The 72,089-nt window shown below is 40.4% G+C and overlaps 1 protein-coding gene across 3 annotated transcripts; it reads left to right on the top strand.

Moving 5' to 3' along the window:
• Positions 1-2,152: 2,152 nt before the first annotated feature.
• NYAP1 (neuronal tyrosine phosphorylated phosphoinositide-3-kinase adaptor 1) lies at positions 2,153-58,349 on the top strand. Of its 3 annotated transcripts, none has more exons than XM_056554179.1 (8): positions 2,153-2,286; positions 37,275-38,052; positions 41,675-41,836; positions 42,166-42,446; positions 42,555-43,649; positions 43,739-43,927; positions 55,806-55,885; positions 56,721-58,349. In XM_056554179.1, exons 3-8 carry the CDS (start codon positions 41,715-41,717, stop codon positions 56,970-56,972), a joined length of 2,019 nt encoding a protein of 672 aa, XP_056410154.1. In that variant the 5' UTR covers positions 2,153-2,286; positions 37,275-38,052; positions 41,675-41,714; the 3' UTR covers positions 56,973-58,349. The 3 variants fall into 3 exon arrangements, with proteins under 3 accessions (XP_056410154.1, XP_056410153.1, XP_056410152.1); XM_056554178.1 differs by lacking the exon at positions 2,153-2,286 and adding an exon at positions 17,968-18,022; XM_056554177.1 differs by lacking the exon at positions 2,153-2,286 and adding an exon at positions 17,976-18,108.
• The last annotated feature ends 13,740 nt before the right edge of the window (positions 58,350-72,089 follow it).

Here is a 72,089-nt window from a genome sequence, read left to right on the forward strand (position 1 = left end):
TATATATATAATTTATTTTACACTTTTTAAATCCCTACAGAGGACTAATATTTGCAATTCATTTAAATGTTTTATTTATTCATTTATTTCATTATTTTTTTATTATTTAGATATCTATATATACTATTATTTAATTCACACATTTGAAATTGTCACAGAGGACTTTTATATGCAATTAATTTAAATGCTTTATTTATTCTTTTATTTCATTACCGTATATACTCGAGTATAAGCCGAGTTTTTCAGCACGATTTTTCGTGCTGAAAACACCCCCCTCGGCTTATACTCGAGTGAACTCCCCCACCCGCAGTGGTCTTCAACCTGCGGACTTCCAGAGGTTTCAAAACTACAACTCCCAGCAAGCCAGGGCAGCCATCGGCTGTCCGGGCTTGCTGGGAGTTGTAGTTTTGAAACCTCCGGAGGTCCGCAGGTTGAAGACCACTGCGGCCTTCAACATCATCTAGCCCCCTCTCACCCCCTTTAGTTCTGAGTACTCACCTCCGCTCGGCGCTGGTCCGGTCCTGCAGGGCTGTCCGGTGAGGAGGTGGTCCGGTGGGATAGTGGTTCCGGGCTGCTATCTTCACCGGGGAGGCCTCTTCTAAGCGCTTCGGGCCCGGCCTCAGAATAGTCACGTTGCCTTGACAACGACGCAGATGCGTCGTTGTCAAGGCAACGGCTCTGTTCCGGGCCGGAAGCGCGGAGAAGAGGCGCCCCCGGTGAAGGTAGCAGCCCGGAACCACTATCCCACCGGACCACCTCCTCACCGGACAGCCCTGCAGGACCGGACCAGCGCCGAGCGGAGGTGAGTACTCAGAACTAAAGGGGGTGAGAGGGGGCTGGATGATGTTGAAGGCCGCAGTGGTCTTCAACCTGCGGACCTCCGGAGGTTTCAAAACTACAACTCCCAGCAAGTCCGGACAGCCGATGGCTGCCCGGGCTTGCTGGGAGTTGTAGTTTTGAAACCTCTGGAGGTCCGCAGGTTGAAGACCACTGAGGGCGAATGATGAGAAGAGGATGATGAAGGGGGGGGGTGTGGGGATGATGAAGGGGGGTGGGGATGATGACAAGGGGATGATGAAGGGGGGGTGTGGGATGATTACAAGGGGATGATGAAGGGGGGATGTGTGGGATGATAAGGGGATGATGAAGGGGGGATGTGTGGGATGATGACAAGGGGATGATGATGAGGATGTTAATGACGGGTCTGGATGATGACAGGGGGGGATGAGGTATTTCCCACCCTAGGCTTATACTCGAGTCAATAACTTTTCCTGGGATTTTGGGTTGAAATTAGGGGTCTCGGCTTATACTCGGGTCGGCTTATACTCGAGTATATACGGTATATTTTTATTTTTATATATATTTTATATAATATATTTTTTTATCTACTCTTTTTTATTATTTATTTTACACTTTTTAAATCCCCATAGGTATCACTATAATAACTATTATATGCAATTGTTATTTTAGTGCTTTCCAAACAGTGTGTCCCTGGCTGCTGCAAAACTACAACTCCCAGCATGCCCGGACAGCCGTTGGCTGTCCGGGCATGCTGGGAGTTGTAGTTTTGAAATAGCTGGAGACAAGAAGATGGTAAGAGACCTCCAGCCGCCGTCTGAACTCATTGGACCCCCGCAATCACATTGAGGGGGTCCGATGAGCCACCTAAAACTAACCGACTTCTGTCATTTATCCTATAGATGCCATGTTTGGCATTGATCACAAGATCTAAAGGGTTAACGGCCTGCAGATAGCAGCCAATACCCACCCACTATGAAACCAGCACAGCTCCAGTGCTCGCTTTGTGGCCGCGCCATAAATGTACGGCACTGGGCGGGAAGTGCCAGGCCGCCGCTCCGTATATGTACTACCTGGGTCCCCTAGGGGTTAAAACTATATAGTCCAATAGACACAAGTTTGTGTGGAAAGCAAAAAAAAAAAAAAAAACAGATAAAGATAAAAAGAACAAAAAAAAAACAATACAAATGTGCATGCTACAGTACAATAAATACAGGGACAACACAAAAAATCCAATACTAACTCTCGCTGCGACATTGGGAACCCTTTGTGACCCTTTCAACGTGTTTCTCCCCTATTCTTTCAATAACAGGTTCATCAGGGGACGAAAAAACAAGCAGAAGTAAAGATAGTAACGACGACCTCCCTGTAATGTCTGGAACTGGAGAAATTAAAGGGTTGTGGAAACCATTCTGATAAAGTGACCCTAGGGGGAGCAAAGCATTGTGGGACATGAACACGGAGCTGAAGCTTCTGAAGAAGTATGAGGTGCGTGTCAATCTCAGCTGTGCAGTTCATCGTCATGACAGGGCGTGCAAAGATAATAGTAACCCCAGAGACCTGTAATACTGACCACAGTCCAGAAGAGGGCAGCAACTCCCTGAGCCTTCCACGTATCCGATGTATCAACAGAAGGATGGGGAGTCGGGGGGGGGGGGGGGGTCTGGTTGGGGGATATAGTGGTGGAGCAGACGACTTCTTTAAATAAATTTAAAAAACGCCTCTGAAGAATAAAAGCAATCTGATAGGTTGCTATGGGCAACTGCACCGCTCTTCCTCTACACAGGATTGGATGAATCTAACATATAGACCTTCATCCAAGGAAAGGGTCAAGGCCTTAGTCCCTGTAGATCCTAAGTCTCCAAACTGTGGACCTCCCACTGCTGCAAAACTACAGCTCACAGCAGTACATGTGTGATATTACACAGAGATGTCAGTATTACATGTGTGATATTACACAGATATCAGTATTACATGTGTGATATTATACAGAGATATCAGTATTACATGTGTGATATTATACAGAGATGTCAGTATTACATGTGTGATGTTACACAGAGATGTCAGTATTACATGTGTGATATTACACAGGGATGTCAGTATTACATGTGTGATATTATACAGGGATGTCAGTATTACATGTGTGATATTACACAGAGATGTCAGTATTACATGTGTGATATTACACAGAGATGTCAGTATTACATGTGTGATATTACACAGAGATGTCAGTATTACATGTGTGATATTATACAGAGATGTCAGTATTACATGTGTGATATTACACAGGGATGTCAGTATTACATGTGTGATATTACACAGAGATGTCAGTATTACATGTGTGATATTACACAGAGATGTCAGTATTACATGTGTGATATTACACAGAGATGTCAGTATTACATGTGTGATATTATACAGAGATGTCAGTATTACATGTGTGATATTACACAGAGATGTCAGTATTACATGTGTGATATTACACAGATGTCAGTATTACATGTGTGATATTATACAGAGATGTCAGTATTACATGTGTGATATTATACAGAGATGTCAGTATTACATGTGTGATATTATACAGAGATGTCAGTATTACATGTGTGATGTTACACAGAGATGTCAGTATTACATGTGTGATATTACACAGGGATGTCAGTATTACATGTGTGATATTATACAGGGATGTCAGTATTACATGTGTGATATTACACAGAGATGTCAGTATTACATGTGTGATATTACACAGAGATGTCAGTATTACATGTGTGATATTACACAGAGATGTCAGTATTACATGTGTGATATTATACAGAGATGTCAGTATTACATGTGTGATATTACACAGGGATGTCAGTATTACATGTGTGATATTACACAGAGATGTCAGTATTACATGTGTGATATTACACAGAGATGTCAGTATTACATGTGTGATATTACACAGAGATGTCAGTATTACATGTGTGATATTATACAGAGATGTCAGTATTACATGTGTGATATTACACAGAGATGTCAGTATTACATGTGTGATATTACACAGATGTCAGTATTACATGTGTGATATTATACAGAGATGTCAGTATTACATGTGTGATATTACACAGAGATGACAGTATTACATGTGTGATATTACACAGAGATGACAGTATTACATGTGTGATATTATACAGGGATGTCAGTATTACATGTGTGATATTACACAGAGATGTCAGTATTACATGTGTGATATTGCACAGAGATGTCAGTATTACATGTGTGACATTATACAGAGATGTCAGTATTACATGTGTGATATTACACAGAGATGTCAGTATTACATGTGTGATATTACACAGAGATGACAGTATTACATGTGTGATATTACACAGAGATGACAGTATTACATGTGTGATATTACACAGAGATGTCAGTATTATATGTGTGATATTACACAGGGATGTCAGTATTACATGTGTGATATTACACAGAGATGTCAGTATTACATGTGTGATATTACACAGAGATGACAGTATTACATGTGTGATATTACACAGGGATGTCAGTATTACATGTGTGATATTACACAGAGATGTCAGTATTACATGTGTGATATTATACAGAGATGTCAGTATTACATGTGTGATATTACACGGGGATGTCAGTATAACGTGTGATATTACACAGAGATGTCAGTATTACATGTGTGATATTACACAGAGATGTCAATATTACATGTGTGATATTACACAGAGATGTCAGTATTACATGTGTGATATTACACAGGGATGTCAGTATTACATGTGTGATATTATACAGAGATGTCAGTATTACATGTGTGATATTACACAGGGATGTCAGTATTACATGTGTGATATTACACAGAGATGTCAGTATTACATGTGTGATATTACACAGAGATGTCAGTATTACATGTGTGATATTACACGGGGATGTCAGTATTACATGCGTGATATTATACAGAGATGTCAGTATTACATGTGTGATATTACACAGGGATGTCAGTATTACATGTGTGATATTACACAGTGATGTCAGTATTACATGTGGGATATTACACAGAGATGTCAATATTACATGTGTGATATTACACAGAGATGTCAGTATTACATGTGTGATATTACACAGAGATGTCAGTATTACATGTGTGATATTACACAGAGATGTCAGTATTACATGTGTGATATTACACAGATGTCAGTATTACATGTGTGATATTACACAGAGATGTCAGTATTACATGTGTGATATTATACAGAGATGTCAGTATTACATGTGTGATATTACACAGAGATGTCAGTATTACATGTGTGATATTACACAGATGTCAGTATTACATGTGTGATATTATACAGATATGTCAGTATTACATGTGTGATATTACACAGAGATGACAGTATTACATGTGTGATATTACACAGAGATGACAGTATTACATGTGTGATATTATACAGGGATGTCAGTATTACATGTGTGATATTACACAGAGATGTCAGTATTACATGTGTGATATTACACAGAGATGTCAGTATTACATGTGTGACATTATACAGAGATGTCAGTATTACATGTGTGATATTACACAGAGATGTCAGTATTACATGTGTGATATTACACAGAGATGACAGTATTACATGTGTGATATTACACAGAGATGACAGTATTACATGTGTGATATTACACAGAGATGTCAGTATTATATGTGTGATATTACACAGGGATGTCAGTATTACATGTGTGATATTACACAGAGATGTCAGTATTACATGTGTGATATTACACAGAGATGACAGTATTACATGTGTGATATTACACAGGGATGTCAGTATTACATGTGTGATATTACACAGAGATGTCAGTATTACATGTGTGATATTATACAGAGATGTCAGTATTACATGTGTGATATTACACGGGGATGTCAGTATAACGTGTGATATTACACAGAGATGTCAGTATTACATGTGTGATATTACACAGAGATGTCAATATTACATGTGTGATATTACACAGAGATGTCAGTATTACATGTGTGATATTACACAGGGATGTCAGTATTACATGTGTGATATTATACAGAGATGTCAGTATTACATGTGTGATATTACACAGAGATGTCAGTATTACATGTGTGATATTACACAGAGATGTCAGTATTACATGTGTGATATTACACAGAGATGTCAGTATTACATGTGTGATATTACACAGATGTCAGTATTACATGTGTGATATTATACAGAGATGTCAGTATTACATGTGTGATATTATACAGAGATGTCAGCATTACATGTGTGATGTTACACAGTGATGTCAGTATTACATGTGTGATATTACACAGTGATGTCAGTATTACATGTGGGATATTAAACAGAGATGTCAGTATTACATGTGTGATATTACACAGAGATGTCAGTATTACATGTGTGATATTACACGGGGATGTCAGTATTACATGCGTGATATTATACAGAGATGTCAGTATTACATGTGTGATATTACACAGGGATGTCAGTATTACATGTGTGATATTACACAGTGATGTCAGTATTACATGTGGGATATTACACAGAGATGTCAATATTACATGTGTGATATTACACAGAGATGTCAGTATTACATGTGTGATATTACACAGAGATGTCAGTATTACATGTGTGATATTACACAGAGATGTCAGTATTACATGTGTGATATTATACAGAGATGTCAGTATTACATGTGTGATATTACACAGAGATGTCAGTATTACATGTGTGATATTACACAGATGTCAGTATTACATGTGTGATATTATACAGAGATGTCAGTATTACATGTGTGATATTATACAGAGATGTCAGTATTACATGTGTGATGTTACACGGGGATGTCAGTATTACATGTGTGATATTACACAGAGATGTCAGTATTACATGTGTGATATTACACAGGGATGTCAGTATTACATGTGTGATATTATACAGAGATGTCAGTATTACATGTGTGATATTATACAGAGATGTCAGTATTACATGTGTGATGTTACACGGGGATGTCAGTATTACATGTGTGATATTATACAGAGATGTCAGTATTACATGTGTGATATTACACAGGGATGTCAGTATTACATGTGTGATATTACACAGGGATGTCAGTATTAGTGTTGCTCGCGAATATTCGCAAAGCTAATTTTATTCGCGAATATCGCATATTCGCGAATATAGCACTATATATTCGTAATTACGAATATTCGTTTTTTTTTTTTTTTTTCCACAGTACACATCACAGTGATCATCCCTCTCTCCTTCCAGCTTGTGTGGTGTAAAGAAGGCTCTAATAGTACTGTGTGAAACTGGCGTGCACATTTTCGCATATGCGAAAATTAGCATATGCTAATTTCCGCATATGCGAATTTTCGTTTATGTTAATTTTTATGCAAATTTTCACATACGCGATTTGTCGCGCATGCGAAAATAAAACGAGTATATTACGGATATGCGAATATTTGAGAATATATGACGAATATTCGTTCATATATTCGCGAATTTTCGCGAATTCGAATATGGCCTATGCTGCTCAACACTAGTCAGTATTACATGTGTGATATTATATAGAGATGTCAGTATTACATGTGTTATATTACACGGGGATATCAGTATTACATGTGTGATATTACACAGAGATGTCAGTATTACATGTGTTATATTACACGGGGATATCAGTATTACATGTGTGATATTATACAGAGATGTCAGTATTACATGTGTGATATTACACAGAGATGTCAGTATTACATGTGTGATATTATACAGAGATGTCAGTATTACATGTGTGATATTACACAGAGATGTCAGTATTACATGTGTTATATTACACGGGGATATCAGTATTACATGTGTGATATTACACAGAGATGTCAGTATTACATGTGTGATATTACACAGAGATGTCAGTATTACATGTGTGATATTATACAGAGATGTCAGTATTACATGTGTGATATTACACGGGGATGTCAGTATTACATGTGTGATATTACACAGAGATGTCAGTATTACATGTGTGATATTACACAGAGATGTCAGTATTACATGTGTGATATTACACAGAGAAGTCAGTATTACATGTGTGATATTATACAGAGATGTCAGTATTACATGTGTGATATTATACAGAGATGTCAGTATTACATGTGTGATATTACACAGAGATGTCAGTATTACATGTGTGATATTACACAGATGTCAGTATTACATGTGTGATATTATACAGAGATGTCAGTATTACATGTGTGATGTTACACGGGGATGTCAGTATTACATGTGTGATATTACACAGAGATGTCAGTATTACATGTGTGATATTACACAGAGAAGTCAGTATTACATGTGTGATATTATACAGAGATGTCAGTATTACATGTGTGATATTACACAGGGATGTCAGTATTACATGTGTGATATTATACAGAGATGTCAGTATTACATGTGTGATGTTACACGGGGATGTCAGTATTACATGTGTGATATTACACAGGGATGTCAGTATTGTATGTGTGATATTACACAGAGATGTCAGTATTACATGTGTGATATTACACAGGGATGTCAGTATTACATGTGTGATATTACACAGGGATGTCAGTATTACATGTGTGATATTACACAGAGATGTCAGTATTACATGTGTGATATTACACAGAGATGTCAGTATTACATGTGCGATATTACACAGGGATGTCAGAATTACATGTGTGATATTACACGGGGATGTCAGTATTACAGGTGTGATATTATACAGATATGTCAATATTACATGTGTGATATTACACAGAGATGTCATTATTACATGTGTGATATAACACGGGAATGTCTGTACTACATGTGTGATATTACGCGGGGATGTCAGTATTACATGTATGATATTATACAGAGATGTCAGTATTACATGTGTGATATTATACAGAGATGTCAGTATTACATGTGTGATATTACACGGGGATGTCAGTATTACATGTATGATATTATACAGAGATGTCAGTATTACATGTGTGATATTATACAGAGATGTCAGTATTACATGTGTGATATTACACACAGAAGTCAGTATTACATGTGTGATATTATACAGAGATGTCAGTATTACATGTGTGATATTACACAGGGATGTCAGTATTACATGTGATATTACACAGATGTCAGTATTACATGTGCGATATTATACAGAGATGTCAGTATTACATGTGTGATGTTACACGGGGATGTCAGTATTACATGTGTGATATTACACAGGGATGTCAGTATTACATGTGTGATATTACACAGAGATGTCAGTATTACATGTGTGATATTACACAGATGTCAGTATTACATGTGTGATATTATACAGAGATGTCAGTATTACATGTGTGATATTACACAGATGTCAGTATTACATGTGTGATATTATACAGAGATGTCAGTATTACATGTGTGATATTACACAGAGATGTCAGTATTACATGTGTTATATTACACGGGGATGTCAGTATTACATGTGTGATATTACACAGAGATGTCAGTATTACATGTGTGATATTACACAGAGATGTCAGTATTACATGTGTGATATTATACAGAAATGTCAGTATTACATGTGTGATATTACACAGGGATGTCAGTATTACATGTGTGATATTACACAGAGATGTTAGTATTACATGTGTGATATTACACAGAGATGTCAGTATTACATGTGTGATATTACACAGAGAAGTCAGTATTACATGTGTGATATTATACAGAGATGTCAGTATTACATGTGTGATATTACACAGGGATGTCAGTATTACATGTGTGATATTACACAGATGTCAGTATTACATGTGTGATATTATACAGAGATGTCAGTATTACATGTGTGATGTTACACGGGGATGTCAGTATTACATGTGTGATATTACACAGAGATGTCAGTATTACATGTGTGATATTATACAGAGATGTCAGTATTACATGTGTGATGTTACACGGGGATGTCAGTATTACATGTGTGATATTACACAGAGATGTCAGTATTACATGTGTGATATTACACAGAGAAGTCAGTATTACATGTGTGATATTATACAGAGATGTCAGTGTTACATGTGTGATATTACACAGGGATGTCAGTATTACATGTGTGATATTATACAGAGATGTCAGTATTACATGTGTGATGTTACACGGGGATGTCAGTATTACATGTGTGATATTACACAGGGATGTCAGTATTGTATGTGTGATATTACACAGAGATGTCAGTATTACATGTGTGATATTACACAGGGATGTCAGTATTACATGTGTGATATTACACAGAGATGTCAGTATTACATGTGTGATATTACACAGAGATGTCAGTATTACATGTGTGATATTACACAGGGATGTCAGAATTACATGTGTGATATTACACGGGGATGTCAGTATTACAGGTGTGATATTATACAGATATGTCAATATTACATGTGTGATATTACACAGAGATGTCATTATTACATGTGTGATATAACACGGGAATGTCTGTACTACATGTGTGATATTACGCGGGGATGTCAGTATTACATGTGTGATATTACACGGGGATGTCAGTATTACATGTATGATATTATACAGAGATGTCAGTATTACATGTGTGATATTACACAGAGAAGTCAGTATTACATGTGTGATATTATACAGAGATGTCAGTATTACAAGTGTGATATTACACAGGGATGTCAGTATTACATGTGTGATATTACACAGGGATGTCAGTATTACATGTGTGATATTACACAGAGATGTCAGTATTACATGTGTGATATTACACAGAGATGTCAGTATTACATGTGTGATATTACACAGAGATGTCAGTATTACATGTGTGATATTACACAGGGATGTCAGAATTACATGTGTGATATTACACAGAGATGTCATTATTACATGTGTGATATAACACGGGAATGTCTGTACTACATGTGTGATATTACGCGGGGATGTCAGTATTACATGTGTGATATTACACGGGGATGTCAGTATTACATGTATGATATTATACAGAGATGTCAGTATTACATGTGTGATATTACACAGAGAAGTCAGTATTACATGTGTGATATTATACAGAGATGTCAGTATTACATGTGTGATATTACACAGGGATGTCAGTATTACATGTGATATTACACAGATGTCAGTATTACATGTGCGATATTATACAGAGATGTCAGTATTACATGTGTGATGTTACACGGGGATGTCAGTATTACATGTGTGATATTACACAGGGATGTCAGTATTACATGTGTGATATTACACAGGGATGTCAGTATTACATGTGTGATATTACACAGATGTCAGTATTACATGTGTGATATTATACAGAGATGTCAGTATTACATGTGTGATATTACACAGAGATGTCAGTATTACATGTGTTATATTACACGGGGATATCAGTATTACATGTGTGATATTACACAGAGATGTCAGTATTACATGTGTGATATTACACAGAGATGTCAGTATTACATGTGTGATATTATACAGAGATGTCAGTATTACATGTGTGATATTACACGGGGATGTCAGTATTACATGTGTGATATTACACAGAGATGTCAGTATTACATGTGTGATATTACACAGAGATGTCAGTATTACATGTGTGATATTACACAGAGAAGTCAGTATTACATGTGTGATATTATACAGAGATGTCAGTATTACATGTGTGATATTACACAGGGATGTCAGTATTACATGTGTGATATTACACAGATGTCAGTATTACATGTGTGATATTATACAGAGATGTCAGTATTGCATGTGTGATGTTACACGGGGATGTCAGTATTACATGTGTGATATTACACAGAGATGTCAGTATTACATGTGTGATATTACATAGAGAAGTCAGTATTACATGTGTGATATTATACAGAGATGTCAGTATTACATGTGTGATATTACACAGGGATCTCAGTATTACATGTGTGATATTATACAGAGATGTCAGTATTACATGTGTGATGTTACACGGGGATGTCAGTATTACATGTGTGATATTACACAGGGATGTCAGTATTGTATGTGTGATATTACACAGAGATGTCAGTATTACATGTGTGATATTACACAGGGATGTCAGTATTACATGTGTGATATTACACAGGGATGTCAGTATTACATGTGTGATATTACACAGAGATGTCAGTATTACATGTGTGATATTACACAGAGATGTCAGTATTACATGTGTGATATTACACAGGGATGTCAGAATTACATGTGTGATATTACACGGGGATGTCAGTATTACAGGTGTGATATTATACAGATATGTCAATATTACATGTGTGATATTACACAGAGATGTCATTATTACATGTGTGTTATAACACGGGAATGTCTGTATTACATGTGTGATATTACGCGGGGATGTCAGTATTACATGTGTGATATTACACGGGGATGTCAGTATTACATGTGTGATATTATACAGAGATGTCAGTATTACATGTGTGATATTATACAGAGATGTCAGTATTACATGTGTGATATTACACAGAGAAGTCAGTATTACATGTGTGATATTATACAGAGATGTCAGTATTACATGTGTGATATTACACAGGGATGTCAGTATTACATGTGATATTACACAGATGTCAGTATTACATGTGCGATATTATACAGAGATGTCAGTATTACATGTGTGATGTTACACGGGGATGTCAGTATTACATGTGTGATATTACACAGGGATGTCAGTATTACATGTGTGATATTACACAGGGATGTCAGTATTACATGTGTGATATTACACAGATGTCAGTATTACATGTGTGATATTATACAGAGATGTCAGTATTACATGTGTGATGTTACACAGGGATGTCAGTATTACATGTGTGATATTACACAGGGATGTCAGTATTGTATGTGTGATATTACACAGAGATGTCAGTATTACATGTGTGATATTACACAGGGATGTCAGTATTACATGTGTGATATTACACAGGGAAGTCAGTATTACATGTGTGATATTACACAGAGATGTCAGTATTACATGTGTGATATTACACAGAGATGTCAGCATTACATGTGTGATATTACACAGGGATGTCAGAATTACATGTGTGATATTACACGGGGATGTCAGTATTACATGTGTGATATTACACAGATGTCAGTATTACATGTGTGATTTTATACAGAGATGTCAGTATTACATGTGTGATGTTACACGGGGATGTCAGTATTACATGTGTGATATTACACAGAGATGTCAGTATTACATGTGTGATATTACACGGGGATGTCAGTATTACATGTGTGATATTATACAGAGATGTCAGTATTACATGTGTGATATTATACAGAGATGTCAGTATTACATGTGTGATGTTACACGGGGATGTCAGTATTACATGTGTGATATTACACGGGGATGTCAGTATTACATGTGTGATGTTACACAGGGATGTCAGTATTACATGTGTGATATTATACAGAGATGTCAGTATTACATGTATGATATTACACGGGGATGTCGGTATTACATGTGTGATATTATACAGAGATGTCGGTATCACATGTGTGATATTACAGAGAGATGTCAGTATTACATTTGTGATATTACACAGAGATGTCAGTATTACATGTGTGATATTACACAGAGATGTCGGTATTACATGTGTGATATTACACGGGGATGTCGGTATTACATGTGTGATATTACACGGGGATGTCGCTATTACATGTGTGATATTACACGGGGATGTCGCTATTACATGTGTGATATTACACGGGGATGTTGGTATTACATGTGTGATATTACACGGGGATGTCGCTATTACATGTGTGATATTACACGGGGATGTCGCTATTACATGTGTGATATTACACGGGGATGTCGCTATTACATGTGTGATATTACATGGGGATGTCGGTATTACATGTGTGATATTACACGGGGATGTCGCTATTACATGTGTGATATTACACGGGGATGTCGCTTTTACATGTGTGATATTACACGGGGATGTTGGTATTACATGTGTGATATTACACAGAGATGTCGGTATTACATGTGTGATATTACACTGGATGTCAGTATTACATGTGTGATATTACATGGGGATGTCGGTATTACATGTGTGATATTACACGGGGATGTCGGTATTACATGTGTGATATTACACGGGGATGTCAGTATTATATGTGTGAAATTACACAGGGATGTTGGTATTACATGTGTGATATTATACAGAGATGTCGGTATTACATGTGTGATATTACACTGGATGTCAGTATTACATGTGTGATATTACATGGGGATGTCGGTATTACATGTGTGATATTACACGGGGATGTCGGTATTACATTTGTGATATTACACAGGGATGTCGGTATTACATGTGTGATATTACACGGGGATGTCATTATTACATGTGTGATATTACACGGGGATGTCGGTATTACATGTGTGATATTACACGGGGATGTCGGTATTACATGTGTGATATTACACAGGGATGTCGGTATTACATGTGGGATATTACACAGAGATATCAATATTACATGTGTGATATTACACGGGGATGTCGGTATTACATGTGTGATATTACACAGGGATGTCAGTATTACATATGTGATATTACACGGGGATGTCAGTATTACATGTGTGATATTACACGGGGATGTCGGTATTACATGTGTGATATTACACGGGGATGTCGGTATTACATGTGTGATATTACACGGGGATAACAGTGTTACATGTGTGATATTACATGGGGATGTCGGTATTACATGTGTGATATTACACAGGGATGTCGGTATTACATGTATGATATTACACGGGGATGTCGGTATTACATGTGTGATATTATACAGAGATGTCAGTATTACATGTGTGATATTACACGGGGATGTCGATATTACATGTGTGATATTACACGGGGATGTCAGTGTTACATGTGTGATATTACATGGGGATGTCGGTATTACATGTGTGATATTACACAGGGATGTCGGTATTACATGTATGATATTACACAGGGATGTCGGTATTACATGTGTGATATTACACGGGGATGTCAGTATTACATGTGGGATATTACACGGGGATGTCTGTATTACATGTGTGATATTACACGGGGATGTCGGTATTACATGTGTGATATTACACGGGGATGTCAGTATTACATGTGTGATATTACATGGGGATGTCGGTATTACATGTGTGATATTATACAGGGATGTCGGAATTACATGTATGATATTACACGGGGATGTCGGTATTTACATGTGTGATATTACACGGGGATGTCGGTATTACATGTGTGATATTACACAGGGTTGTCGGTATTACATGTATGATATTACACGGGGATGTCGGTATTACATGTGTGATATTACACAGGGATGTCGGTATTACATGTGTGATATTACACGGGGATGTCGGTATTACATGTGTGATATTACACGGGGATGTCAGTATTGAATATGTGATATTACACGGGGATGTCGGTATTACATGTGTGATATTACACAGGGATGTCGGTTTTACATGTGTGATATTACACAGGGATGTCGGTATTACATGTGTGATATTACACGGGGATTTCGGTATTACATGTGTGATATTACACGGGGATGTCGGTATTACATGTGTGATATTACACGGGGATGTCGGTATTACATGTGTGATATTACACGGGGATTTCGGTATTACATATGTGATATTACACGGGGATGTCAGTATTACATGTGTGATATTACACAGGGATGTCAGTATTACATATGTGATATTACACGGGGATGTCAGTATTACATGTGTGATATTACACGGGGATGTCGGTATTACATATGTGATATTACACGGGTATGTCGGTATTACATGTATGATATTACACGGGTATGTCGGTATTACATGTGTGATATTACACAGAGATGTCAGTATTACATGTGTGATATTACACGGGGATGTCGGTATTACATGTGTGATATTACACGGGGATGTCAGTATTACATGTATGATATTACACAGAGATGTCAGTATTACATGTGTGATATTACAGAGATGTCAGTATTACATGTGTGATATTACACGGGTATGTCGGTATTACATGTATGATATTACACAGGTATGTCAGTATTACATGTGTGATATTATACAGAGATGTCGGTATTACATGTGTGATATTACACGGGGATGTCGGTATTACATGTGTGATATTACACGGGGATGTCAGTATTACATGTGTGATATTACACAGAGATGTCAGTATTACATGTGTAATATTACACAGAGATGTCAGTATTACATGTGTGATATTACACGGGGATGTCAGTATTACATGTGTGATATTACACAGAGATGTCAGTATTACATGTGTGATATTACACAGAGATGTCGGTATTACATGTGTGATATTATACAGAGATGTCAGTATTACATGTGTGATATTATACAGAGATGTCAGTATTACATGTGTGATATTATACAGAGATGTCGGTATTACATGTGTGATATTACACGGGGATGTCGGTATTACATGTGTGATATTACACGGGGATGTCGGTATTACATGTGTGATATTACACGGGGATGTCGGTATTACATGTGTGATATTACACAGAGATGTCGGTATTACATGTGTGATATTACACGGGGATGTCGGTATTACATGTGTGATATTACAGAGAGATGTCAGTATTACATGTGTGATATTACACAGAGATGTCGGTATTACATGTGTGATATTACATGGGGATGTCGGTATTACATGTGTGATATTACACGGGGATGTCGCTATTACATGTGTGATATTACACGGGGATGTCGCTATTACATGTGTGATATTTCATGGGGATGTTGGTATTACATGTGTGATATTACACGGGGATGTCGGTATTACATGTGTGATATTACACGGGTATGTCGGTATTACATGTATGATATTTCACAGATATGTCAGTATTACATGTGTGATATTACACAGAGATGTCGGTATTACATGTGTGATATTACACGGGGATGTCGGTATTACATGTGTGATATTACACGGGGATGTCGGTATTACATGTGTGATATTACACGGGGATGTCGGTATTACATATGTGATATTACACGGGGATGTCAGTATTACATGTGTGATATTACACAGGGATGTCAGTATTACATATGTGATATTACACGGGGATGTCAGTATTACATGTGTGATATTACACGGGATGTCGGTATTACATATGTGATATTACACGGTGATGTCGGTATTACATGTGTGATATTACACGGGTATGTCGGTATTACATGTATGATATTACACAGGGATGTCGGTATTACATGTGTGATATTACACGGGGATGTCGGTATTACATATGTGATATTACACGGGGATGTCAGTATTACATGTGTGATATTACACAGGGATGTCGGTATTACATGTGTGATATTACACGGGGATGTCGGTATTACATGTGTGATATTACACGGGGATGTCGGTATTACATGTGTGATATTACACAGGGATGTCAGTATTACATGTGTGATATTACACAGGGATGTCGGTATTACATGTGTGATATTACACGGGGATGTCGCTATTACATGTGTGATATTACATGGGGATGTCGGTATTACATGTGTGATATTACACGGGGATGTCGGTATTACATATGTGATATTACACAGGGATGTCGGTATTGCATGTGTGATATTACACGAGGATGTCGGTATTACATGTGTGATATTACACGGGGATGTCAGTATTACATGTGTGATATTACACAGAGATGTCAGTATTACATATGTGATATTACACGAGGATGTCGGTATTACATATGTGATATTACACAGGGATGTCGGTATTACATGTGTGATATTACACAGAGATGTCAGTATTACATATGTGATATTACACGAGGATGTCGGTATTACATATGTGATATTACACAGGGATGTCAGTATTACATATGTGATATTACACAGGGATGTCGGTATTACATATGTGATATTACACGGGATGTCGGTATTACATGTGTGATATTACACGGGGATGCTCTGCGGACTGACGCACCTGCACACTACACTACTCGTGGAGATCAGACAGCCGCAGTGTGCTGTTGTCTCTCCTCCCTCTCTGCTCCCCTCCCCATCACACAGACCCCCTCCCATCCCTCAGCTGCTTCCATCTCTCCGCCTGCCGGTAACGGAGGTAAGAGGGAGGGGGGGACCAGAGCAGGAGAATGGGAGAGAGGGACCACGGGGGAGGAGGAGGAGACAGCGGGGACAAACAGAGAGGTACGTCTATGGGGACCCTACGGGCTCCATCATCCCTCACGTATAGGTGTAGGCACCGGTGTTAGGCCTCTATTATAGCACATTATATCAGGGGATGGAGGAGAGGTCACCTGCTGTATATACTGTACACTGATCATCACAACCATCATGTGCGTAGTGTAGACATGTGCCCGGCTGTGTGTGATACCGAGACACAATGTGTTATTATACATCATATCTGTGTGTGATACTAGACATGGTGTGTTATTATATATTATATCTGTGTGTGATACTAGACATGGTGTGTTATTATATATTATATCTGTGTGTGATACCGAGACACAATGTGTTATTATACATCATATCTGTGTGTGATACTAGACATGGTGTGTTATTATATATTATATCTGTGTGTGATACTAGACATGGTGTGTTATTATATATTATATCTGTGTGTGATACTGTACATGGTGTGTTATTATATATTATATCTGTGTGTGATACTAGACATGGTGTGTTATTATATATCATATCTGTGTGTGATACTAGACATGGTGTGTTATTATATATTATATCTGTGTGTGATACTAGACATGGTGTGTTATTATATATCATATCTGTGTGTGATACTAGACATGGTGTGTTATTATATATCATATATGTGTGTGTTATACTAGACATGGTGTGTTATTATATATTATATCTGTGTGTGATACTAGACATGGTGTGTTATTATATATTATATCTGTGTGTGTGATACTAGACATGGTGTGTTATTATATATTATATCTGTGTGTGTGATACTAGACATGGTGTGTTATTATACATCATATCTGTGTGTGTGATACTAGACATGGTGTGTTATTATATATTATATCTGTGTGTGATACTAGACATGGTGTGTTATTATATATTATATCTGTGTGTGATACTAGACATGTGTGTTATTATATATTATATCTGTGTGTGTGATACTAGACATGGTGTGTTATTATATATTATATATGTGTGTGTGATACTAGACATGGTGTGTTATTATATATTATATCTGTGTGTGATACTATACATGGTGTGTTATTATATATCATATCTGTGTGTGATACTAGACATGGTGTGTTATTATATATCATATATGTGTGTGTTATACTAGACATGGTGTGTTATTATATATTATATCTGTGTGTGTGATACTAGACATGGTGTGTTATTATATATTATATCTGTGTGTGATACTAGACATGGTGTGTTATTATATATCATATCTGTGTGTGTGATACTAGACATGTGTGTTATTATATATTATATCTGTGTGTGATACTAGACATGGTGTGTTATTATATATTATATCTGTGTGTGTGATACTAGACATGTGTGTTATTATATATTATATCTTTGTGTGGTACTAGACATGGTGTGTTATTATATATTATATCTGTGTGTGATACTAGACATGGTGTGTTATTATATATTATATCTGTGTGTGATACTAGACATGGTGTGTTATTATATATTATATCTGTGTGTGATACTAGACATGGTGTGTTATTCTATATTATATATGTGTGTGATACTAGACATGGTGTGTTATTATATATTATATCTGTGTGTGATACTAGACATGGTGTGTTATTATATATTATATCTGTGTGTGATACTAGACATGGTGTGTTATTATATATTATATCTGTGTGTGATACTAGACATGGTGTGTTATTATATATTATATATGTGTGTGGTACTAGACATGGTGTGTTATTATATATTATATCTGTGTGTGATACTAGACATGGTGTGTTATTCTATATTATATATGTGTGTGATACTAGACATGGTGTGTTATTATATATTATATCTGTGTGTGATACTAGACATGGTGTGTTATTATATATTATATCTGTGTGTGATACCGAGACACAATGTGTTATTATACATCATATCTGTGTGTGATACTAGACATGGTGTGTTATTATATATTATATCTGTGTGTGTGATACCGAGACACAATGTGTTATTATACATCATATCTGTGTGTGGTACTAGACATGGTGTGTTATTATATATTATATCTGTGTGTGTGATACTAGACATGGTGTGTTATTATATATTATATCTGTGTGTGGTACTAGACATGGTGTGTTATTATATATTATATCTGTGTGTGATACTAGACATGGTGTGTTATTATATATCATATATGTGTGTGATACTAGACATGGTGTGTTATTCTATATCCTATCTGTGTGTGATACTAGACATGGTGTGTTATTATATATTATATCTGTGTGTGATACCGAGACACAATGTGTTATTATACATCATATCTGTATGTGATACTAGACATGGTGTGTTATTATATATTATATCTGTGTGTGATACCGAGACACAATGTGTTATTATACATCATATCTGTGTGTGATACTAGACATGGTGTGTTATTATATATTATATCTGTGTGTGTGATACCGAGACACAATGTGTTATTATACATCATATCTGTGTGTGGTACTAGACATGGTGTGTTATTATATATTATATCTGTGTGTGTGATACTAGACATGGTGTGTTATTATATATTATATCTGTGTGTGATACTAGACATGGTGTGTTATTATATATCATATATGTGTGTGATACTAGACATGGTGTGTTATTCTATATCCTATCTGTGTGTGATACTAGACATGGTGTGTTATTATATATTATATCTGTGTGTGATACCGAGACACAATGTGTTATTATACATCATATCTGTGTGTGATACTAGACATGGTGTGTTATTATATATTATATCTGTGTGTGATACTAGACATGGTGTGTTATTATATATCATCTGTGTGTGTTATACTAGACATGGTGTGTTATTATATATCATCTGTGTGTGTTATACTAGACATGTGTGTTATTATATATCATATCTGTGTGTGTGATACTAGACATGGTGTGTTATTATATATCATATCTGTGTGTGGTACTAGACATGGTGTGTTATTATATATCATATCTGTGTGTGATACTAGACATGGTGTGTTATTATATATTATATCTGTGTGTGTGATACTAGACATGGTGTGTTATTATATATTATATCTGTGTGTGGTACTAGACATGGTGTGTTATTATATATTATCTCTGTGTGTGATACTAGACATGTGTGTTATTATATATCATATCTGTGTGTGTGATACTAGACATGTTGTGTTATTATATATCATATCTGTGTGTGTGATACTAGACATGTTGTGTTATTATATATCATATCTGTGTGTGATATTAGACATGGTGTGTTATTATATATTATATCTGAGTGTGATACTAGACATGGTGTGTTATTATATATTATATCTGTGTGTGTGATACTATACATGGTGTGTTATTATATATCATATATGTGTGTGTGTGATACTAGACATGGTGTGTTATTATATATCATATATGTGTGTGTGATACTAGACATGGTGTGTTATTATATATCATATCTGTGTGTGTGATACTAGACATGGTGTGTTATTATATATTATATCTGTGTGTGATACTAGACATGGTGTGTTATTATATATTATATCTGTGTGTGTGATACTAGACATGGTGTGTTATTATATATCATATATGTGTGTGTGATACTAGACATGGTGTGTTATTATATATCATATCTGTGTGTGTGATACTAGACATGGTGTGTTATTATATATTATATCTGTGTGTGTGATACTAGACATGGTGTGTTATTATATATTATATCTGTGTGTGATACTAGACATGGTGTGTTATTATATATTATATCTGTGTGTGATACTAGACATGGTGTGTTATTATATATTATATCTGTGTGTGGTACTAGACATGGTGTGTTATTATATATTATCTCTGTGTGTGATACTAGACATGTGTGTTATTATATATCATATCTGTGTGTGTGATACTAGACATGTTGTGTTATTATATATCATATCTGTGTGTGTGATACTAGACATGTTGTGTTATTATATATCATATCTGTGTGTGATATTAGACATGGTGTGTTATTATATATTATATCTGTGTGTGATACTAGACATGGTGTGTTATTATATATTATATCTGTGTGTGTGATACTAGACATGGTGTGTTATTATATATTATATATGTGTGTGTGATACTAGACATGGTGTGTTATTATATATCATATCTGTGTGTGTGATACTAGACATGGTGTGTTATTATATATCATATCTTTGTGTGTGATACTAGACATGTTGTGTTATTATATATCATATCTGTGTGTGTGATACTAGACATGGTGTGTTATTATATATTATATCTGTGTGTGATACTAGACATGGTGTGTTATTATATATTATATCTGTGTGTGATACTAGACATGGTGTGTTATTATATATTATATCTGTGTGTGGTACTAGACATGGTGTGTTATTATATATTATATCTGTGTGTGATACTAGACGTGTGTTATTATATATCATATCTGTGTGTGTGATACTAGACATGTTGTGTTATTATATATCATATCTGTGTGTGTGATACTAGACATGTTGTGTTATTATATATCATATCTGTGTGTGTGATACTAGACATGTTGTGTTATTATATATTATATCTGTGTGTGTTATACTAGACATGTGTGTTATTATATATTATATCTGTGTGTGTTATACTAGACATGGTGTGTTATTCTATATCCTATCTGTGTGTGATATTAGACATGGTGTGTTATTATATATTATATCTGTGTGTGATACTAGACATGGTGTTTATTATATATTATATCTGTGTGTGATACTAGACATGGTGTGTTATTATATATTATATCTGTGTGTGATACTAGACATGGTATGTTATTATATATTATATCTGTGTGTGATACTAGACATGGTGTGTTATTATATATTATATCTGTGTGTGTGATACTAGACATGGTGTGTTATCATATATTATATCTGTGTGTGATACTAGACATGGTGTGTTATTATATATTATATCTGTGTGTGTGATACTAGACATGGTGTGTTATTATATATCATATCTGTGTGTGTGATACTAGACATGTTGTCTTTATTATATATCATATATGTGTGTGTGATACTAGACATGGTGTGTTATTATATATTATATCTGTGTGTGATACTAGACATGGTGTGTTATTATATATTATATCTGTGTGTGATACTAGACATGGTGTGTTATTATATATTATATCTGTGTGTGATACTAGACATGGTGTCTTATTATATATTATATCTGTGTGTGATACTAGACATGTTGTGTTATTATATATTATATCTGTGTGTGTGATACTAGACATGGTGTGTTATTATATATCATCTGTGTGTGTTATACTAGACATGGTGTGTTATTATATATTATATCTGTGTGTGGTACTAGACATGGTGTGTTATTATATATTATATCTGTGTGTGATACTAGACATGGTGTGTTATTATATATCATCTGTGTGTGTTATACTAGACATGGTGTATTATTATATATTATATCTGTGTGTGATACTAGACATGGTGTGTTATTATATATCATCTGTGTGTGTTATACTAGACATGGTGTGTTATTATATATTATATCTGTGTGTGATACTAGACATGGTGTGTTATTATATATCATATATGTGTGTGATACTATACATGGTGTGTTATTATATATTACATCTGTGTGTGATACTGGACATGGTGTATTATTATATATTATATCTGTGTGTGATACTAGACATGGTGTGTTATTATATATCATATATGTGTGTGATACTATACATGGTGTGTTATTATATATTATATCTGTGTGTGATACTGGACATGGTGTATTATTATATATTATATCTGTGTGTGATACTAGACATGGTGTGTTATTATACATTATATCTGTGTGTGATACTAGACATGGTGTGTTATTATATATCATATATGTGTGTGATACTAGACATGGTGTCTTATTATATATATTATATCTGTGTGTGTGATACTAGACATGTGTGTTATTATATATTATATCTGTGTGTGATACTAGACATGTTGTCTTTATTATATATCATATATGTGTGTGTGATACTGGACATGGTGTGTTATTATATATCATATATGTGTGTGTGATACTAGACATGGTGTGTTATTATATATTATATCTGTGTGTGTGTGATACTAGACATGGTGTGTTATTATATATTATATCTGAGTGTGATACTAGACATGGTGTGTTATTATACATTATATCTGTGTGTGATACTAGACATGGTGTGTTATTATATATCATATATGTGTGTGATACTAGACATGGTGTCTTATTATATATATTATATCTGTGTGTGTGATACTAGACATGTGTGTTATTATATATTATATCTGTGTGTGTGATACTAGACATGTGTGTTATTATATATTATATATGTGTGTGTGATACTAGACATGGTGTGTTATTATATATCATCTGTGTGTGTTATACTAGACATGGTGTGTTATTATATATTATATCTGTGTGTGGTACTAGACATGTTGTGTTATTATATATTATATCTGTGTGTGATACTAGACATGTTGTCTTTATTATATATCATATATGTGTGTGTGATACTGGACATGGTGTGTTATTATATATCATATATGTGTGTGTGATACTTGACATGGTGTGTTATTATACATTATATCTGTGTGTGATACTAGACATGGTGTGTTATTATATATCATATATGTGTGTGATACTAGACATGGTGTCTTATTATATATATTATATCTGTGTGTGTGATACTAGACATGTGTGTTATTATATATTATATCTGTGTGTGATACTAGACATGGTGTGTTATTATATATTATATCTTTGTGTGATACTAGACATGGTGTGTTATTATATATTATATCTGTGTGTGATACTAGACATGGTGTGTTATTATATATCATATATGTGTGTGATACTAGACATGGTGTCTTATTATATATCATATATGTGTGTGATACTAGACATTGTGTGTTATTATATATTATATCTGTGTGTGTGATACTAGACATGGTGTGTTATTATATATTATATCTGTGTGTGATACTAGACATGGTGTGTTATTATATATTATATCTGTGTGTGATACTAGACATGGTGTGTTATTATATATTATATCTGTGTGTGTGATACTAGACATGGTGTGTTATTATATATTATATCTGTGTGTGATACTAGACATGGTGTGTTATTATATATTATATCTGTGTGTGTGATACTAGACATGGTGTGTTATTATATATTATATCTGTGTGTGATACTGGACATGGTGTGTTATTATATATCATATCTGTGTGTGTGATACTAGACATGGTGTGTTATTATATATTATATCTGTGTGTGTGATACTAGACATGGTGTGTTATTATATATTATATCTGTGTGTGATACTAGACATGGTGTGTTATTATATATTATATCTGTGTGTGATACTAGACATGGTGTGTTATTATATATTATATCTGTGTGTGTGATACTAGACATGGTGTGTTATTATATATTATATCTGTGTGTGATACTAGACATGGTGTGTTATTATATATCATATCTGTGTGTGTGATACTAGACATGGTGTGTTATTATATATTATATCTGTGTGTGATACTGGACATGGTGTGTTATTATATATCATATATGTGTGTGTGATACTAGACATGGTGTGTTATTATACATTATATCTGTGTGTGATACTAGACATGGTGTGTTATTATATATCATATATGTGTGTGATACTAGACATGGTGTCTTATTATATATATTATATCTGTGTGTGTGATACTAGACATGTGTGTTATTATATATTATATCTGTGTGTGATACTAGACATGTTGTCTTTATTATATATCATATATGTGTGTGTGATACTGGACATGGTGTGTTATTATATATCATATATGTGTGTGTGATACTAGACATGGTGTGTTATTATATATTATATCTGTGTGTGTGTGATACTAGACATGGTGTGTTATTATATATTATATCTGAGTGTGATACTAGACATGGTGTGTTATTATACATTATATCTGTGTGTGATACTAGACATGGTGTGTTATTATATATCATATATGTGTGTGATACTAGACATGGTGTCTTATTATATATATTATATCTGTGTGTGTGATACTAGACATGTGTGTTATTATATATTATATCTGTGTGTGTGATACTAGACATGTGTGTTATTATATATTATATATGTGTGTGGTACTAGACATGGTGTGTTATTATATATCATCTGTGTGTGTTATACTAGACATGGTGTGTTATTATATATTATATCTGTGTGTGGTACTAGACATGGTGTGTTATTATATATTATATCTGTGTGTGATACTAGACATGTTGTCTTTATTATATATCATATATGTGTGTGTGATACTGGACATGGTGTGTTATTATATATCATATATGTGTGTGTGATACTTGACATGGTGTGTTATTATATATTATATCTGTGTGTGTGATACTAGACATGGTGTGTTATTATATATTATATCTGTGTGTGGTACTAGACATGGTGTGTTATTATATATCATATATGTGTGTGATACTAGACGTGTGTTATTATATATCATATCTGTGTGTGTGATACTAGACATGTTGTGTTATTATATATCATATCTGTGTGTGTGATACTAGACATGTTGTGTTATTATATATCATATCTGTGTGTGTGATACTAGACATGGTGTGTTATTATATATTATATCTGTGTGTGATACTAGACATGGTGTGTTATTATATATTATATCTGTGTGTGGTACTAGACATGGTGTGTTATTATACATTATATCTGTGTGTGATACTAGACATGGTGTGTTATTATATATCATATATGTGTGTGATACTAGACATGGTGTGTTATTATATATTATATCTGTGTGTGATACTAGACATGGTGTGTTATTATATATTATATCTTTGTGTGATACTAGACATGGTGTGTTATTATATATTATATCTGTGTGTGATACTAGACATGGTGTGTTATTATATATTATATCTTTGTGTGATACTAGACATGGTGTGTTATTATATATTATATCTGAGTGTGATACTAGACATGGTGTGTTATTATATATCATATATGTGTGTGATACTAGACATGGTGTCTTATTATATATATTATATCTGTGTGTGTGATACTAGACATGTGTGTTATTATATATTATATCTGTGTGTGATACTAGACATGGTGTGTTATTATATATTATATCTTTGTGTGATACTAGACATGGTGTGTTATTATATATTATATCTGTGTGTGATACTAGACATGGTGTGTTATTATATATCATATATGTGTGTGATACTAGACATGGTGTGTTATTATATATCATATATGTGTGTGATACTAGACATTGTGTGTTATTATATATTATATCTGTGTGTGTGATACTAGACATGGTGTGTTATTATATATTATATCTGTGTGTGATACTAGACATGGTGTGTTATTATATATTATATCTGTGTGTGATACTAGACATGGTGTGTTATTATATATCATATATGTGTGTGATACTAGACATGGTGTGTTATTATATATTATATCTGTGTGTGTGATACTAGACATGGTGTGTTATTATATATTATATCTGTGTGTGTGATACTAGACATGGTGTGTTATTATATATTATATCTGTGTGTGATACTAGACATGGTGTGTTATTATATATTATATCTGTGTGTGATACTAGACATGGTGTGTTATTATATATTATATATGTGTGTGTGATACTAGACATGGTGTGTTATTATATATTATATATGTGTGTGTGATACTAGACATGGTGTGTTATTATATATTATATCTGTGTGTGTGATACTAGACATGGTGTGTTATTATATATTATATCTGTGTGTGTGATACTAGACATGGTGTGTTATTATATATTATATCTGTGTGTGATACTAGACATGGTGTGTTATTATATATCATATCTGTGTGTGTGATACTAGACATGTTGTGTTATTATATATCATATCTGTGTGTGATACTAGACATGGTGTGTTATTATATATTATATCTGTGTGTGATACTAGACATGGTGTGTTATTATATATTATATCTGTGTGTGTGATACTAGACATGGTGTGTTATTATATATCATATCTGTGTGTGATACTAGACATGTTGTGTTATTATATATTATATATGTGTGTGTGATACTAGACATGGTGTGTTATTATATATTATATCTGTGTGTGATACTAGACATGGTGTGTTATTATATATTATATCTGAGTGTGATACTAGACATGGTGTGTTATTATATATTATATCTGTGTGTGATACTAGACATGGTGTGTTATTATATATCATATCTGTGTGTGATACTAGACATGGTGTGTTATTATATATTATATCTGTGTGTGATACTAGACATGGTGTGTTATTATATATCATATCTGTGTGTGTGATACTAGACATGGTGTGTTATTATATATCATATATGTGTGTGATACTAGACATGGTGTGTTATTATATATCATATATGTGTGTGATACTAGACATGGTGTGTTATTATATATCATATATGTGTGTGATACTAGACATGGTGTGTTATTATATATTATATCTGAGTGTGATACTAGACATGGTGTGTTATTATACATTATATCTGTGTGTGATACTAGACATGGTGTGTTATTATATATCATATATGTGTGTGATACTAGACATGGTGTGTTATTATATATTATATCTGTGTGTGATACTGTACATGGTGTGTTATTATATATTATATCTGTGTGTGATACTAGACATGGTGTGTTATTATATATCATAGATGTGTGTGTGATACTAGACATGGTGTGTTATTATATATCATATATGTGTGTGATACTATACATGGTGTGTTATTATATATTATATCTGTGTGTGATACTAGACATGGTGTGTTATTATATATCATATATGTGTGTGTGATACTAGACATGTTGTCTTATTATATATCATACCTGAAGATATTTCTATATTACACACGTTCACTAACATACATATACACTTATAAATATACACATAGTTTTATATACTGTAAAATTTATACACATTCATCCATATATATATATATATATATATATATATATATATCCAAAGTAAAGTAGAAGTGGCACTCCAATGTCACACAAAAAACAGGGTATAAATATATATTTGTGGTCAGGGCTCCATACGTGACCAGCAAGACTTACCTACACCAGTAGATCATACTTCTTCGGTGGTTCCTGTAATGAAACTAATAATACATATGTATAACACTGAATAGTAAAGCGGTTGAACTGTGCCCAAAAAACCGCGACCGAGGGTTAGCCTTTAGTGGGCAAAACACAAAACCGTGCAGGAATAAATAAATTATCGGAATGGCAATACCAAGTATCTGAAGGCATCGGCCATTTTGTTGTGGGGATTTGGGACCTAGGTAGCCTAGCAGCCTGACTTGCATCTGCCTAACTTCTGTATAATGTGCGGGGAGCCTTGTGTTGTGATGCTGCCCCAATGCGAAAAGGGTGAACTGAGGATTCCTGATGATTACCTCCCCTAGTGGTGATCAATGACCTTGTGTGAAAAACGAACTGTGACGTGGTCAGAGCAAACTTCCCATCGTGTTCACCAACGTCCTACAGACCTGCATAGAAGGTTAACCTAACAACAGAGGCTAAACCATGCCCATAGTCGCGACCGAGGGCGGCCCTTTAGTGGGCAAAACACCTGACCTGGCAGGTTAAGTAGTAAAATGCATGACCTCATAAACAACCCCACCCCCTAACTTCGCTGCCCATGAAAACCCTAATACAGACCGTATGATAGTAGAACCAACCAACTAATTATGACCGAAGGCTCTACCTAGTGATGCATAGCTATAAGCACTATACCTACTCTGAAGAAAAAACCAGCCCTGCCTCTAGACCATGCCAGTATACAAGCTAAATACACTGACATGTGTCATTAAACCGAGAGAACTGATAGCTGCCTATCAGGCCTAAACTACACTCTCCGATCCCTATTTTAGAGGCCAAACCCAAACTGTTGGCCAAATAACACCCAGTAACCTGACCCCATGACAGACCTCGACCATGATGTACAAATTTTCCTAAAACCAGAACTAAGCTTTAGAAACTTACCTGACGACTACCCGAACTGTCTGACAGCCATACCATGACTATCCACCCACTGAACTCCGAAGCATTGGCCTGTTGCGAGTAATCGGACCTTGCATTGCCATCGTGCCTGTAGACAGGCCATGACTACGCGCAGACAATGAGCCATCGACTACACTCAAATAACCCCATCCTGAACACTGAGCTAACCTAAAACCGCCGAAATTCTGCCCCAAACTAAACTCCAGGGTGACGTGCTACCGCGGTTGACAGATCATTTCATATCCCTCGTGACTTCGAACATGACAGTGCCTTGCGTAACCCTCAAACCTGTAGTTCTATTCGAGAACCACCATGCCTGAACCTTTACCAGGTCTTTTCATAACCGTCGTGCCTGTAGACGTGACAGGTCTTTTCGTAATCATCTTACCTGTGTGATAGTTCTTTGCGTACCCTCGTGCCTGTACACGTGACAGGTCTGGCATCACCATAGTTTTGGTTTTTTTTGTCATGAAACTATAACTCAGAAAGCGTGTAAACTGTACACAAACATAAATACAGTACACATACACACATACAAACATACACACTGTAGACATACAAACATACACACTGTAGACATACAAACATACACACTGTAGACATACATACATACATACATACTGTACAGATACAAACATACAAACATACACACTGTAGACATACAAACATACACACTGTAGACATACAAACATACACACTGTAGACATACATACATACATACTGTACAGATACAAACATACATACATACACACTGTAGACATACAAACATACACACTGTAGACATACAAACATACACACTGTAGACATACAAACATACACACTGTAGACATACATACATACGTACATACTGTACAGATACAAACATACATACATACACACTGTAGACATACAAACATACACACTGTAGACATACAAACATACACACTGTAGACATACAAACATACACACTGTAGACATACATACATACATACATACTGTACAGATACAAACATACACACTGTAGACATACAAACATACACACTGTAGACATACATACATACACACTGTAGACATACATACATACACACTGTAGACATACAAACATACACACTGTAGACATATATACATACATACATACTGTACAGATACAAACATACAAACATACACACTGTAGACATAACACATACATACATACATACTGTACAGATACAAACATACAAACATACACACTGTAGACATACATACATACACACTGTAGACATACATACAAACATACTGTACAGATACAAACATACAAACATACACACTGTAGACATACATACATACATACTGTACAGATACAAACATACACACTGTAGACATACATACATACATACTGTACAGATACAAACATACATACTGTACACATACATATATACAAACATACATACTGTACACATACATACTGTACACACACATACATACATACATACATACTGTACACATACAAACATACACACTGTAGACATACATACATACTGTACAGATACAAACATACATACATACATACTGTACACATACAAACATACACACTGTAGACATACATACATACATACTGTACACATACATATATACAAACATACATACTGTACACATACATATTGTACACACACATACATACATACATACATACTGCACACATACACACATACATACATACATACATACATACTGTACACATACACACATACAAACATACATACTGTACACATACAAACATACACACTGTAGACATACATACATACTGTACAGATACATATATACAAACATACACACTGTACACATACATACTGTACACACACATACATACATACATACATACATACTGTACACATACACACATACATACATACATACTGTACACATACACACATACAAACATACATACTATACACATACACACATACAAACATACATACTGTACACATACAAACATACACACTGTAGACATACATACATACATACATACTGTACAGATACAAACATACATACATACTGTACACATACATACATATATACAAACATACATACTGTACACATACATACTGTAAACACACATACATACATACATACTGTACACATACACACATACATACATACTGTACACATGCACACATACAAACATACATACTGTACACATACATATATAAAAACATACATACTGTACACATACATACTGTAAACACACATACATACATACATACATACTGTACACATACACACATACATACATACTGTACACATGCACACATACAAACATACATACTGTACACATACATACTGTACACACATACCTACATACATACATACTGTACACATACAAACATACACACTGTAGACATACATACATACTGTACAGATACATATATACAAACATACATACTGTACACATACATACTGTACACACACATACATACATACATACATACATACATACTGTACACATACACACATACATACATACTGTACACATACACACATACATACATACATACTGTACACATACACACACACACATACATACATACTGTACACATACACACATACATACATACATACACACATACATACATACATACACACATACATACAAACATACATACTGTACATATACACACACATACATACTGTACACATACACACATACATACATACATACTGTACACATACACACATACATACATACTGTACACATACACACACACATACATACATACTGTACACATACACACATACATACATACATACACACATACATACATACATACACACATACATACATACATACACACATACATACATACATACAAACATACATACTGTACATATACACACACATACATACTGTACACATACACACATACATACATACATACATACTGTACACATACACACATACATACATACTGTACACATACACACACACATACATACATACTGTACACATACACACATACATACATACATACATACATACACACATACATACAAACATACATACTGTACACATACACACACATACATACTGTACACATACACACACATACAAACATACATACTGTACACATACACACATACACACTGTAGACATACATATACTGTAGACAGGGGCAGCTCTAGGCGAAGCTCAATCATGAGGCCCCCAGCCCGCGGTGCTTACAGTGTATATATTGCCATTCACCAGGGGCGTTCACAGGATTTTCTCACAGGTTGAGGTTTAAAAACATAAAGGGGGAGATTTATCCAAACCTGTTCAGAGGAAATGTTGCTGAGTTGCCCTTAGCAACCAATCAGATTGCGTCTTTAATTTTTCAGAGGCCTTTTTTTTTTATTAAATGAAAGAAGCCATTCTGATGACTCTGCTGAGTGGCGATGCATACATCATACGTATCGCCACTTACTTAGGGGGCGAGTTAGACGGCTACAAGGCCCCCTCCAGCGCGAGGCCTTAGGCAGCTGCCTAACTCGCCTAATAGGAGAGCCGCCTCTGACTGTAGACGTCTATACATACACACATATATGTACTGTATGCATACATACACATATCTATATACTGCACACATACATACACATCCATCCATACACACACACACATATATACTGTACACACTTATACACATCTATACAAACATGTATATACTGTACACATCCACCCATACACACACTTATACACAGCACACATTCATATATATATATATATATATATATATATACATATATATATATATATTCACATACATTACAATACATACAATGTCACACAGCTGTCTGTGCACCCCTCCCCCCCGTCTCATTCACCCTCATTATAATAACAATATACTGAAGAGAGAGAATAGCACGAGGTGGGGGGGGGGGGTGTTGTACTGTTGTGATGCTATAGTCAGGGTCCAGCATTCTGTGCGTTTTTACATCACAGTCCTGGGCTTCAGTCCTGGTACACCCCTCAAAACATCAGCCCTGGAAATGGCATAGATAAATCGATCCTTTCACTCTTCTATATTTCCTTCAGTCTTCCCTGTTGCCTCCACTCTTCTATATTTCCTCCAGTCTTCCCTGTTCCCTCCCCTCTTCTATATTTCCTCCAGTCTTCCCTGATCCCTCCACTCTACTATATTTTCTCCAGTCTTCCCTCTTCCCTCCACTTTTCTATATTTCCTCTAGTCTTCCCTGTTCCCTCCACTCTTCTATATTTCCTCCAGTCTTCCCTGTTCCTTTTCTTGCCAATCTTCTATATTTCCTCCAGTCTTTCCTCTTCCCTCTACTCTTATATATTTCATCCAGTCTTCTTTTCTCCCTCTACTCTTCTATATTTCCTCCAGTCTTCCCTGCTCCCTCCCCTGTTCTATATTTCCTACAGTCTTCCCTGTTCCCTCCGCTCTACTATATTTCCTCCAGTCTTCCCTCTTCCCTCCACTCTTCTATATTTCCTCTAGTGTTCTCTGTTCCCTCCACTCTTCTATATTTCCTCCAGTCTTCCCTGTTCCCTCCACTCTTCTATATTTCCTCCAGTCTTCCCTGTTCCCTCCACTCTTCTATATTTCCTCCAGTCTTCCCTGTTCCCCCCACTCTTCTATATTTCCTCCAGTCTTCCCTGTTCTCTCTTCTATATTTCCTCCAGTCTTCCCTGTTCCCTCCACTCTTCTATATTTCCTCCAGTCTTCCCTCTTCCCTCCGCTCTTCTATATTTCCTCTAGTCTTCCCTGTTCCCTCCACTCTTCTATATTTCCTCCATTCTTCCCTGTTCCCTCCACTCTTCCATATTTCCTTCAATCTTTGCTGTTCCCTCCAATCTTCTATATTTCCTCCAGTCTTCTCTGTTCATCCACTCTTCTATATTTCCTCCAGTCTTCCCTGTTCCCTCCGCTCTTCTATATTTCCTCCAATCTTCCCTGTTCCCTCCGCTCTTCTATATTTCCTCCAGTCTTCCCTGTTCCCTCCACTCTTCTATATTTCCTCCAGTCTTCTCTGTTCCCTCCGCTCTTCTATATTTCCTCCAGTGTTCCCTGTTCCCTCCACTCTTCTATATTTCCTCCAGTCTTCCCTGTTCCCTCCGCTCTTCTATATTTCCTCCAGTCTTCCCTGTTCCCTCCACTCTTCTATATTTCCTCCAGTCTTCCCTGTTCCCTCCGCTCCTCTTTATTTTCTCCAGTCTTCCCTGTTCCCTCCACTCTTCTATATTTCCTTCAGTCTTCCCTGTTCCCTCCGCTCTTCTATATTTCCTCCAGTCTTCCCTGTTCCCTTCACTCTTCTATATTTCCTAGTCTTCCCTGTTCCCTCCACTCTTCTATATTTCCTCCAGTCTTCCCTGTTCCCTCCGTTTTCTATATTTCCTCCAGTTTTCCTTGTTCCCTCCACTCTTCTATATTTCCTCCAGTTTTCTATGTTCCCTCCACTCTTCTATATTTCCTCCAATCTTCCCTGTTCCCTCCGCACTGCTATATTTCCTCCAGTCTTCCCTGTTCCCTCCACTCTTCTATATTTCTTCCAGTCTTCCCTGTTCCCTCCTCTCTTCTATATTTCCTCCAGTCTTTCCTGTTCCCTCCACTCTTCTATATTTCCTCCAGTCTTCCCTGTTCCCTCCGCTCTTCTATAATTCTTCCAGTCTTCCCTGTTCCCTCCACTCTTCTGTATTTCTTCCAGTCTTCCCTGTTCCCTCCACTCTTCTATATTTCCTCCAGTCTTCTCTGTTCCATCCACTCTTTTTTATTTCCTCCAGTCTTTCTGTTCCCTCCGCTCTTCTATATTTCCTCTAGTCTTCCCTGTTCCCTCCGCTCTTCTATATTTCCTCCAGTCTTCCCTCCACTCTTCTATATTTCCTCTAGTGTTCTCTGTTCCCTCCACTCTTCTATATTTCCTCCAGTCTTCCCTGTTCCCTCCACTCTTCTATATTTCCTCCAGTCTTCCCTGTTCCCTCCGCTCTTCTATATTTCCTCCAGTCTTCCCTGTTCCCTCCACTCTTCTATATTTCCTCCAGTCTTCCCTGTTCCCTCTGCTCTTCTATGTTTCCTCTAGTCTTCCCTGTTCCCTCCACTCTTCTATATTTCCTCCAGTCTTCCCTGTTCCCTCCGCTCTTCTATATTTCCTCCAGTCTTCCCTGTTCCCTCCACTCTTCTATATTTCCTAGTCTTCCCTGTTCCCTCCACTCTTCTATATTTCCTAGTCTTCCCTGTTCCCTCCGTTTTCTATATTTCCTCCAGTTTTCCTTATTCCCTCCACTCTTCTATATTTCCTCCAGTTTTCCATGTTCCCTCCACTCTTCTATATTTCCTCCAATCTTCCCTGTTCCCTCCGCACTGCTATATTTCCTCCAGTCTTCCCTGTTCGCTCCACTCTTCTATATTTCTTCCAGTCTTCCCTGTTCCCTCCTCTCTTCTATATTTCCTCCAGTCTTTCCTGTTCCCTCCACTCTTCTATATTTCTTCCAGTCTTCCCTGTTCCCTCCACTCTTCTATATTTCTTCCAGTCTTCCCTGTTCCCTCCACTCTTCTATATTTCCTCGTCTTCTCTGTTCCATCCACTCTTCTTTATTTCCTCCAGTCTTTCTGTTCCCTCCGCTCTTCTATATTTCCTCCAGTCTTCCCTGTTCCCTCCGCTCTTCTATATTTCCTCCAGTCTTCCCTGTTCCCTCCGCTCTTCTATTTTCCCTCCACTCTTCTATATTACATCCTGTCTAATTCCTCTACCTTTCTATATCTGACACTCTTATCTGTGTTCATCTCTGCTGTCTATTTCTACTTCTTTATAACTTTCCGTCCCTCGTCCTATGCAGGTGATATCCAGCCTTATTAATATTATTATTATTTATAATAATTATTATTATTATAATAATAAAATACAATAATATTTATTGTACTAGCTGTGTTCAATTAATCAATAACATTTAAAGGAATAATTTTTAACAGAAAGTACTGATTTTTACCTTGAAATGCTCTGTTATTTGGATGCAGAGGTTTTTCTTACCTGATGTATAGGATCTATAGTTACAAAGATATTGTTGGCCTCACAATTCCTTCTTGGTTTTCTTCTAGAGAACAATCTTTGAAGATGTCTTCCAGTCTCCGTGTCTCTTGGCCTCATGTCATGTAAACAAAAAAAATAAATAAATCCTGACTCCTAATTTTTGTGAAGACCTCACTATGGGAAACCAGGAAAGGAGAGGCGCCGACCAGTTGACGCAGCTTGTATGATCTACCTATGGGCTTGTCATCAGTATACCTCTGCCAGCCAAGACATCATCCACCACTGACCTGAGTCAGGAAAGAAATCTTCCTTAAGGATTTATATTCTGAACATACTGATCTTGTCTTTCATGGATGATAACCGATATCCTACGATGCTTACTCCTTTTTGTGGTCAGAAGTATACCGGAGTCTTCCTAGATGACTTTAGCTGATGGACGATCTTCCAGGGTCGATTATCCAGTATTCTTACAGTTTTGTCTCCGTCCTTCGAGAAGAAGTTTTGGGTGGGGGAGATACATGCCCAATAACGTCTTCTTATAGTCATGGTCGGGATTTCTTTTGGATCCATCTAAAATTGGCAACGTCTTTGCCGGAGGAAGAAGCTTCTTGTACTAACTGAAATGTAGGACGGAGGTTTTTAGACGTTTTGTGAAAAGTTTTTAATATTTTTTTTTAGAACGGACTTTATGGATTGATTCCTGGCTTGGGACAGGAACGGGATCCTACATGGTCGTCTCCAGAAAGTCACAGTAGCCAACGTGAGGTCAGTTTATTCAACTCGACCCACATGCAAGATCGGGAGACATGGCTGTGGGATGAACCTACCCAAGTGAGACACCCTAAGGTATGGTATGGAAAGCATGTGTTCACCCTAAAGGGCATCAGATGTCCTGGCTTCACACTCACGACATGGCTTTGTTGGATATTGAGGCAGGTCATGTCACTGCCACAGTTCCCAGGAGGTGGAGAGCCTAGTCCTGAAGTCTGAACATGGTGCTTGACATGAGCTCAATCAACATCAATGATCCTTTTTTTTAGGGATGGGGCAATTGATAGTTAGTGGTCGACATATTTATTGTGTAACTGGCTTAAAGGGGTACTCCGCCCCTAGACATCTTATCCCCTATCCAAAGGATATGGGAAAAGATGTCTGATCGCGGGGGTCCCGGCGATCTTGGCTACGGCACCCCAGACATCCGGCGCACAGAGGGAGCTTCGCTCTGTGCCGGATGACTGGCGATGTGGGGCGGAGGCTCGTCACGCCCCACTCGTGAAGTCCTGGCCACGCCCCCTCAATGCAAGTCTATGAAAGGGGGGGTGACATCAAACCCCTCCCATAGACTTGCATTGAGGGGGTGTGGCCACGACGTCACGAGCCTCTGGTGCTGCACCCGACGCTCTAAACGAATGCCGAGTGCAGCAGGGAGATTGCGGGGGTCCCCAGTGGCGGGACCCCCGTAACGAGACATCTATCCCCTATCCTTTGGATAGGGGATAAGATGTCTGGGGGCAGAGTACCCTTTTAATGATGTCTATCCAGTCAAGAACCCACTTGGTTTATCTTTATTTAGGCCATATTCATACGTCTTTCGGAAGACACTCTGGTCCACATTACATCATATAGATAGATTACAGGAAGATCCAACCTAGAACCTACTACACTGGAGGGTGGTTATGGCACCTGTGATATATAAAGTCTAGGTTATTAGGAGATATATGACCATACCACCACATGGCACCTGTGACATATAAAGTCTAGGGCATTAGGAGATGTATATGACCCCACCACCACATGGCACCTGTGATATATAAAGTCTAGGGGATTAGGAGATGTATGTGACCTCACCACCACATGGCACCTGTGATATATAAAGTCTAGGGCATTAGGAGGTATATATGACCTCAGCACAACATGGCACCTGTGACATATAAAGTCTAGGGCATTAGGACATGTATATGACCTTACCACCATATGGCACCGGCGATATATAAAGTCTAGGGCATTAGGACATGTATATGACCTTACCACCACATGGCACCTGTCATATATAAAGTCTAGGGCATTAGGAGATGTATATGACCTCACCACCACATGGCACCTGTGATATATAAAGTCTAGGGCATTAGGACATGTATATGAACTCACCACCACATGGCACCTGTCACATATAAAGTCTAGGGCATTAGGAGATGTATATGACCTTACCACCACATGGCATCTGTGATATATAAAGTCTATGGCATTAGGAGGTATATATGACCTCACCACCACATGGCACCTGTGATATATAAAGTCTAGGGCATTAGGAGGTATATATGACCTCAGCACAACATGGCACCTGTGACATATAAAGTCTAGGGCATTAGGACATGTATATGACCTTACCACCACATGGCACCGGCGATATATAAAGTCTAGGGCATTAGGAGGTGTATATAACCTCACCACCACATGGCATCTGTGATATATAAAGTCTAGGGCATTAGGACATGTATATGACCTCACCACCACATGGCACCTGTCATATATAAAGTCTAGGGCATTAGGAGATGTATATGACCTCACCACCACATGGCACCTGTGATATATAAAGTCTAGGGCATTAGGAGATATATGACCTCACCACCACATGGCACCTGTGATATATAAAGTCTAGGGCATTAGGAGATATATATGACCTTACCACCACATGGCATCTGTGATATATAAAGTCTATGGCATTAGGAGGTATATATGACCTCACCACCACATGGCACCTGTGATATATAAAGTCTAGGGCATTAGGACATGTATATGAACTCACCACCACATGGCACCTGTGATATATAAAGTCTATGGCATTAGGAGATATATATGACCCCACCACCACATGGCATCTGTGATATATAAAGTCTATGGCATTAGGAGGTATATATAACCTCACCACCACATGGCACCTGTGATATATAAAGTCTAGGGCATTAGGAGGTATATATGACCTCAGCACAACATGGCATCTATGATATATAAAGTCTAGGTCATTAGGAGATGTATATGACCTCACCACCACATGGCACCTGTGATATATAAAGTCTAGGGTATTAGGAGGTGTATATGACCTCGCCACCACATGGCATCTATGATATATAAAGTCTAGGTCATTAGGAGATGTATATGACCTCACCACCACATGGCACCTGTGATATATAAAGTCTAGGGCATTAGGAGGTATATATGACCTCACCACCACATGGCACCTGTGATATATAAAGTCTAGGGCATTAGGAGGTGTATATAACCTCACCACCACATGGCATCTGTGATATATAAAGTCTAGGGCATTAGGAGGTATATATGACCTCACCACCACATGGCACCTGTCACATATAAAGTCTAGGGCATTAGGAGGTGTATATAACCTCACCACCACATGGCATCTGTGATATATAAAGTCTAGGGCATTAGGAGGTGTATATAACCTCACCACCACATGGCATCTGTGATATATAAAGTCTAGGGCATTAGGAGGTGTATATAACCTCACCACCACATGGCACCTGTGATATATAAAGTCTAGGGCATTAGGAGGTATATATGACCTCACCACCACATGGCACCTGTGATATATAAAGTCTAGGGCATTAGGAGGTATATATGACCTCACCACCACATGGCACCTGTGATATATAAAGTCTAGGGCATTAGGAGGTGTATATAACCTCACCACCACATGGCATCTGTGATATATAAAGTCTAGGGTATTAGGAGATGTATATAACCTCACCACCACATTCATACTTTCAGCTCATTCCTTGATGATGCCCATTGATGCTACATAACTTTTTAGGGGTTTACATATTTAAGTGCAAGAGATCCCAAGTTCCTATCCCGTATGGACCCATGTTGGTTCATCCCGCCATCTCCATGAGCTGCTCATAGATCCTTTTACAAAGAATTGCGCTGCTCTGTTGGTTCTTCTTCCCACTTTATAGTGACTAGTGTTGAGCGGCATAGGCCATATTCGAATTTGCGAATATATGGACGAATATTCGTCATATATTCGCGAATATTCGCATATTCGTTATAATCTCGTTTTATTTTCGCATATGCGAACATTCGCGAATGCCAAAATAAAAATATGTCAATATTAGCATATACAAAATTAGCATACGCGAAAATTCGCATATACGAAAATTAGCATATGCTAATTTTCGCATATGCGAAGTTTTGCACGCCAGTCTCACACAGTAGTATTAGAGCCTTCTTTACACCACACAAGCTGGAAGCAGAGAGGGATGATCACTGTGATGTGTACTGTGAAAAAAAACAAAAAAAAAAAAACGAATATTCGTAATTACGAATATATAGCGCTATATTCGCGAAATTCGCGAATTCGCGAATATGCGATATTCGCGAATAATATTCGAATTGCGAATATTTGTGAGCAACACTAATAGTGACATGTTTCCCACTTTGTCTTGCACAGTCTCCACCCTCAGCGGGGTCTAAAGGTCGGTCTCCAGAAGATGACCCCCAGCTCTTCCGACACTGTGACATTTCTTGGGATAGAAAAGGCTGGAGCCATGAATCTGCTGTATAGAAAGAGTCGGGTGGAATGGAGACAGAAGGAGGAGGAACCGAAGAAAAGGTAAAAAGATGGTGCGGAGGATGCTGGGAAATGGATGCCCGCATTACACTAGCATACACACAAACATTTAGGTTCCCTCTATGGGGAGGGGTAAGCCATAGCCAGACATTTTTGGTGCAGTAAAGATCCAACATGCCCAACCCTTCTCTTCACCAACATCATCTGGTCCAGGGTCCAGCTGACTTTAGTCTGACATGTATGGATATCTTATATTGGTACCACCATTTATATAACAGTCCCACGCTATACGTAATAGTGAAAAAACGCCATGCTGTGTCCTCCTGTGGCATCATGGGCAATCCTGTACACTGTATGTCTTTTTCTTGTAGCTCGGGAAAGGTCCGGGACATGGCTTCATTTCGTCGCCATTTCCGAATGGGCTTCATGACTATGCCAGCCTCTCAGGAGCGGGCCCCTCTCCCATGTGCCAGTGCCATGGCCCCTCGGTCTCTTTCCTGTCACTCAGTGGGCAGTGCACCAGAGGATAGTGGAAATGAAGGGGGTCCTCCAGGTAGGAGACCCCCTGCTAAGCCCAAGAGGAACCCCAGCACAAAACTCAGCCTTGGTGGAGAGGGAAGGACAGGAGAGGAACGTAGGATCAGGAAGGAAGGTAAGAGCTAATGTTGACGGGAACCATGAGAGTCCTACCATCGCTCCTATCCTTTATGTTCAGTCATTGGCTTCCACCTTTGTTTGACCTGACTCATTTTTTTTATAGGGTCCCTAAAAAGTGCCTCTGACATGCGCCGGATGCCCCCACAGAAGCCGCAGCGCAGCCCTCACACCCATCTCTCTGCCTCCTTTGATGAGGCCTATGCGAACCGGCCTGCCTCAACATCTGCCATTCTCACTTCCAGCACCCGCGCCTCTTCACCCTCTCCAGAAGAACCTGTGTACATTGAGATGGTAGGCAATGCATCTCGGAGACCTCCTCCCCCACCCACCCCGGCACCACCAGAAGAGGAGTCCGATGGGGAAGAAGAGGCAATTTATGAGGAAATGAAATACCCCCTTCATGAGGAGCAGCCATCTCATCTGCGACATCCTCATCGCCACCGACTTCCACCACCTAGGACTCCGGAGGTTGACATCCCTCCACCTTTTCCTAATCTCCTACAGCATCGACCTCCCCTCCTCGGGGCACCGTCTGGAAAGGGCCAAAAAGTTACAAAGCCTTCACAACTCGCCTCATCATCTAAGCTGCCAGTTCCCCATAAGGAGATACCAAGCGCAGCCTCCTCATCATCCATTCATCTCCCTCCATCTGGTCGTGCCCGCAGTCACTCAACACCATTGCCCCCACAGGCCTCTACCCAGCGCAGACCAGAGTCTGAAACCCCAAGAGGATCAACATGCTCACAGGAAAAAGGGGCTTCGATGTTACCCATTCCCCATGGACATAATCGGGACAAGGCCCTTTCTTATACCATGGTGTATTCTTCCGTCAAAGTGACTCATTCTCTCCTACCGGCCTCACAGGTTGAGGAAAAAACCGAGAGGGAAATCTCAGTCTTGGCTGGACTTATCTGCCCAGCATCCCGTGTGGCGGGCACACAACTCCCAAGCCGTCCTCCTTCAGCACACCTCCATCAGGTCCAAGGGGAGCAGGCTTCTCCTGCCGTCTGGACATACCCTACGGGCAAGAGACCACCAGCATATGAGACCAGCATAAAGGGCTCAAGAACACCGGTCATTCAGGCATCCGAATCACGTATAGGTGGTGGGGCGGGTGCAGCGGAGGAGGAGAGGCCCAGCTCTGCATGGGATCTACAGAGAAGGATGTCATGTGGGCGGCGAAGCCAACTTGGGGAACGTAAGTCCACAATTAAAACATAAGGTTTCTTCTTCCAGGGGCCATCATAGAGACACCTGGTGTAGACGTAACTGTCCTTCTCTTCCCAGCATTGACCGATGGGCCCCGTGTTTGGAACGGGAATCCAGGAAGACCAGAGAAGGCCAGTCACGGGACCGCTGTATCTGGGATCCCTGTTCGCAGCCAGCAAAGCTTGGACAGTTCGCTTGCCCGCGGGGTAGCACGGACTGGTCTTCCAGTGCCATGTCAAACCTTCCCAGCATGTCATAGGAGTACAGGTAGGGTTGTTAAAGGGGTCCTCCGCTGCTCAGCGTTCAAAGCAAAATGTTCCAAACGTTTAGATCCGGCGCCAGAGACTCGGGATGTCATCCCCCCACCCCCCTTTTGCCGTCACACCCTTCCCCTCAATGCAAGTCTACTGGAGGAGGCGTGGTGGCCGCTGCGCCCCCTCCCATAGACATGCATTGAAGGGGATTGGCATTACGTCATGAGGGGGCAGGCAATGACATCACGAGTCCCCGTGATGTCAAGTCACCGTATTGATACCTCCACCCTGAACCAGACACTACACCAATATCTCCACCTTGAACCAGACACTACACCAATATCTCCATCCTGAACCAGACCCTACACCAATACATCCACCCTGAACCAGACCCTACACCAATACCTCCACCCTGTACCAGACACTACACCAATACATCCACCCTGAACCAGACAATACACCAATACATCCACCCTGTACCAGACACTACACCAATACATCCACCCTGAACCAAACAATACACCAATACATCCACCCTGAACCAGACACTACACCAATACATCCATCATGTACCAGTCTCTACACCAATACCTCCACTCTGAACCAGACACTACACCAAAACCTCCACCCTGAACCAGACAATAGACCAATATCTCTACCCTGAACCAGACACTACACAATACCTCCACCCTGAACCAGTCACTACACCAATATCTCCACCCTGAACCAACCAGACACTACACCAATACATCCACCCTGAACCAGACACTACACCAATACATGCACCCTGAATCAGACACTACACCAATATCTCCACCCTGAACCAGACACTACACCAATACATCCACCCTGAACCAGACATTACACCAATACATCCACCATGTACCAGACACTACACCAATACATCCACCCTGAACCAGACAATACAACAATACATCCAACCTGTACCAGACACTACACCAATACATCCACCCTGAACCAGACAATACACCAATATCTCCACCCTGAACCAGACACTACACCAACACATCCACCCTGTACCAGACACTACACCAATACATCCACCCTGTACCAGACACTACACCAATACATCCACCCTGAACCAGACACTACACCAATACATCCACCCTGAACCAGACACTACACCAATACATCCACCCTGAACCAGACACTACACCAATACATCCACCCTGAACCAGACACTACACCAATACATCCACCCTGAACCAGACACTACACCAATACATCCACCCTGAACCAGACAATACAACAATACATCCACCCTGTACCAGACACTACACCATTACATCCACCCTGTACCAGACACTACACCAACACATCCACCCTGAACCAGACACTACACCAATACATCCACCCTGAACCAGACACTACACCAACACATCCACCCTGAACCAGACACTACACCAACACATCCACCCTGTACCAGACACTATACCAATATCTCCACCATGTACCAGTCACTACACCAATACATCCACCCTGAACCAGACACTACACCAATACCTCCACCCTGTACCAGACACTACACCAATACATCCACCCTGAACCAGACACTACACCAATACATCCACCCTGAACCAGACACTACACCAATACATCCACCCTGAACCAGACAATACACCAATACATCCACCCTGAACCAGACACTACACCAATACATCCACCCTGAACCAGACACTACACCAATACATCCACCCTGAACCAGACAATACACCAATACATCCACCCTGAACCAGACAATACAACAATACATCCACCCTGTACCAGACACTACACCATTACATCCACCCTGTACCAGACACTACACCAACACATCCACCCTGAACCAGACACTACACCAATACATCCACCCTGAACCAGACACTACACCAATACATCCACCCTGTACCAGACACTACACCAATACATCCACCCTGAACCAGACACTACACCAATACATCCACCCTGTACCAGACACTACACCAATACATCCACCCTGAACCAGACACTACACCAATACATCCACCCTGAACCAGACACTACACCAATACATCCACCCTGTACCAGACACTACACCAATACATCCACCCTGTACCAGACACTACACCAATACATCCATCCTGAACCAGACACTACACCAATACATCCACCATGAACAAGACACTACACCAATACCTCCACCCTGTACCAGACACTACACCAATACATCCACCCTGTACCAGACACTACACCAATACATCCACCCTGTACCAGACACTACACCAATACATCCACCCTGTACCAGACACTACACCAATACATCCACCCTGAACCAGACACTACACCAATACATCCACCCTGAACCAGACACTACACCAATACATCCACCCTGTACCAGACACTACACCAATACATCCACCCTGAACCAGACACTACACCAATACATCCACCCTGAACCAGACACTACACCAATACATCCACCCTGTACCAGACACTACACCAATACATCCACCCTGAACCAGACAATACACCAATACATCCACCTTGTACCAGACACTACACCAATACATCCACCCTGTACCAGACACTACACCAATACATCCACCCTGAACCAGACACTACACCAATACATCCACCCTGAACCAGACACTACACCAATACATCTACCCTGAACCAGACACTACACCAATACATCCACCCTGAACCAGACACTACACCAATATCTCCACCCTGAACCAGACACTACACCAATATCTCCACCATGTACCAGTCACAACACCAATACATCCACCCTGAACCAGACACTACACCAATACATCCACCCTGTACCAGACACTACACCAATACATCCACCCTGAACCAGACACTACACCAATACATCAACCCTGAACCAGACACTACACCAATACATCCACCCTGAACCAGACACTACACCAATACATCCACCCTGAACCAGACACTACACCAATACATCCACCCTGAACCAGACACTACACCAATACATCCACCCTGAACCAGACACTACACCAATACATCCACCCTGTAGCAGACACTACACCAATACATCCACCCTGTACCAGACACTACACCAATACATCTACCCTGTACCAGACACTACACCAATACACCCACCCTGTACCAGACACTACACCAATACATCCACCCTGTACCAGACACTACACCAATATCTCCACCCTGTACCAGACACTACACCAATATCTCCACCATGTACCAGTCACTACACCAATACATCCACCCTGTACCAAACACTACACCAATACATCCACCCTGTACCAGACACTACACCAATATCTCCACCCTGTACCAGACACTACACCAATATCTCCACCCTGTACCAGACACTACACCAATATCTCCACCATGTACCAGACACTACACCAATACATCCACCCTGTACCAAATACTACACCAATACATCCACCCTGTACCAGACACTACACCAATACATCCACCCTGTACCAGACACTACACCAATATCTCCACCCTGTACCAGACACTACACCAATATCTCCACCATGTACCAGTCACTACACCAATACATCCACCCTGTACCAGACACTACACCAATACATCCACCCTGTACCAGACACTACACCAATACATCCACCATGTACCAGACACTACACCAATATCTCCACCATGTACCAGTCACTACACCAATACATCCACCCTGAACCAGACACTACACCAATACCTCCACCCTGAACCAGACACTACACCAATATCTTTACCCAGAACCAAACACTACACCAATACATCCACCCTGAACCAGACACTACACCAATACATCCACCCTGAACCAGACACTACACCAATACATCCACCCTGTACCAGTCTCTACACCAATACATCCACCCTGAACCAGACAATACACCAATATCTCCACCCTGAACCAGACACTAAACCAATACATCCACCCTGAACCAGACGCTACATCAATACATCCACCCTGTACCAGACACTACACCAATACATCCACCTTGAACCAGACACTACACCAATACATCCACCCTGAACCAGACACTACACCAATACATCCACCCTGAACCAGACAATACAACAATACATCCACCATGTACCAGACACTACACCAATACATCCACCCTGTACCAGACACTACACCAAAACATCCACCCTGAACCAGACACTACACCAATACATCCACCCTGAACCAGACGCTACATCAATACATCCACCCTGTACCAGACACTACACCAATACATCCACCCTGAACCAGACACTACACCAATACATCCACCCTGAACCAGACACTACACCAATACATCCACCCTGAACCAGACAGTACACCTATACATCCACCCTGAACCAGACACTACACCAATACCTCCACCCTGTACCAGACACTACACCAATACATCCACCCTGTACCAGACACTACACCAATACATCCACCCTGTACCAGACACTACACCAATACATCCACCCTGTACCAGACACTACACCAATACATCCACCCTGAACCAGACACTACACCAATACATCCACCCTGTACCAGACACTACACCAATACATCCACCCTGTACCAGACACTACACCAATACATCCACCCTGAACCAGACACTATACCAATATCTCCACCATGTACCAGTCACTACACCAATACATCCACCCTGAACCAGACACTACACCAATACCTCCACCCTGAACCAGACACTACACCAATACATCCACCCTGTACCAGACACTACACCAATACATCCACCCTGAACCAGACACTATACCAATACATCCACCCTGAACCAAAAACTTCACCAATACATCCACCCTGTTCCATACACTACACCAATACATCCACCCTGTACCAGACACTACACCAATACATCCACCCTGTACCAGACACTACACCAATACATCCACCCTGTACCAGACACTACACCAATACATCCACCCTGTACCAGACACTATACCAATACATCCACCCTGAACCAAAAACTTCACCAATACATCCACCCTGAACCAGACACTACACCAATACATCCACCCTGTACCAGACACTACACCAATACATCCACCCTGAACCAGACACTACACCAATACATCCACCCTGAACCAGACACTACACCAACACATCCACCCTGAACCAGACACTATACCAATATCTCCACCCTGACCCAGACTCTACATCAATACATCCACCCTGACCCAGACACTACACCAATACATCCACCCTGAACCAGACACTACACCAATACATCCACCCTGAACCAGACACTTCACCAATACATCCACCCTGAACCAGACACTACACCAATACATCCACCCTGAACCAGACACTACACCAATACATCCACCCTGTACCAGTCTCTACACCAATACATCCACCCTGAACCAGACAATACACCAATATCTCCACCCTGAACCAGACACTAAACCAATACATCCACCCTGAACCAGACACTACACCAATACATCCACCCTGAACCAGACACTACACCAATACATCCACCCTGAACCAGACACTACACCAATACATCCACCCTGTACCAGACACTACACCAATACATCCACCCTGAACCAGACACTACACCAATACATCCACCCTGTACCAGACACTACACCAATATCTCCACCCTGAACCAGACACTAAACCAATACATCCACCCTGAACCAGACGCTACATCAATACATCCACCCTGTACCAGACACTACACCAATACATCCACCTTGAACCAGACACTACACCAATACATCCACCCTGAACCAGACACTACACCAATACATCCACCCTGAACCAGACAATACAACAATACATCCACCATGTACCAGACACTACACCAATACATCCACCCTGTACCAGACACTACACCAAAACATCCACCCTGAACCAGACACTACACCAATACATCCACCCTGAACCAGACGCTACATCAATACATCCACCCTGTACCAGACACTACACCAATACATCCACCCTGAACCAGACACTACACCAATACATCCACCCTGAACCAGACACTACACCAATACATCCACCCTGAACCAGACAGTACACCTATACATCCACCCTGAACCAGACACTACACCAATACCTCCACCCTGTACCAGACACTACACCAATACATCCACCCTGTACCAGACACTACACCAATACATCCACCCTGTACCAGACACTACACCAATACATCCACCCTGTACCAGACACTACACCAATACATCCACCCTGAACCAGACACTACACCAATACATCCACCCTGTACCAGACACTACACCAATACATCCACCCTGTACCAGACACTACACCAATACATCCACCCTGAACCAGACACTATACCAATATCTCCACCATGTACCAGTCACTACACCAATACATCCACCCTGAACCAGACACTACACCAATACCTCCACCCTGAACCAGACACTACACCAATACATCCACCCTGTACCAGACACTACACCAATACATCCACCCTGAACCAGACACTATACCAATACATCCACCCTGAACCAAAAACTTCACCAATACATCCACCCTGTTCCATACACTACACCAATACATCCACCCTGTACCAGACACTACACCAATACATCCACCCTGTACCAGACACTACACCAATACATCCACCCTGTACCAGACACTACACCAATACATCCACCCTGTACCAGACACTATACCAATACATCCACCCTGAACCAAAAACTTCACCAATACATCCACCCTGAACCAGACACTACACCAATACATCCACCCTGTACCAGACACTACACCAATACATCCACCCTGAACCAGACACTACACCAATACATCCACCCTGACCCAGACTCTACATCAATACATCCACCCTGACCCAGACACTACACCAATACATCCACCCTGAACCAGACACTACACCAATACATCCACCCTGAACCAGACACTTCACCAATATCTCCACCATGTACCAGTCACAACACCAATATCTCCACCATGTACCAACCACAACATCGAAGCATGTAGCCACTACACAGGTTGCCATACCCGGTCTCTACATTTTCCACCATTCCCAGTCTCTATATTCTTCCACCATACCCAGTCTCTATAGTCTTCCACCATACCCGGTCTCTACATTTTCCACCATTCCCGGTCTCAATATTCTTCCACCATGCCCAGTCTCTATATTCTTCCACCATACCCAGTCTCTATAGTCTTCCACCATACCCAGTCTCTATATTCTTCCACCATACCCAGTCTCTTTATTCTTCCACTATACCCGGTCTCTATTTTCTTCCACCATAACCGGTCTCTACATTCTTCCACCATACCCGAACATACGTTCTGTATGACCCACAGGTATTGGTGTGCATCTCTGGAGGGACTTTTCATGTTTCAGTATGGGGTGGGAGCCGGTTATTTCTAGTGTCATATTACCATTTATGCATGCATAGTTTGGATGCATACCCATTTGGGTGTTTACAGGGGAAGTGCAATATATTGGGTGGTACGACAATCACATTGGGTTGTTATGTTTTCCTAAGCACTACAGCACCTTTTTCATTACCGAGATTTGTGCACTTTAAAATATCCCTGGATTATTCTTATTGAGGTTTTACTAGATATATTTTCTGGCGTCACGGGGAAAAATTTCCTTTCCCCATCAAAGAGTATTCTGCCACTTGCCTGTGGGGACTTTTCTTGCTGTGTTTGTTCTGTGCTTTTATGTGATTTTATTCATGGTTTGTCTTTATGTGTGATTTCCAATAAAGAATATGTGTGTTTAACATTATCTGATTCTCCAACCATACCTGATCTCTACATTCTTCCACCATACCCAGTCTCTATATTCTTCCACCATACCCAGTCTCTATAGTCTTCCACCATACCCAGTCTCTATAGTCTTCCACCATACCCAGTCTCTATAGTCTTCCACCATACCCAGTCTCTATATTCTTCCACCATACCCAGTCTCTATAGTCTTCCACCATACCCAGTCTCTATATTCTTCCACCATACCCAGTCTCTTCATTCTTCCACCATACCCAGTCTCTACATTCTTCCACCATACCCGGTCTCTATATTCTCCCACCATACCCAGTCTCTATATTCTTCCACCATACCCAGTCTCTATATTCTTCCACCATACCCAGTCTCTATAATCTTCCACCATACCCAGTCTCTATATTCTTCCACCATACCCAGTCTCTATAGTCTTCCACCATACCCAGTCTCTTCATTCTTCCACCATACCCAGTCTCTACATTCTTCCACCATACCCGGTCTCTATATTCTCCCACCATACCCAGTCTCTATATTCTTCCACCATACCCAGTCTCTATAGTCTTCCACCATACCTGTTCTCTATATTCTTCCACCATACCCGGTATCTATATTCTCCCACCATACCCAGTCTCTATATTCTTCCACCATACCTGATCTCTACATTCTTCCACCATACCCAGTCTCTATATTCTTCCACCATACCCAGTCTCTATAGTCTTCCACCATACCCAGTCTCTTCATTCTTCCACTGTACACGGTCTCTACATTCTTCCACCATACCTGTTCTCTATATTCTTCCACCATACCCGATCTCTACATTCTTCCACCGTACCCAGTCTCTTCATTCTTCCACCATACACGGTCTCTACATTCTTCCACCATACCCGTTCTCTATATTCTTCCACCATACCCGTTCTCTATATTCTTCCACCATACCCGTTCTCTATATTCTTCCACCATACCCGGTCTCTACATTCTTCCATTATACAGGTACCTGCTCTCTACATTCTTCCACCTTACCCGGTCTCTATATTCTTCCACCATCCCCGGTCTCTACATTCTTCCACCATATCCGGTCTCTACATTCTTCCACCATACCCGGTCTCTACATTCTTCCACCATATCCGGTCTCTACATTCTTCCACCATACCCGGTCTCTACATTCTTCCACCATATCCGGTATCTACATTCTTTCACCATATCCGGTCTCTACATTCTTCCACCATACCCGATCTCTTCATTCTTCCACCATACCCAGTCTCTTCATTCTTCCACCATACCCGGTCTCTATATTCTTCCATTATACAGGTACCTGCTCTCTACATTCTTCCACCTTACCCAGTCTCTACATTCTTCCACCATACCCAGTCTCTACATACTTCCACCATACCCAGTCTCTATATTCTTCCATTATACCTGCTCTCTACATTCTTCCACCATACCCAGTCTCCACATTCTTCCACCATACTCAGTGGGGGGAGATTCATCAATCTATATAGAATCATTTTAGGTGTATTTTCTTGCGCAAAATCTTGCGCAAGGATATTTCTTGCGTTCTTTTTGTGCGTCTTTTTAGGTGGAACTTTTTCTAAAGATGTCACCCTTCAGGTGTACCGTAGAGCTGTTTTTCTGGTAGACATGAATTTATTAACTGCGTATTTTTTTTTTGCGCAAAAAAAGGACGCAAGTGTCATTTTCTTGCGCAAATATACACCACCTCCAAGCACACGTACAAGTCTGCCTTATATTTTTTTCAAGAGCTGAGATGGGCTGGGTTCTATTACTGCACATGATTCACAGAGATCCGTGCGCAAGTTTAGTAAATTTTGCGCAGGTAAATTACAAATACACGCAGAAAAAAGGGGTAAAATAAGCTCTACCATACACTGATGTTGATGAATCCCCCCCCAGTGTCCATATTCTTCCATTATACCTGCTCTTTAAATTCTTGCACCATACCCGGTCTCTACATTCTTCCACCATACCCAGTCTCTATATTCTTCCACCATTCCCGGTCTCTATATTCTTCCACCATACCCAGTCTCTACATACTTCCACCATACCCAGTCTCTATATTCTGCCATTATACCTGCTCTCTACATTCTTCCACCATACCCAGTCTCTATATTCTTCCCCCATACCCAATCTCTATAGTCTTCCACTATACCCAGTCTCTTCATTCTTCCTCTGTGCACGGTCTCTACATTCTTCCACCATACCCGGTCTCTATATTCTTCCACCATACCCGGTCTCTACATTCTTCCACCATACCCAGTCTCTACATTCTTCCACCATACCCAGTCTCTATATTCTTCCCCCATACCCAATCTCTACAGTCTTCCACTATACCCAGTCTCTTCATTCTTCCTCTGTGCACGGTCTCTACATTCTTCCACCATACCCGGTCTCTACATTCTTCTACCATACCCGATCTCTTCATTCTTCCACCATACCCGATCTCTTCATTCTTCCACCATACCCAGTCTCTATATTCTTCCACCATACCCAGTCTCTATATTCTTCCACCATACCCGGTCTCTAAATTCTTCCACCATAACCAGTCTCTACATACTTCCACCATACCCAGTCTCTATATTCTTCCATTATACTTGCTCTCTACATTCTTCCCCCATACCCAGTCTCCACATTCTTCCACCATACCCGGTTTCTACATTCTTCCACCATACTCAGTCTCCATATTCTTCCATTATACCTGCTCTCTACATTCTTCCACCATACCCGATCTCTACATTCTTCCACCATACTCAGTCTCCATATTCTTCCATTATACAGGTACCTGCTCTCTACATTCTTCCACCATACCCGGTCTCTACATTCCTCCACCATACCGGTCTCTACATTCTTCCACCATACCCAGTCTCTACATTCTCCCACCACACCCAGTCTCTATATTCTTCCACCATACCCGCTCTCTGTATTCTTCCACCAAACCCGGTCTCTACATTCTTCTACCATACCCGGTCTCTACATTCTTCCACTATACCCGGTCTCTACATTTTTCACCATACCCGATCTCTGTATTCTTCCACCATACCCGGTCTCTACATTTTTCACCATACCCGATCTCTGTATTCTTCCACCATACCCGGTCTCTACATTTTTCACCATACCCGATCTCTGCATTCTTCCACCATACCCGGTCTCTACATTCGTCCACCATACTCGATCTCTACATTCGTCCACCATACCCGGTCTCTACATTCTTCTACCATACCCGGTCTCTACATTCCTCCACCATACCGGTCTCTACATTCTTCCACCATACCCAGTCTCTACATTCTCCCACCACACCCAGTCTCTATATTCTTCCACCATACCCGGTCTCTGCATTCTTCCACCATATCCAGTCTCTACATTCTTCCACCATATCCGGTATCTACATTCTTTCACCATACCGGTCTCTACATTCTTCTACCATACCCGGTCTCTACATTCTTCCACTATACCAGGTCTCTACATTTTTCACCATACCCGATCTCTGTATCCTTCCACCATACCCGGTCTCTACATTTTTCACCATACCCGATCTCTGCATTCTTCCACCATACCCGGTCTCTACATTCGTCCACCATACCCGATCTCTACATTCGTCCACCATACCCGGTCTCTACATTCTTCTACCATACCCGGTCTCTACATTCTTCTACCATACCCGGTCTCTACATTCTTCCACTATACCCGGTCTCTACATTTTTCACCATACCCGATCTCTGTATTCTTCCACCATACCCGGTCTCTACATTCTTCCACCATACCCGTTCTCTACATTCTTCCACCATACCCAGTCTCTACATTCTTCCACCATACCCGGTCTCTACATTCGTCCACCATACCCGATCCCTACATTCGTCCACCATACCCGATCTCTACATTCATCCACCATACCCGGTCTCTACATTCTTCTACCATACCCGGTCTCCTCCATTTTCTGAACCTCCCTCTATCACCTCCCAGACTTCTCTCGTGCTGCTTCAGTTCTTCAGATAGACAGCATGTATAATAAATCTGATGCCAATTGCCCTACAAACCTGTGGGCATTGAGTCATTGGGATTGATCTGCTTTTCTCTGACCAATAATATTCTTTCTGCTTCCCCCTGGTGGTGGGAGGACACAGGTATATGGCTAATGACTTATCTTTTCTTCTTCTTTGTGCAGATTTTGGAGGTGGATATCGCTTGGGCCGCTCAGCCTCCACCTCTGGGGTGCGCCACACATCCACCCACAGGCAAAATCAGGTACTGCGCATGTTCTGCCCAGACATTGAGACCTGCAGAGCATTCCTGCGCTGTGCACATCGGATCACTATGCTGCAGAGCATTACTCCAGCATGCAGATGGCTCACCTCTGTGCAGAGCATTGCTACTACATGCAGATGTGCCCAGGCTCTCCATTGCGCAAAACTCATCACGTCATTTTATCATTCTCTTTCTCTGCAGAGCATTATTCCCACAAGGAGTTCACTCACTTTTCTGCAGAGCATTACTGCTGCATTGCGATCATCTTCCTCCGCAGAGCAATACGCCACCATGCAGATTATATTATGCCGTTCTCTGACCTCATTTCCTTTAAGATCCTCTTAACTCCCTGCAGAGCAGAACTCATTCCACATCTTTACAAGAGCCTTATTCTTGCTTTCTGGTTATCTCCATTACCCATGTGTGCAGATTATCTCGCCACTTTGTAAAGCATGACCCATGCATGCCCATAACATCAACTTCCACACAGGGTATTATTTCTCCCTGCAGAACATTACTCCACATTACTTCTGCATGCAGACTCAGCACTCTGCAGGGCATTACTCCCGCCCTTTTATCAACTCTGCAGAGCATTACTGCATGCATATCCTTCATATCAGCCGACCACGTTGCAGAGCATCAATCCCTGCATGTATATCAACTGATCAACCTGCAGAGGATAACACACACTTTGCATATTGATTTGCCTGCACCGCAGAGCATTACTCCTGCATGCATCTGAGCTGCCCCCCTTCCGCAGAGCATTACTCCTGCATGCTTATTACTGTTTGGTTCCAGAACATTCCTGACTTTCTCTCTCCCCTCTTTCCCCCAGGCTGTTTTGTCCCCCACCCCTACATTGCCCTCTGGTGGCCGGGAACGTGATGGGAAATTACAGGAGGTGATTGAGAGGAAGAGGTTTCTGTGCCATGAGATCAAGTCACGGCAGCCAAGGGCAGAGAGGGGGCTCTGCAAGCAAGAGAGCCTGCCCATTCTGCCCAGCTGGAGGCGGGGGTCCGAAGTCCGGAAGGGGGGCACTCCACCTTGCCATCGGCAACAGGCTGTGTTGTGGGACACTGCCATCTGAGGATCCTCACCCCCATCTCTATACCCAGGGGCGCTGGCCGAAACCCTGCGGTGGTGGAGGCGGGCAAGAGAGGAGGTCTGTGGGCAGGGGGGTAGTCTGCAGATAAAGAGATGGCGATCTTCTGCAGAATGTGGGACTGAGTATCTATAAGAGCAGAGAAATATTTTACGAGGGCAGTAGAGGGGTGAAGTAAAGATGGTGAGGGTGAAGGTCCAGGGCTGGGGTCCCCTCGTGAGTTGACGTTCTTGTCTGTTCATGATTATGGTATTTGTTGTTGAGTTTCCACCCATGAGACGAAGCCCCCTCTCCCTAAAGTATTAGGGTCACTTGGAGCAGTGGGGTCAACCACCAGCGAGGTCAAGGGCTAACCAGGCGGAAACCGCACAGAGCTGTCCACATACGCGGAGCTGCTCCATCCACACATCCCGCACAAGGTGCAGAATACCCACCAAACCAAGAATTGGCAAAACCCGGTCAGCTGCTGTCCAAGAGGTTGAGGGGCATCTATGGGGGGCGACAAGTGATGCTAATGGGGTGAGATGGTTACTACCAATAACAGGACAGATATTATGATCTCAATGGGATGTGGCCACACTGGAGACTACAGAGGCGAAGAATGACATATTCGGGGTGGAGTCACCCTTTAAGTGTTCTTTGAACTTGGTGCTGTCTATAGTCAGCTTTATTTATCATAGTAGTGGCTGGGAGAAGCGGGTAATGCCAGGATGGTAAAGCATTGAAATATGGGTGACTGTGCCCCAAGCCTGCCATACACATTACAACACCGGAGGTCCAAAATGGAGGAGAGGAGATAAGTGGAGGCCAAAAGATTTCTGGTACCACCTACCATGTAAGTCTCCAGACCCCTTCATTTCTGTCACATCTTATTCTGTTGCTCCTCGTGTTTCCCGTCATTCTGCCCTCAATACCCCGTAATGACAAAGAGATTACAGAATGTTACAGATCTTTATTAAATTACTAGAAAGAAAAAACTAAACTCTCGCAGGGACATAAGTATTCATACCCTTTACTATAACATGCAACATAAGATTTCATACCCTTTACTCAAGACTTGGGTGAAGCACCTTTGGCAGCGATTACAGCCTCCAGTCTTTTTAGGGATGAGGTTTTCACACTTGGATTTGGGGATCTTCTGCCATTCTACCCAGCTGCCCCCACCATGATCACTGTAGGGATGGTATTGGGCAGGTGATGGGCAGTGCCTGGTTTCCCCCAGACATGATGCTGCCCCCACCATGATCACTGTAGGGATGATATTGGGCAGGTGATGGGCAGTGCCTGGTTTCCTCCAGACATGATGCTGCCCCCACCATGATCACTGTAGGGATGGTATTGGGCAGGTGATGGGCAGTGCCTGGTTTCCCCCAGATATGATGCTGCCCCCACCATGATCACTGTAGGAATGGTATTGGGCAGGTGATGGGCAGTACCTGGTTTCCCCCAGACATGATGCTGCCCCCACCATGATCACTGTAGGGATGGTATTGGGCAGGTGATGGGCAGTGCCTGGTTTCCTCCAGACATGATGCTGCCCCCACCATGATCACTGTAGGGATGGTATTGGGCAGGTGATGGGCAGTGCCTGGTTTCCTCCAGACATGATGCTGCCCCCTCCATGATCACTGTAGGGATGGTATTGGGCAGGTGATGGGCAGTGCCTGGTCTCCCCCAGACATGATGCTGCCCCCACCATGATCACTGTAGGGATGGTATTGGGCAGGTGATGGGCAGTACCTGGTTTCCTCCAGACATGATGCTGCCCCCACCATGATCACTGTAGGGATGGTATTGGGCAGGTGATGGGCAGTACCTGGTTTCCTCCAGACATGATGCTGCCCCCACCATGATCACTGTAGGGATGGTATTGGGCAGGTGATGGACAGTGCCTGGTTTCCCCCAGACATGATGCTGCCCCCACCATGATCACTGTAGGAATGGTATTGGGCAGGTGATGGGCAGTACCTGGTTTCCCCCAGACATGATGCTGCCCCCACCATACTTCACTGTACGGATTGTATTGGGCAGGTGATGGGCAGTACCTGGTTTCCCCCAGACATGATGCTGCCCCCACCATGATCACTGTAGAGATGGTATTGGGCAGGTGATGGGCAGTGCCTGGTTGAGGCTGCAGTGATGGTTCGGGACCTTCTGGAAGTTTCTCCCATCATAGGATCACAGGATCTTTGGAGCTCAGTGACCATTGGATTCTCTGTCTCCTCTTTTACCAAGACCCTTCTCCCCTGATTACTTTGGGGGGCGGCAGCTCTAGGAAGAGTCCTGGTTGTTCCTTCTTCCATGTAAGAATTATGGAGGCCACTGAGCTCTTGGGAACTTTCAATGTAGCAGAAATATCTTTGTCCCCTTCTCCTGATCTGTTCATCCACACAATCTGCCTATCTGAGCTCTACAGGCAGTTATTTCCTTCTCATGGTGTTTGTTCTGATATACATTGTCGACTGTGAGACCTTATATAGACAGAGCTGTGTCTGAGCTCTACAGGCAGTTATTTTCTCCTCTCGGTGTTTGCTCTGATATACATTGTCGGCTGTGAGCTCTTTATAGACAGGGCTGTGTCTGAGCTCTACAGGCAGTTCTTTCCCCTCCTCATGGTGTTTGCTCTGATATACATTGTCAGCTGTGAGACCTTATATAGACAGAGCTGTGTCTGAGCAATACAGGCAGTTCTTTCCCTCCTCATGGTGTTTGCTCTGATATACATTGTCAGCTGTGAGACCTTATATAGACTGGGCTATGTCTGAGCTCTACAGGCAGTTCTTTCCCCCTCTTGATGCTTGCTCTGATATACATTGTCTGCTGTGAGACCTTATATAGACAGGGCTGTGTCTGAGCTCTACAGGCAGTTATTTGGCTCTCATGGTGTTTGCTCTGATATACATTGTCAGATGTGAGACCTTATATAGACAGGGCTATGTCTGAGCTCTACAGGCAGTTCTTTCCACCTCATGGTGTTTGCTCTGATATACATTGTCAGTTGTGAGACCTTATAAAGACAGGGCTGTGTCTGAACTCTACAGGCAGTTCTTTCCGCCTCATGATGTTTGCTCTGATATACATTGTCAGCTGTGAGACCTTATATACAGTAGACAGGGCTGTGTCTGAACTCTACATGCAGTTATTTTCCCCTCATGGTGTTTGCTCTGATATACATTTCTAGCTTTGAGACCTTATATAGACAGGGCTGTGTCTGAGCCCTACAGGCAGTTCTTTCCGCCTCTTGGTGTTTGCTCTGATATACATTGTCAGCTTTGAGCTTTTATATAGACAGGTCTGTGTCTGAGCTCTACAGGCAGTTCTTTCCCTCATGGTGTTTGCTCTGATATACAGTGTCAGCTGTGAGCTTTTATATAGACAGGTCTGTGTCTGAGCTCTACAGGCAGTTCTTTGCCTCATGGTGTTTGCTCTGATATACAGTGTCAGCTGTGAGATCTTATATAGACAGGGCTATGTCTGAGCTCTACAGGCAGTTCTTTCTTTCCACCTCATGGTGTTTGCTCTGATATACATTGTCAGCTGTGAGACCTTATATAGACAGGGCTGTGTCTGAGCTCTACAGGCAGTTCTTTCCCCCTCTTGGTGTTTGCTCTGATATACATTGTCAGCTTTGAGCTTTTATATAGACAGGTCTGTGTCTGAGTGCTACAGGCAGTTCTTTCCCTCATGGTGTTTGCTCTGATATACAGTGTCAGCTGTGAGCTTTTATATAGACAGGTCTGTGTCTGAGCTCTACAGGCAGTTCTCTCCCCCTCATGGTGTTTGCTCTGATATACATTGTCAGCTGTGAGACCTTATATAGACAGGGCTGTGTCTGAGCTCTACAGGCAGTTCTTTCTACCTCATGGTGTTTGCTCTGATATACATTGTTAGCTGTGAGACCTTATATAGACAGGGCTGTGTCTGAGCTCTACAGGCAGTTATTTCCCCCTTGTGGTGTTTGCTCTGATATACATTGTCAGCTGTTAGATCTTATATAGACAGGGCTGTGTCTGAGCTCTACAGGCAGTTCTTTCTTTCCCCCTCATGGTGTTTGCTCTGATATACATTGTCAGCTGTGAGACCTTATATAGACAGAGCTGTGTCTGAGCTCTACAGGCAGTTCTCTCCCCCTCATGGTGTTTGCTCTGATATACATTGTCAGCTGTGAGATCTTATATAGACAGGGCTGTGTCTGATCTCTACAGGCAGTTCTTTCCCACTCGTGGTGTTTGCTCTGATATACATTGTCAGCTGTGAGACCTTATATAGACAGGGCTGTGTCTGATCTCTACAGGCAGTTCTTTCCCACTCGTGGTGTTTGCTCTGATATACATTGTCAGCTGTGAGACCTTATATAGACAGGGCTGTGTCTAAGCTCTACAGGCAGTTCTTTCCCCCTCATGGTGTTTGCTCTGATATATATTGTCAGCTGTGTGACCTTATATAGACAGGGCTGTGTCTGAGCTCTACAGGCAGTTCTTTACCCCTCATGGTCTTTGCTCTGATATACATTGTCGGCTGTGAAACCTTATATAGACAGGGCTGTGTCTGAGCTCTACAGGCAGTTCTTTCCCCCTCATGGTGTTTGCTCTGATATACATTGTCAGCTGTGAGACCTTATATAGACAGGGCTGTGTCTAAGCTCTACAGGCAGTTCTTTCCCCCTCATGGTGTTTGCTCTGATATACATTGTCAGCTGTGTGACCTTATATAGACAGGGCTGTGTCTAAGCTCTACAGGCAGTTCTTTACCCCTCATGGTCTTTGCTCTGATATACATTGTCGGCTGTGAAACCTTATATAGACAGGGCTGTGTCTGAGCTCTACAGGCAGTTCTTTCCACCTCTGGGGCTCGTGTTTGCTCTGATATACATTATATAGACAGGGCTGTGTCTGAGCTCTACAGGCAGTTCTTTCCCCATCATGGTGATTGCTCTGATATACATTGTCGGCTGTGAAACCTTATATAGACAGGGCTGTGTCTAAGCTCTACAGGCAGTTCTCTCCCCCTCATGGTGTTGGCTCTTATATACATTGTCAGCTGTGTGACCTTATATAGACAGGGCTGTGTCTAAGCTCTACAGGCAGTTCTTTACCCCTCATGGTCTTTGCTCTGATATACATTGTCAGCTGTGAGACCTTATATAGACAGGGCTGTGTCTGAGCTCTACAGGCAGTTCTTTCCACCTCTGGGGCTCGTGTTTGCTCTGATATACATTATATAGACAGGGCTGTGAATTGTCCAATCAGCTGAATTTAACCCAGGTGACTTCAAACAAGGTGGAGAAACATCTCATGAATAGGAGGAATGAGAGCTAAATATCACGTGTTATAGTAAAGGGTATGAATACTTGTGTCCATGCCAAATTTTCCTTTTTTATTAAATTAGGAAAGATTTCTAAAATTATATATTTCCACTCTCCTTTTTTATTTTAGCACAAGAAGTAACATAAAAAGAAATATTGAAAGGGTCTGATGCATTGTACGGGTGCTGTACCCTACATTAGATGACGGAGGGGATAGGTGGACGCCATACATGCCTGGATCCACTTACCTCACATCATAGTCATAGGTTTCTTGGAAATTAGTCTTCCATGGCCAATGTTCCCCTAATGTTCCTGCTCCACAACAGCGGAGAACTCAATGGTGAGTGCCGTCATTTCACCCTTTGGCTTCCAACATCCAGGGTCTAGATTTACAACATATGTGCCTGAGGTGACACTTTGACTTTAATGTTACATCCGTTCTGTGATGTCATAGTCAAAGTGTCACATGATACGTGGACGCGAGGGATACAACGTCTTCTTTACCTGTCCGTTCAGTCAAACAGCGGCCATCTCTATTGTACCCCCATACACATGCTGCCATCAGGGGAGAGTCTGAAAGGCCACCATAGATGGCCAGTAGGCTGGCCTGACTGTAATGTGTATGACTAGCTTAAAGGGGTAGTCCAGTGGTGAAAAACGTATCCCCTATCCTAAGGATAGTGGATATGTTTCAGATCGCGATCGCTCTGTACGGGACCCTGGCTCGCTGGCCAGATAGCACGCGTTGACCACCGCACGAAGTGGCGGCCGACACACCCCCTCAATACAACTCTATGGCAGAGCCGGGGATTGCCGAAGACAAACTCCGGCTCTGCCATAGAGTTGTATTGAGGGGGCGTGTCATACGCCGCATCATGCGGTGATCAACACACCCCCTTCCTGTGGGTTGCCGGGGCCCCGTACAGGAGATCGCGGGGGGCCCCAGCGATCAGACCCGCCGCGATCTGAAACTTATCCCCTATCCTTAGGACAGGGGATACGTTTTTAACCACTGGACTACTCCTTTAAAGTGTCCCTTAAAGTGTCCTGCAATGAGACACAGATCGCAACTCTATCAATTAATGGGGGTTTGAGAACCCAGATCCCAACAGATCCAAACTTTCAAATCAATGGTGGATCCCCCCCTCCAAAAAACTAATAATGGGATCTTCCACATGGAGTCTAATGTGGATGGACGGCTTAAAGGGGTATTCCACTGCTCAGCGTTTGGAACAAACTGTTCTGAACGCTGGAGCCGGGAGCTCATGATGTCATAGCCCCACCCCCTCATGACATCACGCCCCGCCCTCTCAATGCAAGTCTATGGAAGGGGTTGTGACAGCCGTCATGCCCCCTCCCATAGACTTGCATTGAGGGGGCGGTGCATGACATCATGAGGGGGCAGGGCTATGACATAACGAGCTCCCGCCTCCAGTGTTCGGAACAAACTTGTTCCAAATGCTGAGCAGCGGAGTACCCCTTTAACAAAGCGGATGAGCATAAGTTTATCCAATAGGGGTGGTCAAGGTTACGGTTCTCATGTTTCGGGCTGGATCACAAGGAATTACCCCGCATTCACACAGTAAGTACCAAGCAGCTGACTAATAACAAAAAATTTTGTAAAAAAAATAAATAAATCCAATAAGAGATGAGAATATTAATTGTAATAGTTTAACAAAAATCTTAAATCAAAAATTTTATGGTGAAATTTCCACCTGAACCAACAAATCTCCATCTAAGCCGATCGCGTTTACTTTATAGGGTAATTTTTTCTGAACTGTAATAATGAAATTTCAAATATTTATTCGTGTATATAAAGGTCTTTTTGTATATATATATGAGGACACAGCAAGGCATAAGAGATCGTAATGATTGTAGCTTCGGTGTCATTCACGTATTTAACACTTCATCTCGTGGGTTTTTACATAATTTTTTATGATTTACGTGACATTTTACACTCGACTGGACAAAAAAAATATGAAATTAAGTGCATTATTGTATATGGTATATGCTTTATTATTTCCTGTTTGTGATAGATTTTGTTTCCTTTTTTGTGTTTAATATATTTCTTTTTTTTTCTGTTAATACTTTTATTATTTATTTTAAATTACTTTAAAAAAAATTTTTTGTTTTGTGAAGAGAAGTTAAAATTGCTGGAAATTTATTTATACTATTTTTCTGTGTATGCACCAGTTATTTTTATTACTTACTGTTGAAATACTGTTTTTATTATTTATTATTTTATTATTTTTGTCATTATTGTTATATTATTACTTTTATGTCATTATTTTTTATTATTGTATTATTTTTATGTCCTTATCTTTTATTTTCTATTATTTTATTATTTTGATGTCATTATTTTTTATTTATTATTTCATTTTGATGTCATTATTTTTTATTATTTATAATTTTATAATTTTTATGTAATCATCATTTATTTTATTATTTTTATGTCATTTTTAATTATTTATTATTTTGAAGTAATTATTTTTTACAATTTTATTATTTTTTGTGTCATTATTTTTTACTATTTAAAGGGGTACTCCGGAGGAAAACATATATATCATTTGTATTTATTTATTTATTTTTAAATCAACTGGTGCCAGAATTTTACAATTCTGGCACCAGTTGATTTAAAAATAAATAAATAAAATTAATTAATTTAAAAAATATATATCTTTACCCTTCCAGTACTTTTTAGCTGCTGTATGATACAGAGGAGCAGCATGGAGATTTCCTCCTGCTCTGGACAGTTTCTAATACAGGCATCAGGTGTCAGCAGAGAGCACTGTGGACAAGACAAAAAAGAAATTCCAAGAAAAGAATTTCCTCTATAGCATACAGCTTTTAAAAAGTACTGGAAGGGTAAAGATTTTTTAATGGAAGTCATTTACAAATCTGTTTAACTTTCTGGCACCAGTTGATTTAAAAGAAAAAAATGTTTTCCACTGGAGTACCCCTTTAATTATTTTTAATGTTGTTATTTTATTTAAAAATCATTTTATTATTTTAAAAAACATTGTTCTTATTTCACATCTAAGGGTGGGTTCACACTACGTTTGTAGTGTACGTGGGCCGGATCCAGTTGGGAAGAGGGAAAATCGTCCGCTCCCGTATTCCAGCCAGATCCGGACCGAACCCCATTCATTTCAATGATCCAACCGGAGTCAAACATTGACTCCAGTCGGCTCATTTTTGCCCCGTATACGGTTTTCTGACCAGACCTGAAACCGTGGTATACCAGGGTTTTAGGTCCGGTTTGAACCATAAACGGGCCAAAAATTAGCCGACCGGATCCGGCTGGCATATGGGAGCATACATTTTTCACTCCTTTCAACCGGATCCGGCCCCCGTACACTACAAACGTAGAGTGAACCCACCCTTATTGCAATCCATGGTTCTAACATTTAAACTACCTTTCCGTGTAATAATTTTTATTTTATTATACATAAACTTTTAAAGAAATGATGCAGAAATGTCCATTTTAAATAAGTAAAAATGCTAATGAAATGTTTAATTTATTACTTATTATTATTATTGATTTTCAGATTTCATTTATACTTTAGATTTACCAAATTGCCAAAAAAAATTGTATTTTACTTAATTATTTATGATTTTTTTTATATTCATTATATGTCCAACAAAATGGCAGAAATATCTATTTTTATTATTAACTTCTATTTATTTTCTCTTTTTTTTCTAATTTAAAATAATGAAACACAAAAAATTCCCATTTTTATTTATTATACATTTTTTGGTTATTTTTTATTGCTTTTTTTTCTATGCACTTTATAGTTTACAAATTGGCATAAAATTTCTATTTTTAATTATATATTTATTTTTTGTTTTCCATTTTTTATTTATTTTACGTTTTATCAAAATGTATTCAATTATTAAATTGTTTACTTTAAATGATTACTTAATTAATGAATGTTTATTGGCGTTAATTTCCAATTTTATTTTTATTTATAATTTATTTTTATTTATTTTCATTTGTTTTATTTTATGTTTAATAAATTGACACAAATTTGTATTTTAATTTTAACTGTAAATTTGTTTTTGCAAATTTATATTTAACAAATGAGTACAAATTGCTATTTTAATTTTTTTTTGTGTGTGTTTTTTTGTTTTTGATTCTTTTTACCTTTATTTAATGAATGTATTTATGGTTAAGCACCTTGGATTATTGCAGAAAATCCTTAATTCTGAATGTAATTTTTTTCCCTGTGTTTTTTTTTTACATTTTCAACGCTCATTTAATATTTCAGTATTATCCACATGAGTTTGTGTTTCTTTGACTTTTTATATTCTTATAGCTGAATATATATATATATATATATATATATATATATATATATATATATATATATATATATAATTTGTGTCTGTGGTAAAAATACTCTGTTGGTAAATTTTACAGAAATATTTTTTTTTTCTGTATATTTTTTTTCTCATTATCTTCTGTTTCTCTAGAAGGAAAATTAACTGTTATGAGCAAAAAAAAAAATAATGAAGAATGTGTTATCAAAATAAAGAGTAAAATCCACTTTTACAGATATAATATCTGGCCGTCTTGTCGTATTGATTGCCATACTGGAAAACCCTGGAAAATTTTCAGCCTGCACCCCGAGCCTGCTTCTAGAGGGGTCAAGCTGGGACAGTGTCCCCATACCCAAAGGGGGCCATCGGAAAACCTTTCAACTATATCCACATGTGGTGGGGCGTGGCTTAGCGTGGCATGTGAGCAGACGCGCGGTACGGAGCTCCGCTGAGCATCCTTCATTTATTCTAAACATCGTCCAGAATTCAGAATTTTATTATCGCCTACCGGTGTGGGAAGGTGCCTAGAGCATTTTGATACCGAGATGGCTGGGCGGAGACGTAATAGGAAGACACAGGGAGTGCCGAAAGATAGTGCGGGCGAGATGCAGGGGGAGCTGGCGCCATCTTGCGCAGAGGTGTCGGGAGTTGCTGAGCGGCTGCAGCTCTTCGCACATGTCACAGAGCCATCGGTTCAGGCTCCGGTGGATGACTGGAGTGCAGAGGAGCAGGATGGGGCTGACTGGCTGGCCGGGGCATCGGTCTCTTCTGTGGCCGCAGACTCCTCCACTGTGCTGAGCAAGCCTGAATATCATGCCGCCACAGGTCAGTCTGAACTTAAAGGGGTACTCCTGGTGCTAGAAAGTTAAACAGATTTGTAAATTACTTCTTTTAAAAAATCTTTATCTTTCCAGTACTTTTTAGGGTCTGTATACTCGAGAGGAAATGGTTTTCTTTTTGGAACACAGAGCTCTCTGCTGACATCATGACCACAGTGCTCTCTGCTGACATCTCTGTCCATTTAAGGAACTGTCCAGAGCAGCATATGTTTGCTATGGGGATTTTCTCCTACTCTGGACAGTTCTTAAAATGGACAGAGATGTCAGCAGAGAGCACTGTGCTCGTGATGTCAGCAGAGAGCTCTGTGTTCCAAAAAGAAAATAATTTCCACTGTAGTATTCAGCAGCTAATAAGTACTGGAAGGATTAAGATTTTTAATAGAAGTCATTTACAAATCTGTTTAACTTTCTGGTACCAGTTGATTTAAAAAAAAAAAAAGTTTTCCACAGGAGTACCCCTTTAACTCTCTCTCTTCTGGAGTGCCATCTGCCTGCCAAGGGGACTCCTCTAATGTTGCTGCTCTACCCCCTGATGGCCCTGCTGAGCCTCTCGGTGTTACCTCCTCTGCTGGGACTCTCCCTGCCGTAGCTGCACAGCTCTCTGCAAACGTTAACCCCTTCAGTGCTGGTGTGGTGCCTGCAACATTAAGCCCCCCATCATCTACATCTGCTCCTGCTGAGCCCACTTTGAAGGCTTTTTTTTGTCTTTCTCCAAGGGCAACACCGATGTTAAAATGTTACTTGGCGGCCTGCGTGAGGACATTAACCTTATCCGCCATGATATGCCAAAGTTTTCTGAGCTGGTTAGTGTGGTTGAGGAAAGGGTGGGGGATCTGGAGGATCAGTTTCCTCCGCTCAAAAGAGATGAGATTCGTGTGATTAATAATTTGACTGCACTTGATGACATGGAAAACCGCCTGTAGCGGAACAATGTGCGCCTAGTAGGGGTTCCTGAAAAAGTCAAAGGTCGTGACCCTGGAGAGTATTTAGAAAATTGGCTCCTTAATACTTTTGGAAAAGAGACTTTGACGCCTTTATTTGCTGTTGAGCACACCCACAGGATGCCCACTCGTCCCCTCCCGCCTGGACCTCACCTTGAGCGGTCCTCATCTGCATTTTGCTAGATAGAGATATCATTCTCTGTAAAGCCAGGGACATGGACTGTCTCAATATCAATGGCAGCCGTATCTCTATTTTCCCGGATTTTTCGGCTGAAGTTTAGAAGAGATGAGCTAAATACACGGATGTTAAGCGACGCTTGCGTGCACTAAATGTGATGTACCCTATGCTATACCTTGCACGCCTCCGCGTAGTTGCTCTAGGAACTACCCATATCTTTGACTCCTCTGTGGCGGCTGCAGAATGGCTGGATATACATGAGGTGCAAATCTGGCGTGTCCGTACTTGAGGTTCCTTTGTGGACTATGTGTATTGATGTTGGTCCTGCTGGGACTTCCTGTGCCTTTATGCATATTTAGGCCATATAGTTTTGAATGTGCCTCTGTACGTATGCTGTGCCTTTATTGATAACTGTTTGTTTATTGTTTTTTTTATTTTTTTTTGCTTATATTATTGGTTATCTGTTCTCTGGGTACTTGTCTATGTTGCCAGATGTCCTCATTATGTTTTGTTCTCATTTTCTCAGATTTGAGCATGGCATGTTGGTGAAGTATCTTCTATCTATATGTCACCTGCTCACTCTACCTGGGCTATTTGTTTGCCCCTTGTGTTGCAAGTTGGGACTGTTTGGTTTTTGTTGTTTGTCTGGGTGTCCGTGTTGTTCAGCGTCCTTTCTTCCGCTCATTGTGCAGTGCTCTGTCTGTTATGTTTCTTCCCAGTTTCACTTCTTGGCGGCTCCTGCGTCCGCCCCTTTACCTTGTCACCTATGCTTCCTTATTTGTCTTATGGCTACTTATTTGCATGTGGTGGCGTGGAACGTAAGGGGCCTCAATGATCCCACCAAGCGTCTTGCTGTTTTTCAGGTGCTCAAACCCTATCAACCTGCTGTTGCGAACGCTGGAGCCGGTGCCAGGAGCTTGTGATGTCATAGCCCTGCCCCTCATGACATCACACCCCACCCCCTCAATGCAAGTTTATGTGAGGGGGCGTGACAGCCGTCACTCCCCCTCCCATAGACTTGCATTGAGGGGACGGGGCGTGATGTCATGATGGGGCGGGGCTATGACGTCACGAGCTCCCGACTCCCGCGTTCAAAACAGTTTGTTCCAAAGGCTGAGCAGCGGATTACCCCTTTAAGTCTGATGTGAAAGCCTTTCTTGAGATCAATGCGGGGACTGCTTCGGTGGGTACTGTATGGGATTCATTAAAGGTGTGTGTATGGTGCATTTTTATCAGGGATATTACCACCTGTAAATCTAAGAATAGGGGACGATTCATACCTCAGTGAAGCAACAAGTACTCCTGGCGGAACAACAGTTTCTCAGTGACCCTTCCGGCCTGAGTAGAGATAGTTGGCAATCTTTGCAGACTCTGTTCTGTTGCAGATTGCAGATAACAAGCGCTTCTCTCAACAGCAGCGCTATTTTGAAAGTTGCGAGAGTACGGGTCACCTGCTGGCTCGTACTATTAGAGCATAGCTGGGGTCCGCCTCTATCCCTTGCCTCTGTGATAGTGCCGGGACTGTTGTCCAAGATGATGCAGACATTATGAATGTCTTGGTCTCCTTTTATGAGGAGACATATTCCTCTAAACTGACACATGATCTCGCTGTTATTGACCAGTTTGTTTCTGGCATTTCACTTCCGGCCCTGTCGTAGACCCAGAGGGATCTTTTAGATGAGCCTGTTACTCTTGAAGAATTAGAGAATGCGTTGGGGGCCTTGCCTTCTGAGAAGTCATCAGGTGTTGATGGACTCCCCAACCAGTATCTTAAACAATATCAAGTAAACAAGAAGCGGCACTCCAAAAATCCTTTAGGTTGTATTTATTCACCCATCAGGTGCAACGGTGCGACGTTTCAGCCTCACAATGAGGCTTTTCTCAAGCAGTTACAATGTGTTACATCACTTCCTTTTATATAAAAAAACAGTGTGACATCACTGTCTCATTTACATAGCATGACAAACTATATCATAGTGCACATGTACATCATCAATAGTAATATACTTCATTCTGTGTATACCTAGTGTCCAGTGATAACATAAACCATCACATCCCAATATACATTAAGCGCCATTGTGCACAGTTTATACAAAATGATTACATAGTTTCACCTCAGTGGGCCGTCCTTGTGCTGCTCCCCTCCGCCTCCGCTGTCATGTCTCCACCAGATCATCTGTTTGTAAACAGATCGACTGCGCAGATACGGAAATGCCGTTCCACGTCACATCAGACTCGTCCCGGCATTCCGTGCCTGCGCATGCGCAGCTTAACTATAATGGGGCGCTGGATCCATAGCTCGTTGGCCACGGCATGACAGCGCGGCGCCGTCACCCAGCGCATGCGCACCGCACTCACATGCCTTCCCCGGCCATCTTATGCTAGGGCAGCGATCCCATATTTAGAATAGTGCAACATTAACGGGCTTAACTGAAACTATAAAGTGAACAGTTTACTCCATAGAGGGCATGTATCATAAGTAAAACAAAAATCATACGACATCATAGCATTCTGTGTGGAATAAGTAATTAGGTAGGATAACCACATATATAAAGAAGGTGAGTATGTACTACTTTACAGGTGGGCATCCTTTTAGACAAGTCACATAACATGAACTGGATCATGTCACGCAATATAATATCTTAGCTACTTATAGTATATGGAACCCTACACACACAGTCATATACATTTATACATTAACAATAGTGTGTCGGGCCCCCCATGATCGGTTTATTACCGAAAATGGGGAGAATACCAACAGCTCAAGGTACCGTCCCAAAGCTGTCAACCAGCCAAATCGGGCCCGTCCTTATAATAATAATTATAATACACTTGTTACATGATACCTTCTGGACAGCTTAGTCCTCACACCCTCTGGACAACAAGTCCTATTGGTGTATTGGTACACATACATAAGTCACACACAATGTTTTGTGTGAGGGACCACAAGCTATAATGAATATAAGATTAATGTAAAAATGGCCACCTGTGTGTCCATATCTCACCAAAATATAGTGTCCCCCATATATCTCAATATCCACACCATATGCCACGAATAACGTTTTTGTTACGCCTAGCGCTCCGGGTCCCCGCTCCTCCCCGGAGCGCTCACGGCGTCTTTCTCCCTGCAGCGCCCCGGTCAGTCCCGCTGACCGGGAGCGCTGCACTGTCTTGGCCGTTGGGGATGCGATTCGCACAGCGGGACGCGCCCGCTCGCGAATCGCATCCCAGGTCACTTACCCGTCCCGGTCCCCTGCTGTCATGTGCTGGCGCGCGCGGCTCCGCTCTCTAGGGCGCGCGCGCGCCAGCTCTCTGAGACTTAAAGGGCCAGTGCACCAATGATTGGTGCCTGGCCCAATTAGCTTAATTAGCTTCCACCTGGTCCCTGACTATATCTGACCTCCTCCCATGCACTCCCTTGCCGGATCTTGTTGCCTTGTGCCAGTGAAAGCGTTTAGTGTGTCCAAAGCCTGTGTTCCTGAACTTCTGCTATCCACCCTGACTACGAACCTTGCCGCC

This window comes from Hyla sarda, unplaced genomic scaffold (genome assembly GCF_029499605.1).
Source record: "Hyla sarda isolate aHylSar1 unplaced genomic scaffold, aHylSar1.hap1 scaffold_59, whole genome shotgun sequence".
NCBI lineage: Eukaryota > Metazoa > Chordata > Amphibia > Anura > Hylidae > Hyla > Hyla sarda.

What these genes read in the sequence shown, in the direction of transcription:
- NYAP1 (XM_056554179.1), top strand. Translation starts at nt 41,715, where the DNA reads ATGACCCCCAGCTCTTCCGACACTGTGACATTTCTTGGGATAGAAAAG. An exon ending in GCGAAGCCAACTTGGGGAAC is followed by an intron (nt 43,650 to 43,738) that starts GTAAGTCCACAA and finishes TTCTCTTCCCAG; the next exon opens with CATTGACCGATGGGCCCCGT. An exon ending in CCACCCACAGGCAAAATCAG is followed by an intron (nt 55,886 to 56,720) that starts GTACTGCGCATG and finishes TCTTTCCCCCAG; the next exon opens with GCTGTTTTGTCCCCCACCCC.